The 62,100-nt window shown below is 36.9% G+C and overlaps 1 protein-coding gene across 1 annotated transcript; it reads right to left on the bottom strand.

The window, feature by feature from the left end:
* Positions 1-2,570: 2,570 nt before the first annotated feature.
* On the bottom strand, positions 2,571-50,986 carry LOC149072575 (uncharacterized). The gene is made up of 5 exons (XM_089246292.1): positions 50,741-50,986; positions 44,488-46,005; positions 20,319-20,404; positions 7,689-7,905; positions 2,571-2,935 (listed from the first exon to the last, which is right to left on the bottom strand). The coding sequence occupies exons 2-5, from the start codon at positions 45,230-45,232 to the stop codon at positions 2,688-2,690; spliced, it is 1,296 nt and encodes a 431-aa protein (XP_089102418.1). The 5' UTR covers positions 45,233-46,005; positions 50,741-50,986; the 3' UTR covers positions 2,571-2,687.
* Between the last annotated feature and the right edge of the window lie 11,114 nt (positions 50,987-62,100).

Here is a 62,100-nt window from a genome sequence, read left to right as displayed (position 1 = left end):
ATTTGTTGCCCTATCTCTCTCTCTCTGCAGAACAGTAACAAAAAATAATTCGTGTTTTTCTCTCCCTCCAATCGAATATTAACTGAGATATTTGACTTCAGAAGTCACTGAAAAAATGAAGGAATGAACAACATATGAAGTATGAAAAAAAAGTTTGTCCCTTAATGTTATTTCCCTCATTTTCAGTCACTTTGGACCTAACACTTACAGGGGCAATCCCGAGATATCTCGTCTATCTTAAAACTCTTTCGATTCGGAAATTCGAGCCCAGCTTGCTCTGTACAAAGAGCTTTGCCTGATAATATGTTTTTCTTCTCCTCCCTCGCCCAGTCAATCAACTGCCAGTGGGCGGAGTCAGCTTCTGTTCGAGGTCTGATAACAGAATGGGGATATAGAAAGGATGTTTTTCTCCTTCTCTTCGAGGTAGTATGCGATTATGCGTGCAGCACAAACAATAGAAAACGATAGTTTTTTTTGTTTTCTTGTTTTCTATTATTATTATTATTTGTTGTTGGGGAGGAAAGCATTTATCAGCTCACGGAATTGGAAAAAAAAATATTCTTCAAAACAGGAGGCGATTTCTAGAAGGGGGCAATTTAGTTATTTTCACTGTGGGGCAGTCAAAATGCGGATCAGGAAAATTTTAAAAACTGTTTAAAGGGCTAAGTATCCAAGCTGATATTGTACTTCGAAGCATGGAATTTTTTTGTTTGGCTGAAGAGAGACAAGGCAACAACTTCCTAATTGGAAATCAAAGTACAAATGGGCCATATATGAAAGAAAATTAATTTTTTTTGTACGTCGATATGCATATACCGTCCCTAGTAAAATAACGACATACCTAAAATGAGCATGTTATTTGAACGCTTGTTTATTATATAATAAATTATTAGTATATTTTATTATAATTAATAATATGTTTCTATAACCAACGGTTCACGAGTTATTTGAGATGACACAGATTTGAAGTTTCGCCCTGTACATCAGGGGTTCTTAACTTATGGGTCACGACCCACCCAAACGTGGGTCACAGGGGCTTCCGATGCGGGCCGTTGTTCAAATCAAAAACAGTCCAAATCATCCCTCAACCAGGTACGCTGAGATTTTTGGTCCCCATTCAAGCTTAATTCGCAAGGGGGATTCCGAGAAGGGTCGTACGAATCCACTTACAGCCAGGGATTCTTGAGCTATGGATCACGACCCAACCTTCATTCTCAGGGGCTTCCGAGACAGGTCGTTGTCCAAATACAAACAGTTCAAATCCAGTAATAACCAGAGACTCTGAACTTTTTGATCCCGACTCAAGCTCGATTCGCAGGGGCTTCCGAGAAGGGTCCTATGAATCAACCAGGGATTCTTGAGCTTTCTTTCTTTCAAACCGAGCACAAACTCAGGTCTATCGCCTCATGGGCAATTTACTACCATGTGAGTTGTGCCGGAAATTCAAGTGTGTGTACCTGACAGTCTGAGTGCGTATCTAGCGTTGTGTCTGATTTTTCAGTGCTGCCATCTGTATTTCAGAAGTGGAGTGAAGTGTAATGATTGAATATTTGTACTATTTGTAGGCCTGTTGCTCTCTGTGGCGAGACGTTTTCCTACTGGGAAATCGGCTCGCATTCGCGCTTAGAACCACAGAAATTGGGAACCACAGAAATCCAACTTCAGCCGACCACCACTGTGGCGAAGGTGGGATTCTCGAGCTAGGGATCACGACCTAAAAATTTACTTGCAGTCCTGTTATAAATGCACTTATTGCGTCACTGGTTTCACTAATTTCGAAAAACGAAGTCCCATGGGTCGATCTTGTTGCTGATTTTGGATCGTGGCTAAAAAAAGTTTAGAACCCCTGCTGTACATATTAATAGTTGTGTTTGGTGCGTTTCTGGAGTGGCCTGGGCCGTCTTAAGAGCATCATTTGGCCCCCGGGTCAAGTGATGTTTTTAGGCCCTACCTTGAAAATTCTCAAAAATTTTAACCACTTCTCATTTTTGTGAGGGCCCCTCTCCTCTTGAGGCCCCCGGGCCGTACCCGGGTGGGCCCATGCGTTAAGACGGCACTGGGAGTGGTGCCGTGCTTTCGGTTTATGACCATAACACTATGTGTTTTTTAGCTTCCTCAACATAGATGATGAGAAGTAAAACGAAAAGAAAAGATATCACGATCAAATAAAATCGTATTTTTCTTACAACCATTGTGAGGCGAGTAAATTTTACATCCTCACGGGCCGGGAACTAAACAAAGAAACAATTATGTTATGTGAAAAGCGATTTAATAACTAACTCGAGAGGGACAGAACTCACGTTATGGCTGCACCACTCCAGGAACGCACCAAAAAACAACCGGACCATTCCAGAAACGCACCAAAGAACAACCGGACCACTCAAGAAACGCGCCAAAAAACAACCGGATCACTCTAGAAACGCGCCAAAAAACAACCGGACCACTCCAGAAACGCACCAAACACTACTTCTCATACTTTATCATACGTTACCAGCATTAAAGTTACGCATGAACGTAGCTAATGAAAAATAATATAACTCGGTACCACAGTAAAGTACTCAGATGCAATTCCAGGAAATTTTTCTAATTCAGATAAAAGTACAAGGGAAGGTGCAAAACAAAATACATAATGAAAGGCACAAAACGGGAAGTTGACACAAAATATTTTGGGGAAAATCATTGTTAATCTACAGACGTTGGAGGTTGTCACAAGACTTTGACTGAAAACACGCTTTTTTCAAAAATCTTTTGATTAATCCCTTGGCTTTATTGAAGTTGCAATGAGGAGAATACTTTGCCGCAGCCATTGCCACGGCTTCGGTCTTAGATCGTATCTCGGTCAGGATGGTTACTAGAAGCTCATCTACTTGGTGGTTGATGGCCACGGATGTCTCTGTGAACTGACAGTTGTGTTCTCTTGCCGAAGCTCGTCCTTCTGTAAGATAAAAAACATAAAAGAAAGCATTATATTCAGCTTCAACACTTTTTTAGTTCAACATGGCTATTATAAAAAGGTGACAGATTCTCTGATTGTCTCTTGTCGAGTTTGAGTTTTGGCAACTTATTATAGCGCAAAGAAGTATCAGTGCTACAAATCGCCAACTGGATAGAATATTATCATAAGCTCAGACAGACAAAAGTTGTATAGTAGAACCTCTCGATAACGGACACCCACGGGACCGAAAATTCTGTTTGCTAACGAGGATTGTCCGTTAATGTATAGTAAAATACATTGAGTCCCGAGTTGACGTAATTCAAAAAGAGTGTCCGTTAACGGGAAGTGTCCGGTATGGGAAGTGTCCGGTATGGGAAGTTCCACTGTATTTACGATTAGCAACTGAAGAATATCAGCACAGTGAAATGGTTAAAAAGATTCAACGCAGGACTTGGGCAGCCGTAAAATGATCTTAAAGACCATGGATTATGTATTTCATTTTTGACTTTAACTGCTTAAGGAAGCCCCAGCATAAAATTCATCAATCTTGAAGCAGCTTTGCATGCATATACGAGGGGGTACCAAGCACTGCCACTTGGCACGTTGACTCAGGACGAGTGATTTTACGCTTACCTAGTAGGAGAACTGCATACTACGGATGCTCCGCTTGCAGTAAGGCGATTCTGGTTAGTTTTGGGTACCCCTCGTATCATATAAAAAAGATTAGTCTTCCGGCTCATTAGCAAACAAATACGGATAGGGTCCCTCCTCTTACGCAAGGGTCATGGCTCAACAGTATCACGGGTACCAGCTTCACCAATGTATACATTTACTCTCGAAAATTGTAATAATAGATTTCATTATAATAAGACTCCGGACAGTGCTAGGATGAGCCCATGCAGAAAAATTACCTAGAGTGATGGCCTAATCAAGATAGCTGCTGATAGGGCTATTTAGTTCGGGTAACCGACCTTATGAGAGCTTATATCATTCAAGTTTTTGCACTTTAAATTTACCAGAATATCAATGACTTCAGCTTGTTGGGTAATTGCCTGTTATGACTTGGATTTTGTTCTCGTAATCAAGGGACCGTTAAAAGTTTTTGGCCTAGGGGATCACCAGAAATCCTTCTCACGGATGAAGGGGGAATGGATTTTTTAAGGCCTCCGCCCTTCAGTTAGGACTTTTAACGAGCACCGTATATTGACTTTATGATTAATTTAGAGTGAAAGATATAAAAGATCAGTTTCTTTCGGGCCTTTAATCCACAGCCCTGTCAACTTCCCTTTTTAACTGGTGAGAACAAAAATACTAGAGGACAGCAAAATATTCTGACACCGAGCCATAAAGTACCTGACCCTACAAAAATTTCTATAAATCAGGCATTTCTCTCCACAAACGATATGCTTTCCCCATGATAGACATAAGATTCTTTCATCTGAATCTCTAGGAGTGCCCGGATGGGCTCATGGACTAAGTCGACGAAGAGTCATGACCCACACAAGATGATGACACAACTAACAGGACTATAGTGCGAATAACCGACCTTATGAGAGCTTATATTTTTCAAGTTCTTTTACACTACAAATTCCGTAGAACATCAATGACTTCAGCTTGTTGGGAAATTGCCTGTTGTGGCTTAGATTTTAGCCCCCGTTTACAAGTGCAAAATTGGAGGTTGCTTTGGTGATTATTACCTGCATGGCAACTTGTTTTCCTCGTAGGAAAAAATGAAGGGGCGCAGATTCCTCAAAAGAAGCCCATCTTCTTTGGGGGAGGAATGGTGGGGACTCCAATCTCCTCTCCCATAGTCTTTAGCACCACGAAAACTACCGTTAGCTCTTGTCTACCACTTACATTCAACCCCCGTGACCAATGTGACTTCCGGAAAGAAGGTTTTAATACCTGCATAAACTAAACGCCATGTAAGTGTACGATCATAATGCGCGCTGGTTTCCTTTTTTGCAAGACGGCACCGTTGCTGATTGATTAAAAACCTGAATTCCCAGTTTTTCAACCAATCCGTTACGGCGTCGACTAGCATAATCGGAAACTAGCGTGCACTGTGTTCGTACCCTAAACGGGATTTAGTGGAAATCCCTGTTACCGGTAACTTCCCGGAATATTTCATTTCCCATGTAAGCGGGGCTTTTGTATTTGTAATGAAGAGGCCCGTTAAGAGTCTTGGCCACAAAGCTCTCCAAAATCTTGATATAAGAATGTTGGGGCAATCGCCAGAGTTTTAGACACCATCCCCTTCCAGTAGGACGTTCAACGAGCACCGTACACTGACATTTTAGTAAATTTAGAGTGAAAAATATGCAAGATCGATCTCTCTCGGGGCCTCTAATATAGAGCCCTGCCAGCCTGCCTTTCGGGAGGAAGGGGATGCATAAAAACACCATATAGGGCTGCAAGTAATTTCCACATCAAGCCTAAAAAAACATAAACCCAGCCTGAAAGGCACTTCTATAAAATAAGATATTTTTTACAAACGATATATTCTTTCTCCAACAAAATTATAAGTCTTTTATACATCCAGCAAAAACGCAAATTCCTAGGTAAAAAGTTTCGAAACCGTTAAAGCGAAATGAATGGCCAATGACCTGTTAACACACGAACGACGGCATCATAATCATACAAACACACGTCAGCAATAAAAAATAATAAATAAACGCTTATATTTTTAAGATTTTCCAAAAAGTAAATAAATAAAATGAATAGAACTTTATCTGAATAGCGCACTGCGTCGCGTTTGACGAATGGTTTATTTTCTATTTGATTGCACTGGGTAATGGGCCACTGGAAGTTTCAGTCATACTACTCCGGGTAATTTCATTTGGAGAATTCCTGGCAGCGCTCCAATCAATAAACTTACTTTTCTGCTATTTTTTTTTTACTCTTTTATTTTATTTTTTATTTTTACACGGTATGAGTTTTGAGAAAGGTTTGCTTCACTTTTTTCCCATGCCATTCAGATAAGTAAACACGTATCCGAAGAATACAACAGATTCGGAATCTTTCGAAGCTTCCGCTCTTTAATTTTTATCAGCGGGGAGAGAGAGAAGCAATGATATTTCTCAATTTTTTTTTTCCCGGAAAAAGTCCCGAATAAAATAGATAACAAGGTTCTTCATACGATGGAGATATTTTTCTCGGTTCTTTTCCCCTTCATCTCATAAAAATTGGGAATTTTTGAGGAATTTGCGAGAATAGCTTTGAAAAAGGATCTGTCCTATTCAATATTTGGATCTGATTCGAAAAAAACTGATTGTTACTTTTTGCGTTTCCTGAAATTTGTATCGGAAAATTCAATGTTAGATGTTGTTTTTTCCTGTTTGGTATGAAAAATTGTTGATTGATTTCGTTTGATGAGGATATGGATTTCTCACGATGAATTAGTCTGGTTGATTAATGTTCGAAGTACGATCAAAAATTCAAAGAAATTTGTTATCGTTTTTTAAATAGACAAATATAATTTTTCTTTCACTGGTCTACGCGTTCTGTCCCTGTAATGGAGAGCCGTTTTCAGAACATCGTGGTCTGAATCCACAAGCAAATAAAGCCGTTGGAGGGAACCAGAATCAGAATTTTAATGCCAGTGACTAGCTCCTAAGTCGGGCTATAAGCTGACTTAAGAGCTGGGGCCCTTGGGGGGCCCCCCGTGAAGAGATAGACTAGAGAGTGGTGTACGTGTATTTTATTACTGCGTGTGTGAGAGAGGAAAAGATTTAAAATGTAAATTAGGGCTTTAAAGGTTCTGAATCCAAATTAATGAGCGCCAGGCTCGCGACCGCATTCGTAACGAAACTAATTTACGCTATATCTCGAGGGGTTGCAACGCACACAGACAACATTGATATCGTGCGTTAGCTATTCCAAAGACAAATCTGATGATACCAATTTAATTAATACATTACATAACACGCGATTCAGTGTTCGAAGAACGTACTCTGGCCGTGTGCATATTACACAGACTACACCAATTTTTTTTTTGCTTAGCGCCAAAAGAGGGAGAATATGGTGAGAATGGTGAGAGCGAGATGGTAAAAATGCAGGATGTCCGGTCTAAAGGTATTCAGAACTAAATTCTTATACTGAGAGAACTACCGTATTCAATTATGAAAGTGCGGCATCATCGATGGGGCATTGCTCCAACTTTTCAAACCAAATTGCATATGTGCATTGTCGGCAACTGCTTTTCGCAGCAGTCGCGCACTGACCGCCAGTCAGCATGTGGATACCACTTAGTAAGGTTCAGTGCGTGCTTTTGGCTAGCTTAATTTAAATCAGTGACGCGTTTTAAATGCCGTGTACGAACTCAGTCTAATGTGGAGCCTCTGAAATCCGCATCAAAAGCATATTTGTGTAGGAATTGGTTTAATAACACCTCAAATGCTACTAAACACTTGCCAAAAGATTGAATACCGTTTTTACACCTGCAGAGCCGCTAATGGTGTTCGCGTCGAACTTAATTAACCTGCAAAACTTGGGGAGTTCATCGGAAATTACGGTGGCTAATTGCGAATTTGTTGCTTTCAGGCTCTTGGATTTCTACCCGGTTATAACGACAAGTACCTGATACACATGGATTATTAAAGAAATCTCAAACGGACACAACGTTGTCAACGATTAATGGCCGCTTTATTTTTCTAATCTGCATCGGTATTTGTTTTAACTTGCAAGGGAGTTGGTCAATACTAATGACCACTGGACGATTTTCAGTGATTCTAAAAATAATATTATCACTTACCGTCAGTTGTTACGGCTCTTATGCGCACAAGATCCGACTTGTTCCCAACCAAAATAATCGGGCTGTTCAAGAAATTACTCTGAACATTTGACAATACTCTCAAAGCATGTAGATAACTTCTTCGGCTTGTAACAGAATATAGAACAACGAAAGCATCGGCGGTTGGAATGTATAACTTGGAGGAATTCTCTCTGCCTTCCTGTCCTTCTTCGTCCGTCTGGAAGGAAACAAACGGAATCACTCACCTTCTGTTCTTACAGTAAAAATGCACTAAAAGAGTTTATTTATAGTTTTAATTGGATGAGAGAAAGTCTTGTACAATTGCACTTACCATTATCCGACCTCTGTGTGAGATTATTTTTCATTTATTTGTCAATTTTTCTCGACTAGTAATCGAAATTTAAAGTGCCGATAATACTCACGATATCCTGGTAACCCCATGACATTACATTGGAAATGCTTCACATTTCTGTAAATAAGTGGCTTCCAAACTTTCATGTTTCAAGTATCGCCTGGAAAGACGTTATAACGTAGTCTACTCCTTTTCTCACATTACCCCCGTTTTCCTTTTTCATCTTTGTGCTTATTCTCACGTACACCCCAGGATTACGCTTACCACAGTGCGAAACCGCTGCCACAGTTTGGTCATTTACATTGCACATTTATCCTGCGATAGGTTTTACGAATTGAGTAGCGTTACTAAACTTTACAGCACTAAGAAATAATGATTGCATTTTTCCTGATAACAATAATAATCCATGTATTTAGTGCATTAACACTTTAGTATTCAATAAGTGCCTGGACTTCAGACATCAACGTATACATTTACATGCATTGATTTCATCGACATACGACTATCGCTTCGCTTACAAGCGATTGGCAAGAAATTCGGATGATCTCTGTTTGACAAATTGGCGATAAACACGATAACCTTGTTCTAACGTAATGGCATGTTAGAAAAAGGAAGGAAAAAAGTATAAAACTACTAAGAAAATGAAAGGAAAACAGTATATTTTACTCTGCTCTCTCTCTCTCTCTCTCTTATCTGTAATACTGATAAGAGCGAGTAGGTATGAAGTATATGTCTTTTTTTACCCTCGCGTACCTGTTCCCTTGCTCCTCTTATGTACATGCATATAGTAGAACCTATTTAACCTTAGAGTAGAAGCTGTTTACCTCCTCATCACGGGGGTAAAAAGAACTACTTTTTTTTCAAAGGGTTGCAACAAAGTTTCGTGGTGATGATGAGAGAGGAAAGAAAACAGAGAGAATTATTTGAATTTATTTCACTGACGTTTGGACGCAATATTACGTCCTTGATCGATCGTAAAGTGGTTAATCTCATTCACAGGGCTGTGAACAATAACCACATGCGACATTGGTATTTTCTTACCTTTACCTTCCGTTTCTGCTCCTAAATTTTGAGCAAATTTAACCAAGTTTCTATTTTTAATATTTCACATTTTTTTCGAAAAGGAATAAAATATTTAAGTTCAGCCAAAAATAAAATCTTTTACTTCCCCCATTAACTTCTAAAAATAAAAGCCTCAAATCCATCCAGTCTCGAAATAGTTGGCGCCATCTCTAGAAAACATTCGGTGTTTACATTGAGCACGAAGTTCGAGCGGAAACACAAATTAATCAAGAAATCGACTGACAAATTCTGTAAATGAACATACCCTCGAGATTAGTCAGCGTTGCGATTTCGAGTTACATTTAGCTGCCAACTCTCACATTCCTTCAGGGAGGACACATTAATTGATCTGATCAGATCCTCGTGGTAATTTGTTCACATCGAATCGCACCTGATGGCAAGACCAACAAATACCGGGACCAAACAATATTTAACCACATATTTTTCGGATACGTATTACACCTAAAACTAATTCGAGTAATTTTGGTCTGTCCTCGAGTATTAAATTTAAATTATAAAACCCTCTCGTTCAAGGTTATAATTGGTTTATTCACTTATAGGCACGTTTGTGTATAAACTAAAATATCGCCCCACGCTAGATTAACAGATTTTTGAAGTATTTTAAGCACGAAACTGAATTGGGAGACGCATTCTTTTGAAACTGGATCGGCAAGAGGCAAACGGGTTATCACCGACAGCTGACCATTTTAATTTATATGATAATAACTCGAATTTTAAATCAGAATCGATTGAAAGACTTGTATTCAGCGGATAGGATTTTTTTTTGAATTTGTGTGTGTATAATTTAATACCGTGACCCCATAATGTCGAAATTAAAAAAAAAAATTGCATTAATATTAAATAGATACAGGGTGTACGGGCTAAAGATATCTAAAAGTTTAGGCTTTTAATCAGAGAACCACAAATGATTAGTTGTAAATTTCAGTTGCATTAAAGGTGACTCTTCAAGTTTATTTGCAGGTTACATGAAATTCGATGTAAGCGCCTTTAATAGCTCTGTAGATGTCCAAATGGTGCTTCATCCCTTGTTAAATGTTTTAAATAGCATTCAAGGTGTTATTAAATCAACTGCTGTAGAGATACGTTGTCGATACTGATGTTAGAAGCTCCACATTCTAGTTCGTGCTTGTGATTTATCACGTTTATTCAAATTTAGCTAGCCTAAGCACACACTGAACCTTATTTTTTGGTATCCACATGCTACTACTGCTGAAAATCTGCACGTGCAACTCGTAAACATTCTTCTGACGAACTCCTAACGAATTGATGCATGTTGGAATGTGCCGTGTATATGTTTTTTACCTAGCGTGAGGTTTGTTTCTGAAGAATGTCTGGTAGGTGTACTGACAAGGAGTACTGCCATCTGACTTCCGAATTCAGACGCATACAACTCGGCAGTTTATTTTGCCTATATCACGTACTATGCATGAATTTCAAATTTTGTGAATCTGTTTCCTCTCTGTGGAGAGACTATTTTTAAATGAGAGATCAGTTCGTATTTGCTCCTAGAAGTTGGAAAAACCACAGAAGTCCAACTTTTTGGACGACCACGGCATCCGCGTGTTAACAGTCAGAGCAACAGCTGCGTAAGGCTTCTCAAAGCAGCTGTCGACAGTGCGCATGTGCGACCTTGGAAGAAAACCCGAAGTAATTCCTTATTGAGGACGCAGCACTTTCATAACTAAGAAAGAACAGGTGGTAAATGACCACTGAACTGACGAATACGTAGTTGAATGAAAATTTTAAACTAAAGCCGGGTACACAACTCACCACGTGTTACGCCATGCAAAAAAGCGTAAAAACCGGTTTTTGAAGACGAAATCACCTCAGCCACACATCAAAAACATGTTTTGGAACGTCTCAGGGAGGCATGGCGCTGCTGGTGTGGAACCGGTTTTAGGGAGTCGCATAGATAAACTATCATTAAACAAAGGGGTGTAGGTAAATTGTCCATACAGTAAAAAACTGATGGTAAATGATGTCTAAGGCCAGAGGAGCCGCTGGTAAATTACCACTGGGGGCGAGTGGCCGCGAATAAATGATTGCTATGCTAAGGAAACCGTGGACGCTTGAAGTTTTATAGAATCACTGGAATATACGAAACAAAGTGTAGCTTGAAATTATTGTTCAACAATCAGTCTTGTGTATTACCCTCCTTTCTAAACTATTAGCTGGAATGAAAAATGGCCAGCCAACGTAATGTTATTCATTCCATTCACTTTGACTAACCGCTGCATTTGCGTAGACTTTTTTTTTTCTTCTGGAACTAAGTGGAACATGATCCTGTTGCCGGAAGTTCCTAATGCATTCTCAGTCAAGTTTGTATGAGAGAAAAAGAGAAGAATCTATCTAGCAGCTCACGGCATCTAATTGGGAAGACAAACTTAAATGAGAACAGCTAGAGAGAGAGCCTTTCACAAGCTAATTCCTTTCCCACATGGGCTGTTTGCCAATCTAATAGGCTTAATGTTTATGATGCTCATTTGTTTTACTGATTTTTCGCGGCTTTCTTTGTTTTCCTCCTGAGCCCAGCTCTTGTCTTGTCATTAGTTGAAGAGATTGAGGTTGTTTCGGTCGATGTTTGGAATTCCGCGAGCACTTAATAAATAAATATCAAGGGCGGATTTAGAAAAGTCATCGGTTGGCAAGAAGTATTTGATTTAAAAAGTTTTCATGATTGCTAGTTTAACTCGTATTTTTATGCATCTGGTGAAAACCGTTGAGAAATTATGTTCTGTTAAATAACGGCCGAATTTATATTCCAAACCGTCTGTGCAAAAAAGTTTCCGGACTGGGAGTTTACATGACCTACTTTTCTCTGTTGAGAGTTTTTGCTTCGTTACATGTTTGATATCATGCCATAAAATCATGTTTCATAACAAGGAGTTACGCATCGAAAATGTCCTGTTTTTCTTTATTTTCTAGCCGACCTAATTTCAATTCTGTACTAAAGAATTAAAATTATTTTCCCAACTTATTATGCCATTATGATTAAAAATATAAATTTTCATCTCACGCATTTGTCATGTAAAAAAAAGATTTCCCCATGAATTACATTTCATTCCACTGTGATTTGCAGTAGCGCTTCATTTCCCACCACTGGAAATTTTTTATTTACAATTGGCACCTTTGTTTACCTTTGGCATCATTACTGGTGACAATTGGCAATTTCTCGTATTGTTCGTGTTTGGGATCTTAAATTTCTGCAATTTTCTGGGGGAAATATGGACAGTCTATATATACCCCCAGTCTTTAGAAGACGAGGACCAAGGGAAACATTCGAGAGTAAAAATGTTTATGCTCTAGTTCAAAAACCAAAGATCGACATTTGACTATTAGATTGCTGAAAGATAAATATCAGCCATCAGAGTAATGACTCAGTGCTTACTACTATTTATTGAATTCACTCACATTAAAATTAATCAGCTCTTACAATTAATGTTTTCTGTGAAAGTAAATAAGCTGGGCCTTATTCTGTCCCGAAAATAGAGCTAGCTATCCTGCACCAGTAGTGCCGCAGTTTCTGAATAAACATAAGGTGATAGTGATATCCTATGGTACACTTATCATCAGACTTGTCGCATGCAACATTTTTGTCTCCAGAAATGAAACTGCTAAAGAAAAAGCCGAAATTTTGGCTCTGTTCTAGATACAAAGAACAAACTGGCAACACTCCTATACGGAATTCAAGAAAATTGCTTACCCAGAGAATTCGACAAACTCTATGAATTCTTGAAAGCGTGTGTAGCCAGAGAACTTTTTGTACAGACCGTGTACATTCAGATAAGTTAAATGTATCAATATTATAAGCATTTTATTTTTGAATTCTATTTTTAAAAACAAAACTCCTTGAACTTTAATTCGAAAAAAGATTTATAGTTTTAATGCTGAAAAACTAAAACCATTAAAACAAAATGCTTATATAAGATAATTCACATATTCATAACAAATATAAAAATGAAATTTATTAAATACTTATTTACGATTAATTATTATAATTAAACTAATGATCCGAGTTTATTAAGAACACAAAAAAGACTAAAATGATTTGCGTTTATTTTTCTGAGATTTAGCATTAATATTTGCTTTAGTATTCGTTTTTAAATGATAAAAGTCAAAAGATGGCCAGACGAAATATTAACGAGGTGGTCATAATAAAGTGGCCACTCAGTGTATAAAATAATATATCACATAAAAATGCAATTTTATGCAAAAAATATCGGATAGTATATTGATTTAGATCGAAAAAATAAAAATATATATCTTTCTTGGCGTTAAACTCCATAAAATCATAGACTAGTCGCTTTGACTCAAACAAGACATACGAGTTTGGCGAGTAGACATCAGTAAATAGACAAACTGTTTACCGAAGATTTTCCACGTCTATAAACTGTCGAGTCTTCTAGTCTCGTTTTACAAGGCTTATATTTTCTCTTTAGACCTGCTTAAACATTAAATGCCTCGAAATTTCGCGTCTTTTATTCCTCCGAGAAGATACGCTTAGTGGATTGTTATTCATGAGAAATTGCTAATAACAAAACTTCGGTAGAAAAGTAGATAGATGTCTGGTGGATTGATGTCATTCTCTCGCGTGACATGATGTCATATCCTTTTTGTGACATAAGTGGGATCCAGCACTTTTCTTTTGAAGATGTTTTCGTTCTTTTTTACGAATAAAAAAAAATATCCATGCTTCATTCGTGTGTGTCGTGTTGTTAAATGGAAGTCGATCATCATCTAGATTAGAAAAACGGCATCGCAAAATAAAAGGCAATTTCCTTACAGATTTCTAACACGAGTCACACACGTTGGTGTATCCAACAGTGATTGCACTGTGACACGTCAACGGAAATGTCTCGGAGAAAAAAAACTCCGTCATCCTGGAAGCCAACTTCTAACTTATGAATAAAACTTATGAACTAGTTCCTCCATGAAAACTAGCAACAATAAGTTAACAAACTGAGTTTTGAGAAATTGAATTTTCCTGGTTGTTGTGCCGAAACTGATATTTGGAAAGAAAAGTTATTTGTCTCCTCCGGGAATAGAACCCGGCTCCTCCTGCATACCGGGCAAGAGTGCGTCAATCAAACAACACACCATAGACACACTTTTCAATTTCCTTACAACACGCATTAGTAGCGTGAAGCGCTGAGTGGAGTCAGCAGCCTCCCTTAACTACAGCAATTTTCGCTCCAGTTGGCGTTTTGTATGAAGAGATGGTATTTACCATCATATACCACCTCTTCAAACTGAGTTTTTTGTGTACCTTTTAGTCTAACATACTGGCTAGAAAAAAAGTCGTAACCTTTAATCAAAAGTATCGATCCATACTTGGCTAAAAATTAGTGTTAGGATATTGTATGGCTTCTTAAAATTAGAACATGATGGCAAATTTTTGCGTCTAAATTTTGTTAAAGCCGATCCGACAAAAAATGGAGTGTTCGGCTTTTGTTTTTTTGGCCAGGCAGTGTATAATATGCAGCGTTCCTGGAAAGTCCCTTCCTAGGCCTTTTTCTTCTCACCCGTTGGTTATAGAAACATACTTTGAGTTATAAAAAAGGATCCGAATAATGTACTCATTTTGGATGTGTCATTTATTTCCCCAGGAGCCGTATATGTGCTGATACACATATTTAAGTTTTTTTATGCTCTCGCCCAGTCTTCTAACTTCCTATTAGACAGTTATTGTCCTGTCAATTCTAAGCCCGAAATAAACAAGTCCATGTTTCTAAGGGCAATATTAGCTGAGATATATCCGAGTTAAAAAAAGTGCTGAAAATTAGGGAGAGAAGAACATATATTTAGTGAAATGTTTGTTTTATGCTTCGTATGCTGTTCTTTCCCTCATTTTCAGCTATTTTTGAACTCGAATATCTCAGCTAGTATTGAACTTCAAAACAGGGGATATTTTTTTGTTGAGCTGAAGAGACATGGTAATAAACTTATAATTGAAAGCTAGAGAACAGAGCGAGCGTATAAAAAATTACATTTTGTATCTCGGTACGTATACGGTCCTAAGGTTAATAGAGTCATCAGACATTTAGATCCCCAACCATCTAATCTCACATTATTGGAAAGTTCTATTCATCAAGCATAGTTTCAGATTTCAGAAACGACCTATCAACAACTTGTAGAGTACATGCCAAGAAAAATCAATGTTGTGTAAAGGCAAAAGGTCATTGATCATTTTTGTCGCACCACAGTCATTTTCTGCACACAAGGGCTAATTAGACCGGGACCTACAATTTACTGCCGATTCCGAACGGCAGGCTTGTTTTTTATACTCATCGAGAGGTTGGTGCGCTAACTTCTGGATGGGGACTCCCTGCGGTAGCAATTTTTTCTGCGGTCATGTCACCGTTTTTGTTGTACGCCTGCGTCAAGAAAGTTTTCTGACAAGGACGAACCGGGTATCGAACTCGCGACACCTCTAAACATCCTTTGGTACTTTAGGCTAGTATCTTATCGACCTGGGCTACCGCGCCCAAAGGCAAACGTTGGTCTAACGAAATATTGACGAGGTGGTCATAATAAAGTGGCCACACGGTATTCCTTAAAGGAACCATATTCGCGTGGATGTTGTCAAAAATCCTATCTATTCCACTGAACGTTTTAAAGCGGTTTTCTGTCCCTCTCTCGGGAGTATTAAGTGTTATCGAGTGCTCAATCCATCATGTTGAAGTCTTCAGTAAGATATAGCCACGGTTGTTTATTTGAGTGGAAAATTAGATGGAGAAAAAAAAAAAGGAGTTGTTCTCCAGAAAGAGAACAAAATGATCCAAAACAGTCCTTTGTTGGCAAAAGTTTTTGTTCAGACGTAATAGGTAATAACCAGCAATTACGGTAATTGATAATCGAAATGAACTTTCAAGAATAAAGTTTTCGAAAATATAGACTTGTGTTGGTGTCACATCACTAATGATTTATGAGACGAAAATGGTCCTAGTACTGCTGATGCATAAGGGACATTTGTCTTTTGGATATAGTCAGTGAAGTGTTCAAAACCCTTCAATTATATGACTGCAGTTTGTGACTACCAGGAAAAGACTAAACTGTTTGCATTAAAATCTGTACTAAAGTTCATTAATTATGTTATCAATCATTTCGCACTATATTCATTAATCATTTTAATTAGTTTAAAATCATTTCCACAAGCTTACGTCTTTCTAGAAGTTTAAATTATTTTCTGTAGTCTACATCTCGATTACATAGGTATATACGGACAAAACTTTTAAGCTTTGAAGTTTCATGAAGCAATCTGCAAAATTACTTTCATATTTTTATAGTTCAATACCGCTTTTATACCGTCCGAAAAGTCACGGATGAACGTTAAAAGTGTCAGAATACGCATGCGTGTGACTATCAAGAAGGTTGTTTTTCGTGTTAGTTGGCGTCAAAGCTGGTTTGAAAGTAAGTAAAGCATTGTCACATTCCAATGGAGAGACTGGTCGTAAGCATGCGCTGATGTGAAAAGATTGGCGATATATCGCCCCATTTCATTCAAAGAAATTACCTGAACTTAAGCATGCAAATTTGAACGTGTTTAATGTTTTTGTGAGGCGATCGTGAAAGTATGGAGTATTTGCTTTCTGATTGGTCAGTGAATTAAACTTATCGGATGGCGACTTGAACCAATGGATGTGGGAAAGTACCAAAGGTCAAATATTAGCATTCCTATCTGTTTAATGGACTTTATCTTGCGGTACTAAATGCCCATGTTAGCAATTTCTAGTGCCATTAGCATTCCTCTTTATTCGATGGACTTTATCCAGTGATGTCATCCATCTTCCCTAAATGATCTCGAGAAAATGAAAAATAGCTTTAAAAAATAATTTATGAATATTTGATTCGAGTTTCATATTTTACTAAAATTAAGTTTGAGACATCAGAACTCGGGGCAAATTTAAAGTTCACATGTCGTTCCAACCCACGTATGCGTAAGAAGCCATAGAGAACCGATTATACCCTGATAATCTCTGAAACCATCCCCGTGTATCTAAACTGAAAGCACAAGGAGATAAAAGGTAAGACTAAAAGTGAAACACTAGAAGTAAAAAATTACAAATTTCAAATACTTCAAGCTCAAATTTTATTTTTACGGCTATGTTTTCAATTTAATTCTTTAGAAATATAATCGATCTTATACGAAAAATTTCGCAATAAACTTTCAGAGAAAATCATCGACCTGGAAAATCCCAGCAAAAAACGTATAATCCACCAGAGAAAAACAATCTCGAGAGAACTTTTGAAGTTATTTAGTTTTTTTTTTACTGTCAAACTTTAGTTGTCGTTTAAAACGAGACCCACGCAGTTTGTCTTAAAGGCGTTTAAACGTCTATAAGAGAAAGAGATAGCATTTGCCAGATTTCCAAAACATCGACATCGTGTCAATCGGTATCCAAAGGATAAAAACTAGGGACTAAAAAATAAATAAATGTCACTTCTGTGGCAACTGGGGGATTCTTTTCTTAATTAGTTTTAGTCTGATTTCAAGTCCATATGTCACGGAAGTGTATTAACTGTCGTTCAATGTCCAATTTTTAATTCCATTTTAACTTCAACTAAAAATTTTCATTTAGATAAAGATGAAAACAAGTTGTTCTTGAAAGAAAGTTTTTCAATATCTTGAATGAGAAAATTTATTAACTGAAATACTTGACCATCGTTAAACCGGATGATAAAACATGGCGGACAACATTTTACAAGACTCGAAAGAAGTTAGTTTCACACACACCAAAACAGATTAATGTTAGAAACATGGCAAAGACAAAAAAGTTGGAATAAAATTATAGACAGATACTGCAAAACGTGAATGTCAAAGAGAAATTATTAGCAAAGAGACCACGTATTCAATTTTGTTTTGGTCTTTTTTCGTAGAAAAATACGTCTAACCTTTAAGATAACCATCTGTACTTAAGGCAGCCATGTTGTTTTTGTTGTCATTATTATCGGGCTTTTTTTCCCCAAGCTATGGCATAAACATTACTCTGAACTATTATATTTTCCCTTTTTTACTTTGTCAGCTATGATTTATGAGGTGAAAGTTTCGAGAAAGTACTACGCTTTCTACAGTTTGTAATGGTAATGGCGTATGTTTTCGTCTATAAAAAGGTACAAAAACAGCTAGTATTCAATTATTTTGTGAGTTGCTTCTAACACAAGCGTACGTTGACCATTTATGGACATTTTTCTTCATTTTCGGTTCCAAAACTTGATCCAGTAATAGATATATTTTTCTAACAACAGATTTCTTAACGTTAGCCGCCTTGACGATTCTACGATAACAAAATTTGTTTTTGAAGTGCCTAATGCATCAAGATGGGTTCGAATGCAATTGGCATCAAATATTTCAAGAACTTCGAAGATACGTTAGATACCCTAGATACATACACTCCGGAGAGTAATATGTGCGTGTGTTGGAATTTTCCAAGTTACGCATATTCAACCGGGGAATGGTTCGAAGGCCAAATTCGGACAATGGAAAGCCTGATTCAAGCAGCGCTACGCCTCGGCGAATCACTCAAAACCGGTTCTTGAGGTGTGGTTGAGGTGATTTTGCGTCAAAAACCGGTTTTTGGGCGGTTCGGCATGGCGTAACGCGGTAAATTAGGTTTTAAACTCAGCATCTAGAATACTCAGACGATTGAAAATCGACAAGGAGATAGCATTTTAGTACGTGGTGAATCTACCTCTGGCAGCTGATGTCTGGTGCAACATAGTTGCAAGTTGCCTATGTTGTTCTGAGGAAGATTCTACTAAAAACTCCATAACTGATCGGCTAATTTCGTGGTATTTTGAGAAAGATGCAGATGCTTTCCTGGTATGTCATCCTAAACACTATTGGCGATGGATGATGATGAAATTATTGTTGAGAAAGTAATCAAGTATGTGGTTGAACGTTGTCTTGTTAGTAGGACTGGGAATCGATAAAATTTTTAACTGGTTAATCAAAATTTTTAATCGAGTAATCGAATACTTTTGTGACCAAATAATATTAATACATATGCTATGAAAATATATTTTATTTATTTCACTCACCTAAACAAATGTAGGAATAGGAGAAAAAATTAAGGCTGCCCGCTTCAAGCAATTTGATATGGTGAACATAATTGCCTAAACCTGTGATTTCTTCATTTAGATCTGGTTGTTTTTTGAAAAAAAATCGGTTATTTTTGGTTATTATTCACTGATTTCAAAACTACTTTCGATTATACTGTTTTGCTTATTTTCCTAGAAACTCCTCTCGAATGGTACTTGTGAGAAGATTAGCTGATGCTTCGAAAAATACGAAAAACTACTGTTCATAAACAATAAATTTTGGCAGCCTTTTAAAACTCCCCCCACCTTCACTATAGAACTTTCACAGCGACACCTACACTTCCATCAAACTCAATTTGAAAGTGAAATCATGTTTTCACTGAATCTAATTTGATCAAAATATTGATTGAAATATTTTTAAATATGGTCACGACCAAAATTTTCTGTGTAGAACATGATTTTTATGACATTATCGAGTTAATTCATAAAATGAACTAATTTTAATTCAAAATAAACCAATTTTCACCTTTAACTTACATTTACAATTGGAAACATCAAAAACACTTGAATGCTGAATAACACATCGATTCTTTCGATACAAAAATGATATCGAAAAAATTTCCGAACACTAACCACTTTACGATCAAGAACGTAATATTGCATCCAAACACCAGTAGAATAAATTTAAAAAAGTTCTTTCTGTTTTCTGTCCTTTCTCCTCTTTCGTAGGTTGCAACAAAGTTGCAACAACCTACTTTTTTATCTTCATGATGTATCCTTCTACTATATACATCTAAGAGCGAAAGAACAGGTAGGTGAGGTTGAAAAGAGGAATCTACTTCGTATCTACTCTATTATCTGTAAGTATTACAGATAGGGGAGATAAGAGTATAACAGATAAGTATCTCTCTCTCTCTCTCTTATATACTTATGTATTATACTGTGTTTTCCTTTCATTTTTTCCTTACTTTTCTACTTTTTCTTTCCCTCCTTTTTTTAATATGCGGTTAGGTTAGGACGAAGTTACCATATATATCGTTGATTCGTCAAGCAGATATTATCCGAATTTCTTGCCAATCGCTTGTAAGCGAAGCGGTTAATAAGACGTAAAAAATTATTCAAAAAATATTTCTTCATTAAAGTTTCAAAAACCTCACCTCATTATCCATGGAACAGCTATCGATGAATTCCAATTCAGATTCTTCCCCGTTCAAGATAACGGTTAACGCATAATCATTGTCATCTGAAAATAGAAGAGCATACAAAAGAAATTAATGGCATTGTATTAATTTTTTGTCTACCGAATAAATAAGAAATTTCCAGAATATGTAAAAATACATTCCATTCATTATTAAAATGTGGTATAGGTAAAAAAAAGGGAGAAAAAGGCCTGATGATAAGCTTTGATGTTTCGTTAAAACCAAGGAGGAATCCATAGAGGATTTAAGGGAGACGCAAATGATTTTTATGTAAGCTTATCGCAAGTAATACATTTGTGGGTTGTTACAAAGCAATTAGTTTAAACAAGGGGTTTTTATTTTAATTTTGAATTAAGTATCCATTTTGGACACATGGTAAGATTAATTGATGCGGCGGATGATTACTGCCAAAATAGAGATGTCCCTCTTTATAATGATTATAGCCCGCAACAAAAGCGCATTTATCATTTTTTTTCTTGAATTTTTGATGCTTTATCCTTTTTGCAAAAAGTTAAATGACATTTTTAAAACTCGTCGATGCCATTTTCTGTTTTTTACATGGGTAAATGAGGATGCGTTGGTTGGGTCGATAAAAGTAGTGTAGGCAGCGGCCTGGTGGCGGAAGCGACACACCCCCTACTCCCCTCCCAATGATGATGCTCCTTCATGACTTACTGTGATCGACAGCAGATGGCAGCACCACCGAATGTTTTCATTTTTGAGATTTTATTTCCTAAAATCCTTTATCCATTTCCGCCGAGAATTGAACCCCACGACAGCTAAGTTTGTAATACCGAATGACGGTGAAAACGAAATAGTTGAATTTGATGTGCGACATACGTCTCAATGATTTTCTGGATGTTGAATTAGTGAAATCAATTAGTATTTTAGAATTGATCAAGAAGGCTGAAAGACGTTTCAATCAATCACCATATTCATTAATGTATTTATCGGTATTGATTACTTTCCCCATGTATTTTTTTTTTCATTTAATAAATTTTCTTTTATTATCAAGATAGTGGTTATCGTAATTCATTTGATATTCATGACTTTTATGTGAGAAATAATATCTTTAAGACTTCTTCTCATTCAGAGCACGCGTTCATTGTTTACTTGTCAACCCCCGGGGAGTATTATTCATTGTTTGTGATCGCTTTATACTGCCGGTTAGGAAGCGACTAATATCTTCTACTTCAGTTACACATCTCTGCTTTTATATCAGATAAGATTTGTGATTACAGTACCGATTTCTTATACTGTTGGCCTCTGATATATTCGAGTGATAATCTCTTATTTTTTCTTTAAGGCATATTTCTTTATGCTCGAAAATGTCATATTCACAAAAAAAGGCAGAAGATTTCTCTTTTAAACGCCTTTAAAATATAATGCAATAGCTCAAAGTTTTTCCCTAGAGAATAAAAAAAATATATTGACATTTCTCTCTTAAAAAAAACTATCGATTATTCTGTGACTGGAGTTAAGACGCCTTAAAGTTAACAACACAGGACAGGCCTTGATGGGGGTCATAGTCGTACTCATGATTATAATACTCACTCTATCCAGCTTGGCAATGTTTACCTACGACGAACAGGGTTTCCATTCATCTGTCATTTGCGATGGATGAGTTGAAGCTTAAACAACCATTCGGATGTATAATGTCTGGACCGACTTCTTCGGGGAAAAACACAATTTGTTTCAAGACTTATAGCTGAAAAAATGATACACCCAATTCCGACGGAAATAGTATGGTTCTACGGAATCTAAATCAATCGTTTTACGAACAAATCTCTGGGATCAAATTCGTAGAAGGTTTATCCATAGACTACGAATCCTACATAGGCTCGCAAATGCTATTCGTTATCAATGATATGATGTCCGAGCTAGGCAATGACAAACGATTAACTAATCTGTTTATCCGCGGAAGCCATCACAGGAACCTCTCTCCGGAATATTCGTCGTTCAAAATTTCTTTCACAAAGGTAGCCAGATACGTATCTTTGAACGCCCATTATATATATCTGCATTATCTGGTCTTGTTAAAAAATCTGAGAGATAGAAGTCAAGTTCAACATTTAGCTGGACAGATGTATCCGGATAAGCTAGCATTTTTTCAAGAGGTTTTTAACGATGCCTGTAAGCCCGCTTACGGTTTCCTGTTGATAGACCTGAAACCCAATACAGAAGAATAATTACGACTGAGTACAAGGTGATACTTATTACGCTTATGTTATATCGAACCACTGGAAGAATATATATATATATATGTAATTATCAGATTAACCCAGGCTCCTAGTGGTCCAATATACATTTAGAATAAAAACGATGACTCATGAAAAGAAGGAATCAGTTAAATTTCAATAGCTTTTAATATTTAATCAAATGATCATATGAAAAGAACGAGTTATATTTACACAAAATAAAAGTCAATTAGAAAAATCCATTTCCACGATATCAAATTCTGCATAATACATAAACAAAATACTGTATGTTCACTTATAATAATTTTAACTTGATGTTGGAATAACTCTCTTTTAATCACTCTTTATGCCTAATTTCGCCATCTGCCCCCTGTTAATTCCTCATAATTTAGGTTTTAACTAAACGTCTATAATTTACTAGAATTGTGGTAAGAATTTCTTTCCTACCTTTTCCTCCATCCCTTTCATCACGGATGATCGCCGCTCCTGATGCTACAGTTGAAAAATGTGTTTACAAAAAATTCTCCTCTTTCTACATTTTTTTTCCAACTTGATTTCTAGTTTTCACTAATCAATCTGCTTTAAATTTTCAAAGATTCCAAAAAGTAAAGTTTTGAGGGGTACCAACCCCCTATTTCTAATTGGTAGTCCGGCTTCAAAGAAAGATCCTTCCATTGGGTGATGAGGATTACGTAGGTACAAATTGTATTAAAATTGACATCATTGGTCAAGGTTCACCCCCTACGATCTTCGAAGCATATGGGAGGAAGACGTTTTCTGTGGGGGGGGGGGGTGGGGGAGTTGTACAAAAAAGAAGGAAAAGAAAAGTAGAGAGGAAGCAAGAAAGTCAGAAATAAAGTCAATTGCCTGCAGGTGGCAATACAATGGTCAATAGGCTTCAGTATATAGGGGAGAGAGAGAGAAAAGAAGAATACGGAGCGGCTATTACGCAAACTTTGAAGGGGCCCTTTAAGTAAGTGGCCATAAAATTAAGGAGTGTTGATGGAGGCGAAAGAGCATGTTTTTTACAATTTAAATGGCTCAAGTCCCCTTTTCTCTTATTATTATATTATATTGGGCTGGAAATTGGACCTCTCCCGCTTCATCTGATAGCGATGGCTATTGACGCCATAGCACTTATCAACCCAGATAGTGTCAAGCAGTCGAAGTGGTCACATCATGGAAGACTCTCTCGTCTTAGACTTTGAAGATTTCCAATGTGGTTAGAGAGGATTTATAGTTAAGGAACTGGCGTACATTTTGCGTTAAACGGTAGTAGTTATGTGGGAATTACACTTTCAACCACCTTATGACTGGTCCGAATTGAGTGGTGAAGAAAGGGCGTCTGCTACAGTGATGTCTAATCTACATCACATTTCTTGGATGGACGGTGACGTGCCTTATGAGAATCTTTCCGGAATTCTTTCATTGCTAACAGCTTCGTTTCCTGTTATTTATTGCAAAGGTCCTGAGAAATGCAAGTTCATTGAGCAGATGCTGCTATGATCTAACTGGCTACCCTCATTCCCAATCCTTACCAAACCCCAAAGTCCGCTGTTTCAAACACGGATTTAATTTTTCCCACTGCGCACTGCTTAAAGCCGTCAAATACGGTATTTATATGCGAGAAAGAGGATTCGACTGTCAGTAACGATAAAGATGTCGAGGTGTGCGCAACAAACTCCAGAAATTCTTAAAGAATTAACCTGTTCTAGAGGTCAAAATTGCATCGAACTGTTAAAATGAAGCAGCAACGGTGTCATACGAGCTCTATGTGAAGTTTGTCTTCACGTGTTAAAAGGTAATGTTCCTGTCACGAAAACTCAGGAAGCCAAGCTCAGTTATCACATACGAATCCTCAGAAATCTGTCTAAGAAGTCTAAGTCTCCCTCTACATAAAAAGAGACGTATTTTGGTTCGGAGAGGCAACGGCTTCCTTAGTTTACTTTTACCGGCGGCAATATCCGTTATATTCTCTCTCGTGAATGGAGCGCGCTAAAAAATACGTCATCGTCCCGGCAGATAGACATCTGAACGCTGTAGAACAGCATCTAAGTAAACTAGATGATGATATCACCAATGTTCTCAAGAAAAAAGAACAGAGGTGATGTGAAAGCGAAACAGTATTTAAAGGTATTACAAAGATACCTCGCAAATATCGATCATGTGAATACTGAAATGATAGAAAAAGAAGATATGAGACCAGATTTTTTGAGAACATCATTATTTGTAGAGACACACCGAGTCAGAAGAAGAGAGCTAAAGAATTGGTCAACACCATAAAAGTGAACAATAGACAGTTGTTTTGGAATGAAGACGGTGAACTGGTTCAAGACGGTGTTGTGGTTCCGGGAACGAATATTATAGAACTCACTGGACATAATCTGCAAAAGAAGAAATTTGGAAAAGTACCTAGAGGGAAAGCAAGATATTTGAAAATTCCGTTGAACGAATCACGTCCCCTCAATGGTTAGGGGCCATTCAAGTATTACATAAGCAAATTTTCAGCCATTTTGGACCCCCTACTCCCCTTGTCAGCAAAAGTCAACAAAACACTGCCCCCCCCCCCGTCAGCAAAATTTCGTCAGCAGCTTAGAATATTTCATATCTTCAAAAGGGAGCCTCCCCCCCCCCTGTCATCGAAAGTCAGCAAATCCGAAACCCCCTCCCCCCTCGATGCTGACGTAATACTTGAATGACCCCTTATGCCTGTAACTTTTTTAGAAGCAATGAAGAATGTGAAAATATATATATAAACATGTGTGTTCTCTCTTTCTCTCTCTCTCTCTCTCTCTCTCTTTTCTGGCATTTAATCTAATATGACACAATAATACTATCATTTACTGATGAACGGTGTTAGGAAACAAATGTGCTTCAACGAAAATACTACATTATAATATAATGTAGTGTACATATTATGTAGTTGGCTGTGAAGATAAATGGGGTTTCTGGGTCGAAGATGCAATAAGATTCAGGAAGAGAATATCAGATATTGAAAAATATGGATAAATATACACGACCCTCTCAGAATCGGCCAGTTTCGGCGATATCAAAGCATTCCACAGACGTCTTAGAGAAAGCGGAAAAAACGTGACTTTGAAAGGTGTCAAAGAATTATTGCAGGGTAACGAAGCATTTACTTTGCACAAGCCCTCGAGAAAGAATTTCAAGAGAAATCGAGTGATAGTGGGTAGTATAAACGAACAGTTTCAAGCCGGCTTGGTAGACATTCAAGCATTGAAAAAGGAGAACAAAGGCGTCAAATACATACTTGCATGCATTGATGTTTTATCAAAATTCGGTTAGGCCATACCTTTGAAAGATAAAACTGGAAAAGAAGTTACTGAAGCGTTCAAAAAAATATTCAAAGATCACGCATGCAAGTGTTTGCAGACCGATAAAGGTTCGGAGTTCAAAAATAAAACTCTGCAGACTTATCTAAAATCGATGGGCGTCATACATTTTTCCACAGAGAGCGAGAAAAAAGTTTCCATCGTTGAGAGATTCAATATAACTCTAAAACAAAAAAAAATGTTCAAATATTTCACTCATGAGAATACACATAAATACATAGACGTGTTAAGCAAACTATTACATAGTTACAACAACACGTGGCATCGCAGTATAAAGACTGAACCAGTTCTTGTTACTGAAGAGAATCAATCAACCGTTTGGAATGAACTGTATTAGGATATCTTGAAACCCGTGAATACAAAGTTCAAGTTTGACATTGGAGATAAAATTCGCATAAGCCGTTCAAAAAGGCTTTTCGAGAAAGGATAAGAGCATAATTGGACGCGTGAAATTTTCACTGTTAAAGAGAGACTCGAGCGCTTTCTTCCTGTGTACAGGATAGTTGACTCTGACGGCGAGATAGTTCAAAGTACTTTTTACGAATCTGAATTGCAGAAAGTGAAGCCGAGCGAATATTATCAAGTTGCGAAAATTCTAAAAAGGCGCAAATTCAGAGGTAGAACGGAATATTTCGTAAAATAAAATTTAAACGCTACGACAGCAAGTTCAGCGCATGAGTGAGTCATCTCAAGCACATATAAGTGACAGTTACACGCATTTATCAGTCATTCAACAAGATGTCGTTCTATGTAACACTTCCCAGCGACAGTTCAGGAGCATACTATCCTGAAAACACTACATCCCATTTTGTCACAAGATTGCCATTTCCAATAAGTTTGACTGGTGAATGGGAACGTGCGTTTCAAAGGAAAAGATAACGGGGTTATAAGCTCTCATTATGATAGACCACACTGTCTCTCTATAGCTCGAAAAGAATTCCAGACTATAGAGATAGAAATACGGGATAGAGCGGGAAATCACATACCTTTCAGTAGAGGAAAAACGATTCTGGTTCTTCACGTCCACATGAGACAGCTCTTATAAAAACATTGGTCTAAGTGAAGTCATTTAAGGATTAGATACGAAAGATGAAGGTTCCATATCATTGTTGCACTAAACAGTTTGAAGACTACCATGTCCAACAAGCAGGACAAGGACTGCAGTATTATTCCGGCGTTGTAATGCAGATAGGATATGGCCTAGGTAATATATTTGGAAGTTTTTTTAGAGTAGCCATGCCTTTTCTGAAAAAGTGTGCTAAAACTGTTAGCAAGCAGATTTTACGTTCTGGTGTTGATATAGTTGATGACATATTGAAAGGTGAGAACATTAAAAAAGAGCAGCTAAAAGAAGGATGAGTGAAGCTGGAAAGATACTGACAGAGAAAGCAGTGGCCAAAACTCGATCCATGGTTGGAGCGGGCTATAAAAGAAAACGTAAGAAGGCGAAACATATCATTTTAGCATGAACACACACGATATTTTCGATCCGCGATGGCTTTTCTCGAACGATTCTCCTCAACTGGCGAAATCTGAACTCAACCTTTTCACTTTGCCTGGAGCGCTGACTACCATAGAAAGCGGAAAATGGATTACCTATTACCCGCTTTCAAACGTCTCCGATGGAGGTCCTCTAGAGTTCGACATTGGTGGAAGCGGCGATGAGTACCTGGATCTCTCTCAAACGCTGATTCATATGAAAGCTAGGATCGTGGAAGGTGATGGGACTTTAAGAAGGACTTCTAATAAAGAGAGTAAAGTCGCACCCGTGAACTTATTTATGCGTTCCATGTTTCCCTAGATGGATATATCTCTGAATGACCGTCTCATATCATCTTCTATAGTTTGTTTCAGGTTAACTTTGCAGTGGAGAGAAAGGTAGAGTGTATTCCTTCACCGCAAAATATAGTTCCCATACATTGGAGGTTTATGATGATCATTTATATAGAATATTCCAAAATTTTTTATGATTTTGAAAAAGATACTGAAAAAATATCGTTTTGAACCAATGTATATTCGTTTAAAATTTTTAAGTTAGAAAAATATTGGTTACCATTATCAAAAATCCATGGCGAGCTCAAGAACATTTTGGCGCGATTTCCAAGAAATTTTCCCCGCCAATATTACTATCGTGCTTTTTTTTGATTGCACAGTTATATATATATATATATATATATATATATATTATATCGCCATTTTGTTGAATTTTTTCCGATACAATTTTTCATTCAGTTTTGCATGTAGTTATAGGCCTACACACCCAGACGAATATTCAATTAGCTTTTTTTTTTTCTCCCGAAAATAACCTCCAACGAATTCAGATATTCACTCATAGATTACAGGAAGTGTCGCTCTTTCACGACAGCGCCGATACTGTTGTCAGAGGCTCTCTTTATGGGTGTAGGTTACGGTTCCAGGCGATATCTATTTCTTGCCGTGTTCGTAGGATAGGGGTGGTTTCTGAATTAAAATAGCCGATAGCGGAATGTGTTGACATAAGTAATGTCTCTTTTTCACCCACACCAACGCCATCTCCCCCACAGCAGAGGCTGTTCCTCCAGATGCCCCCCTTCAGTGTCTCTCCAGATAAATATAAATAAGCAAGAGAGAGAGAGACCCACAATGGTTTAGGCTTGCAGTGTATTTTTTTCTTCTGTGACAGTTGTATCTTTTTGGCAATAATTGAAAAAGAAGAGGAATTTTGGATTGCAGATGGAACACATTTTGGAGCAACAACAATTAATAAGTAATAGAGAATCCGATAGTTCTACAACTTCAAGTGAGGATTCCATAGAATGGGAATCCGTAAAAAATGACTAAAACTTTAGTGATAACAAGTGGCATCGACGTATATGTGTTCGGGTGGGTGAGCGACGGAAATTTCGGCAAGAAAAGTGAGTAAAAGAATTCTAAATTTTTCCGTATCATTTTTATTATTTGGGGCTATTCCCAAATTCAAACGTAAAAACCGTGTTAATAGGAGTTACTAAGATACTTTTCAATAAAAAAAAAATGATTTCAAAAACCGCACTTTAATTTCTGAAAGTATCGACAATGATTTTTTTTTTCATTAGCTAATTTTTTGTTACTAACTGACTGCAATTTTTTCTACAAGCATTACGTTACACGTAAAAAATATTTTTTTCTGTGAGATTGACGAGAATTGGCCGAGGCCGCACATCGATACATAGGTTAAGAGGCTTTCGTTGTCATAGCAACGAGTGATGCGGTTCCCTCGTAGCTTCCTCTTCACTGCAAAGTTAACCTGAAACGGACTATTGTAACACGTAGCCCTACCGAGCTACGATAGAAAAACTCTTGAACCACGGTAATGAAAGCAAAACCAGTCAACTGACTACAGAACTCTTTTATAAAGACAATGCCGGAAAAATGAGTGATGTGGACCCGAAGTCAAGAGGATCCCAACGATGGTTTAATACAGCGAGCAGCGTTTATCGAAGAAAGTAAGACCGTCGATATGATGGGTGCGATTCACGAAGACATAATTTGTCAACAACGACTCCTACTGAATCTTGTCTCTCTAAAAATAAAGATGATACGTAGCAAGTCTGAATTCTGTCTGCTTTCACCAGACAAAAATGCAAACTTCAAAGTTGTTCTCCGTGACGCATGTTTATACATAAGACACGTCAAAATATCTCCTGGTGTGCTTGTAGGACATGCGAAAGTTCTAAGTCATACATCAGCCAAGTATCCGATAGACAGAGTAATATGTAAAGTTTACTCACTATATCAGGGTAGCATGTCGTGGGTTCAAGACAGTGTCGTCGTTGGACAATTACCCAAGGGAATGGTATTCGCTTTAGTAGACAACGACGCTTTTTCGGGATCGTATAGCAAATCGCCGTTCGAGTTTAAACATTACTATCTTAACTTCATAGCAGTGTGTGCTGACAGACAACCAGTGCCTTTCAAGCCTCTAGAACCCCAATATGATCAAAGATTATATGCCAGAGCGTATCATAGCTTATTTTTGGGGACTGAGAAAGCATGTCAAGCTAGAGGTATAGACATCTCCAGAAGCGAATTACCGTTGGGGTACGCCATCTACGCCTTTGATCTCAGCGCCGATCTCTGTCAGGGAGATCATTTCTACCTGATAAGACACGGCAACCTACGATTGGAAACAAAGTTTAAAGCCCGGCTTGTCCAGCCGGTTTCAGTCATTGTCTACCTGGAGTTCGACAACATCATAGAAGTAAATCAGGCACGGAACATCCTCTACGATTTCAGCAATTAAAACATGCACTCGTCTCAGATAAGAAACATTCTAGAGCGGGAAACGCCATATTTCATCGATGTGTTCCCATGTGACTTGTTACCTGTGCGTATTCAAACCTATCCAGCGTCTTTAGTTGTGAACGCAGGTAAGCATACAGAATCTGGTTCTCACTGGAAGGCGATCAATACCTTGGAATTTTTCAATTCTTATGGACAGAAACCAGAGACGGAAAATAAATTGTTTCATTTAACAAGAAGATATAAAAACATTATTTGAAATGCAACTACCTCTACAATCACCTACCTCCAATGTATGTGGACAGTATGCTGTATTCTTCGTCATACAAAGAAGTCAGAATGTAACCTTTGAAAACATTGTTAAGAAACTAAACAGAAAAGGAAAGGATTTTGCTGTTTATCAATATGTAAAGAAAAATTATGCTGTACGAATGATTTTTAAAAAGTAATAAAATTATTTTAATCGATACACTCTGATGTCTTTTCTCTCTAATGATGTATTTCTGAATGTCTCTGCTAAAAATAATGATAACGTCACGATAATATATGTATCAAATTAAAAACATTCAGATCACCCTCTTTTTCCGATTTAAAAAATTATATCCGATCATGTGATCCTGTGAAATAACGGGGCATCTGTCTCAGATGGGAAAAAAATTCGGGGGCTGATCACGTGACCCCCCAGCATAGACCATCGAAAACAATAAATTATAAAAGGTTTAGTGGTGCCCTCTGGAAAAAAATTGAAAAATAATTTTTATGGAGAGCGAATTAATCTCTGACCACGTGATCTAGAGTTAGATTCCGTCCATCGCAGAACATATCATCTGTCACATGACCATCACATCATCAAAAAAAAAGGTTCGATGACGCCTTCTGTTTGGAAAAAATTAAAAATAATTATTATGGAGAGTGAATTATCTCTGATGAGAAAATTCGAGAACAAAATAATTAGATCCTATCAACTATGTCACATGACCAGCACACCATCAAAAATAGAACGACGTATTTTTTTTTATGTACGATCATAAGGCACTGCCTGATACGCCTGTTTGGTTCAGTGTAAAACACACCAGACTAGAGAATGCGAGGCTTTATCAGCTGTCATGGGTTCTTCCTCGGCGGAAGTGGATAAAGTTTTCTGCGAAATAAAATCTGAAAATAAAAACATTCGGTGGTGCTGCCATCTGCTGTCGATCACGGTAAGTATACGTATGGAAAATAAGCAGCAATCTTGAAAATCAGGTGACGTCATCAACGAGGGGAAATGGAGTTGTCGATGACGTCATCAAGGAGCATTATTATCTGGAGGAAGAGTAGGGGGCGTGTCACTTCCGGCGGAGCATCATCATCACCTGGGAGGGGTATGGCGCTTCCGGTGCCAGGCCGTTGCCTACACTACTGATAAGATACTCGCCTAAAGTGACAAATATGTTCAGAGGTGTCGCGAGTTCGATACTCAGTTTGCCTTGTCACAAACTTTCCTGAGATACATTAAAACCGGCAACAACAATGATCACAGAAAAAGATTTGCTACCGCAAGGAGTCCCACACCGAGGGGTTTAGCGCACATACCCCACGGTGAGCAAAAAGACGATAAATATCGAACGCTGCCATTCGGAATCGGAAATAACTTGTAGGTCCCGGTCTAATTAGCCGTTCGTGTGAAAAAAATGACCGCTGTGCTCCAAAATGATCTTTCTTTCAAAGCGAGCACAACTCTGGTCTATCGCCATGAGCAATTTACTACCTAGTGAGTTGTATCAGAAGTGTAAGTGTATGCACTTAACAGTCTGCCTGCATGTCTAGTGTTATGTCCGATTTTTCAATGTTGCCATCTATATTTCAGGAGTGAAGTGTAATGATTCGATATTTGTACCGTTTGTAGGCCTGTGGCGAGACTTTTAACAGGTGAGATCGGCTCGCATTTACGCTTCCAAGTTGAAAACCAACTTCAGCCGACCACCACTGTGGCGACGTACAAAAATGATCAAATGATCACATGCGCAAATGATCAAATGATCACATGCGCAAATGATCAAATGATCACATGCGCAAATGATCAAAATGTTTCTAGATATGGCCAAACCTATCGATACAGTTAGTGCTTTTGTATGCTAAATGTGGCCCGTAACCTTTCTAACAGCGGCAGCACAATTTTAAATGCCGATAATTCTTCCCAGGTGCCCCCTAAGCGATGGCTGACCCATCCATTGACGTTCCAACAATCAAGCTGCTTGACGTAATCGGTTCGAGATTATCCTGTAACAGTGAAGTTCATCAACACCTCCTGCTTCTTCCTAGTTGCAATCCTGGTTTAGGATCGCTGATAAACTGATAGTGTTCCTTTCTAAAAACATCCAATAAGTAAAGCATGGCCCATAGGGGTGGAGTGACGGGGCCCTAGCCCGCATGACAACGACAAGAAACTAATGATTTTTTTTAAAACGATAAATTACTAGAAACATGCCCGTGCAAACCCTTTTTAGCCTGCCCCCACTCCAGGATGTGACGACCCCTGTAGTAATTTTTTCATTGAATCCATTGATAAAGTTGATCATATTTTAATATCCAGTGAAATACGCCTCTGGCCGTAATTCTACCCCATTTATGACGGATTTTCCCAGATGGTGGCTGTTGAGAGAATAGAAGAGATCATAATCTGTTGTCGTTAAGTCCAAGGAAAACGGTAGATGGCGTAGTTTCTCTCTTGAATCTAGCGCCAATACATCATCACACCTACCATTCCCCTGGTCGACCAATCTTCATCTGTAACGTCATTAAGACTACCTAGCAAATTTGCCACGTTTTGAACCACAGCATCCTATTTCGTTTGTTATTTTGGCGTAGAATCTTCCTGGTTCGCTCACAAATACCGCATGGTGATTGGATGGGGGCACAGAAATCGCCAAATCTGAGCCCGATTGTTTCTTTTCCGTTGTGCGGAAAAGAAACCTTTTGTTCGGGTTTTACCGCGTACCAATTCTATCGTAATTATGTGAATGATGGGACAGATATATCAGGATATATATACAGGGTGTCCTGTAAGTCCTAATTCAACCTTTATCTCATCAACCGTTCGTCGTAGAGGTATGGTTCTAATTTAAGAAACGCTCAAAATTGCTTCAGAAATCACTCTGTACCGGTTTCGAGAATGAAAATACAGTGTGTCATAAAATAAAAAAAAACTAATTTTCCATACGGACACCTTGTTCTAAAAAACACAATCGAAAAGTTGTTGCCTAGTCTCTCACGAGGCCAACAAAAAAATTTCTACGTTTTTAAGCGCAATATTCGCTGAGATATTTTAATTAAAAATTCTGTTGTCCTCAGGAGATAAAGGGCAAGAACTTTCTAACTGGAAGTTAGAGCATGGAGGGGACCGTATTAAAATTCAGATTTTTCATTTTATGACACAACTGTATTTTCACTCTCAAGATTGGTACAGAATGATTTCTGAATGCATTTTGAGCATTTTTGAAATTAGAACTATACTCCTACGACGAACGGTTGATGAGATAAAGGCCGAATTAGAACTTACAGGACACCCTATATATGGCATCACATATGTGTATGTGGAGTGTATATAGGAATGATCTTGTGTTGTAAATGGACATTACTGAAGTCGACGACAACCACCAAGGAGGATTCGCGAGTGTTTGGTCCTTGGTACTGATTGATTGAACGCATTACCGATATGAGAGCGATGATTAGCGGGAATTATGGACCATGGCGAAGTGAATATTCGAAATAGATAATCAAGCCAAGATTATAATTAATCAAAGACATCTCTTCATCCGGCAATGCAAGCGTAGATACAGTAAAGAGTCTCTCAAAACTGCTATTTTAAACTAATTTCCCAGTAGCGTTAAGTAGTCATTTTGCGAGAAGATTGCGGGAGACTTGCAGAAAGTTTAGGATTGTTGATGCAAAAGTCAAGTGGTTTTAGCCCTGATTACGAATTTGGTCGGTTACAATTTCACCTGAATGGGATAAAATTCCAGAAAGAGACAGTCATACATTGTATTCAACCTCCATGCCTGAAATCCCAGGTAGAATTTGACGGTGAAAGTTAAAGAAACTATTCAAAAGTTTAAACTTTTACATGGATATCCACATAATTTAATCATTTTTGTCGCAATATTGTAACTGAGGGCGTATTAGATTGAGGCAATGGCTCTTTTAACAACAGATCTACGAACCCCTTGAAGGTTCTTGGATAGGATTCAGGAGGTTTGGGAGCTTGGATGAGAAAACAATCAATTTATTGTCTTGGCATTATTATAGGCTGAATATTATTCGATGAAGGTGCCCGTGGCCTTCATCTTATTGACAGAGGGGATCCCCTGACCTTCATCTTACTGCACAAAGTTTAAGATCCTCTGGACTACGACTTACAAACAAAAGACAATTACGCATGACTATTCCACGCCTATCATCGAGAGGTTGGAGTGCTATTTTTTGTGGTAACTATATCCTTGGCCTAGTGGTTATATCAAAGACCATCTTAACATACGAGCTACCCAGGGAACTCCTGGGGGATTCAGAGGCATGGAAGGGGGGCTCCAAGATTATTATATCTTGTACTATGATTTCTGAAACTATGTGACTTGGTAAGCTGGTACTTCCAGTGAGGAGGGGGATCCCAGAAAACAACTTTTGCCCATTATGCTGTTGAGATGGCTCCGGTCAGTTCCTCTTTTGCCCGATCGATCAAATACCAGTAGTTTACTTACCCTGTGATTTTATAACCAGGATTTCCTAGTTTTAGGGACAATATTTACCCCTTGGCACTTTTCGTGCCATTTTTAAAAATCAGACGTTCATCGTGACGCTCACCGTACATTCGTGCTGCCTCTGTGGTACTTCCGTTTGCAGCTCACTCCGTAAATGAAATGAATGTCTGCTTTTGTGAATCACCCTGTATTTTTGCAATTCCAACACCTCGAGTGATCATGCATCAACGGTAATCATATATACCCATGGGTCCTCTTGCCTTAGGACCCGCAGCTACTTCACCCAAGCGAATCGTGCCACCCTCATGACAGTAACAGTTGTAGAAATAGAGTAGGCATTGGTAGTATTTAGGCTCAAGTCAATATCCCCGTATAAGTGCGATGCCTCTGAGAGCCAGAGCCGTCTTAAAATCACTATGGGCTCCGGGCCAAGTCGTTTTTAGGAGCCCTAAACAATCTGGATGTACCTACTTACCAATTTACATACTTATTTTAGAAAAAAATCGTAGTACAAAATATCATTATCACGAAGCCCTCTATGTGCTCGAAGCCCTCTATGTGCTCGAAGCCCCTAGGCCAGGCCCAGGTGGGCCTACGTTTTAAGACGAACATCTTTAGAGCAGAAACACGCTTGTTTATACAGGACCGTGGTTAATAATTTCTCTCAAAGGGGGGACCAAAGTAATAGAAGAATAGGCGTAACTATGTTATTTTCCACATATAATCAGGCATTTTCTTTCATTTCTGGGGGGGGGGGGGCTCCCGCTGCGGACTCGGTTTTGTATGCTAACTAACAGCACAACAATAACTATCAATTCTTTTTTACAGCCACGATTCTTCTAAACCATGACATAAAATATCTCAAAATCTCGACTATGAGAGAAATCGTAGCTCTTTATCAGACAAAGACCACGTCTTCAAGACATTGCAAATCTCTGTTTCTTGTCTCTCTCTCTCTCTCTCTCTCAAGGCAGTAGGAGCTAGACAATAGATTTACGTAATAGGCATATAATAGGGGAGATAAAATAGAAAGCATGGTGGGGGGGGGGGGTGGAAAGAAATGCATGAAATGAAACAAAATGAACGACACGCGACTTTGGGCCGTTACCATGGCAAAGAACACAAACAGTTGTCAGCGGAAGAAAGGGGTGACACCCTTGGTGGAATCGATAGAATCTTCTTTTTAAGCACAGACTTGGGTTCCTTTATCAGAGAGAAGGTGATGAGAGAAAAACACGCTTCTCTATGTATGCACTCACCTCGTCTTATGTTTACTTCCAGAAGATTCTCTAGTGTGATTCTAAGCATTAACGAAGGTCTTAGATGCTGTTTCTCTTTTCCCCCTCCGACGGACACTCAACCGAAGTAGCCGGTGCAGATCTTGTCCATGCGACGACTGTTTTAGAACTTATAATATCCCCATGTTGTCATCTCTTTTTTTATGATGACCATCAATTTTTTCAATCTAGGAGAAAATATTTTTTTATTTAGGTTTAGGTGTTTGATTTTTGAGTATCTTTGGTTGTGTTGTAATGAGAGACGCAACTCTCCGGCGATTTGACCATCACCGCGATACCGGGCCACGCAAAAACCGGTTTTCGACGGCGCGAACAGCCAAAATCACCTCAGCCATACTTAAAAAAAACCGGTTTTTTGAGCGACTCGGCGTGGCACTGTGGGCGTGAAACCGGCTTTAGATGCCTCTAAAGGTTACGCGAGAAATAGTCACGAACAGCAGTGTAAATAGTTGTGGAGAACATTCAACATTTTAACGGGATCTTTGACCAGAGGTTCTAACGTTCTGTTTAATGCAGAACCCTCGAAGTTTGTTCCATGGGACGAAGAAATATGACAATTTCTGCAATATAGATACTTTCATTGCAGCACCAATGAAAACTTTTACAGTGGATGCCGATAAAAGCTCTCTCAGTACACCAGTTGGAAACCTATTCTTAGACCAGTGGCTTTATACCTTTTATCGTCCATGCCCCCTACTTTTCGACCATGTCTTCTTCTCGTTGCCCCTATCTTTTCCAGGGCCCCCACTAGGAATAAGCCCTCATCTAGGAATAAGACCCATCTTACATATTGAATTGATATTTTAAAGTAAATTTATAAGTTCGATTTCTCCGGACCCCCGTATTAGTGTTCTCAATGAGCTTTCATGTGGGGTTTGCATGCATCGCCGTTTCAACATCATGGCCCCTTGGGCAAAGTGATGTTCTAAGGCTCCGTACTTAACTTAAAATTAATAGTATGAGATCTCACACAATCGATAGTTCCCCTATTGACAGAAAAGGCCCCCAGATGAGCCCATACGTTAAGAATGCCCTAGTTCTGTGGTGGTCGAGTGGTTATAATGCCGGACTCATGATGCGAGGATCCGGGTTCAAACCCCACAGTGGTGGTCAGCTGAAGTTGGTTTTCTGTGGTTCCCAACTACAAGGTGCAAATGCGAGCCGATCTCCCCGTTAAAAAGTCTCGCCACAGAGAGCAACAGTCCTACAACAGTAAAATCATTCAACCATAACACTTCACTCATAGTTAGTAAAAAAACTGGGGGCAGATGACAGCACTACACATAACAAGCATTACACAGAAACAAACTTTACGTCAGGTTGCACTACACGTACACGCACATTCCCGCATGTACCGATTCGTTGGGGGTTCCGCGGGGGGGGGGGTTGCATGTGTGGTGTAGCAGTAGTAGGTAGGGGCTCGGGGATCCATGATGTTCTTAAGTCAGCCGCCTCGTTGGGCAATTTGCCTGTTGTGGCGTTGTATTTGTATTTGTATTCATGAGCAGTTCTGCTAGATTCTAAAGGTAGTCCCACATTTTCCCACCATTTTTTCACGCAGCTTTATTTCATGTCTAAATGTTTTTGTCATAGCTCTTAGTGGTATTTTGAGAGACTCTGCGTGGCGCTGTTGATGTGGAACCGGCTTTAGATGCCTCTAAAATTTGTTTAATTGGAACGTTGAACGTTAAGTACCTGCCACGATTACCCTTAAATTAGATTCTCCCCCATGGCTTTCCTAAGAATATTCCAAAACATCAAGGGGGCAATATGGCCACGGGTTGAGAATCACTGCTTTACACCAGGGATGTGAGACAACCATAATTTTTTATGAAAAATTTACATATTTTATCATAATTATTCGTTTTTTATCGCTCTTATTGAGTTGCTGTATTTTTTATATATACAGGGTGCATAGCAAATAGGGGGGAGGTATGGCATTTTACTCGCGAACCGTTGAATGCAGGCAAGACGGTTTTTCCGCATTTAACTCTGTTCTTTCCCAAATTTCCTCCGTGTTTTCGAATTCGAATAACTCGGTGAATAGTGAACTTACAAACGTGGAATTTTTTTTTTTTTGTTGGCATCAGGAGAGACAAGGCAACAACATTATAATCGGATTTTGGGGCACACGGGACTGTACAAAAAGTTATTTTTTTTTTTTGTTTTGATAACATTACAACCCCTTGCAACATGAATGACATATCTGAGTACTACACGTTATTAGAAAACTTTTTTTAATTGGAAGTATACCTCTATAGGATGAACGGTTGGCCAGTAAAATGTCATACACCCTGTTTGCTATGCACCCTGTATATTCGACATCCATATTTTTTATGGGCATCTTTTTTCAGCCTTCTCGTTGAACATTTTGTCTGTGAACCTTTGTGTGTATTTTCCAGGTGATTCCTTCTGGACTACGTTATTTTTAAAATGATTCTCAAAACCTGTGCGTATCTCCAAGGATTCCATAGAATGCTGATATTGCTTCAGTAGTTTTTTAACACATGGATATCGCTTCAAAGATTCCTTAGAATATACAGGGTGCGTAGTTAATTCTTCACACCGCTAGTTACTGGTGAACCGTTGATACTAGAGAGGCATAGTTCCAATTAGCAAAAATATCCAAATAATGTGTGTGTAGAACAGGTCTTTTTCTAGTCGCGAGCACTGCTTGTACCCATCATCAAAAGAAGAGCACCGTAATGGTGCTCTTCTTAAGTAGTTTAGTGTTTTAAGTGGAACGTTGATCAAATGCTTGCGAGTATGAAATCGGACATGAGCAACGAGCGCTCTGGGTGCTTCAGGAAGCATGGTGCTGCTCGTGAGCAACGGGTTGAAGATGCATAGTGTAGACCTTAGATAAGTCATTCATATTGGAAGAGGTTGTTTAGTTATTAAAAAAAATCTTTTTATACGGCCACATTTTCGCTGCGATATTTGAATTAAAAACCGTGGGAAAGGTGGGGGGAAAATCCTAAACTAACGGACAATGTTTTTTTTTTCTCATTTATGCTGTTCTTTCCCAACTTTTCTCCGCTTTTTGTGCTCAAATATCTCGGCGATTACTGCATTTGGAAACGTGGAATTTTTTGTATGGCCTCAAGAGAGACAGGGCAACAACTTTTTTTGGGGTTTGTGATGACAGGGTGTCCGCATAAAAGTTAATTTTTTTATTTTAATAACCTCACAACCTCTTTCAATATGAATGACGTAGTTTTGCACTGTCTCTCCTGATGCCAGCAAAAAAAAAATTCACGTTTCTAACTGCGATATTCGAATACGAAAAACGGAGGAAAGTTGGGAAAAAACAACATTAAATGCAGATAAAACGGTGTTTACCCGTATTTAATACTTTTTTTTTTTAAACATTCTTTTTTGATTTTCGAATTCAAATATCTCGTCACTAACACAATATCTTTGGAGTTTTCATTTTCACGGATAGATAGACATCAGGTTTAGCCTGATTTTGCCCAATCCGAAAGAACCCACTAAAAATACACCTTAAAACTGCACTTAGTCGCAAACAGTATGCTTTCTAATGGTGTTAATGCATTGTCATGCTTTGTCTAAAGAGAAATACATTATTAAATCTATGTATTTAATGCAATTTAGATTAAAGGCAATTAAAATGCAATTTAAATTATGTATATATATATATATAGAGAGAGAGAGAGAAATGCAATTTAAATTATGTATGTGTGTGTGAGAGAGAGAGAGAGAGAGAGCGCAGTGTTTCCAAAATTGGGCAATATCACTCTTCGGAAGGAGATGGAATGGCCCATGGGAGCGGTAGCATCTATGGACTTAGCATAAAATCCTATGGGTGAACTTGATTTGGGGGCGATGACGAAGAAGTGTTTTTGAGAAAGGGGGTGAATGGGAAACTATGGGTTAGAGCAGTGTTTTCCAAAGTAGGCGATATCGCCCCCTGGGGGAGGTGAAACGGTCAAGGGAGGCGGTAGGTGCTTAGTGTTTAATACAGGATCCTATGTGTGGCTTGACTTGGGAGCGATGAGATGGAAAAAAAGGTGAAAAAGGGGCGATGGAACGAAAAGTTTGGGAAACTATATTTTAGAGCATAGTTTCCCAACCTTTTTTGTACCATCGCTCCGTTTTTCATAAATTTTTTTCTCTCATCGCCCCCAACACAATCTAACCCATAGGAACCTATGTTATACCCGTAGGTTCTACCACCCCCCTGGTACTTCCCATCTCCCCCAAGGGGGCGTTAACGCCCACGTTGGGAATCACTGGGTTATCGCATAGTTCCCCAAACATTCTGTTCCATCGCTCCCCAACTCAAGCGAACCCTAGGATCCGTCATACTGGTAGCTTCTATCGCCCCCTGGACTATTCCATCGCCCCCTAGGGGCCAATAACTACCACTTCGGGAAACACTGGGGTTAGAGGAAAACCCCATGGAAAAACCCATTAAAAAATACACCTTAAAACTGCACTTACCCGCAAACAGTATGCTTTCTAATGGTTTATTGCACTCTATCTAAAGAGAAATACATTAATAAGTCTATGTATTTAATGCAATTTAGATTATAGGGGTTAGAGAGAGAGGAAAAACCCTTGAAAAAACTCATTTTATAAACCCATTTTTCACACTAAGAGGCAAAACGATTCCTCCCTCCAAATTTACTGTAATGAGCGACCACTGATATAATAATTACGCAAATAATTTCCATACATTACTAGGTCTATTACATTTATGTAGGTTTTTCACAGCTGGCTGATGCGAAGATGTATTTTAGGAAAGAGAGAGAACTCAAACCTCTCAAGGGGGCCCTTGCGGGGAATCGAACCCACGTCTGTGTAATCTAGTGGTCTACGGCGCTCACCCGGCAACCCGAAAAACTCGGGTGCAGTAGCCCAGCCCGATAAGATACTAGCCTAAAGTACCAAGGAATGCTCAGAGGTGTCACGCAGTTCGATACCCGGGGAGAGGGTGGGGGGGGGGGGGGGTTCTCCCTTGTCAGAAATTTTCCTGACGCAGGGGTACAACAGAAATGGCGACATGACCACAGAAGAAGATTGCTACCGCAGGTAGTCCCCCATCGAGTTGTTAGAGCACCAACCCAACACCTAGAGGAGGCCTCCGCGCGAAGCTCGTGACGTCACTGAAGACCTACAGCCATTGGATGTAGCAGGCCGCCATCTTTACTCTTTTTTTGTAGTATATCCAATGGCTGTAGGTGAGATGACACTCTTTAGTGATACCACGAGCTTCGCGCGGAGGCCTTCTGCTATAGATGGTGTTGACCAACCTGTCGGTGAGTTTAAAAAAGGCTGCCGTTCGAAATCGGCAATAAATTGTAGGTCCCGGTTTAATTTGCATTCGTATGCAGAAAACGGCGACAAAAATGATTGAGAAATGATTGAAAAACTCCAAAAACCAGAAAAAACGCAGTGGGTTTTTTCCGAAAAAAAAACCGGTTCTTCGGCAACGCTAATAGATACTCAATATATACCTCATGGATATTTGCGAGTCTTCTTTTAGATCACGAATCACATCACATCGTGGGTGAGTTTTCAATTGGATGTCAAACGATCATGGGAGGGAGATATGCAGGATCCGCTCCTCTCGCGTGTTCACAATTCACATATGCAACGTTAGACGTCGCTAAGATATTCGATTTCAATCAATTTAGCGAACATCACGAGCCACGTGTACGCGGAAGCATGCCTTCCACCCCAAAAGAGTACTTTTATATATACATTGAAACAATTCCCACTCGAGTTGAGGTAAATGTTCTATGTTCGAAATTTCGCGTTGGGGGGAATAATCACTCTCATATTTCATTTATTGATTTAATTTTGAATATATTTTTAAGTGAAAATATCCAACCGCCGGAAAATTCGTCGACAACAATTCACCGCCGTGCAATTGACGAATATGAAAATTCGCCGTTATGAAATTTAACGGATACGAAAATTCACCGACCAACAATTCACAGATATGAAAATTTACCGCTATGCAATTCCCCGACACGAACATTCACCGACCAACAATTCATCTATGAAAAATTCACCGACAACGATTCACTGCCATACAATTCGCCGATAGGAATATTCACCGACCAACAATTTATCGATGAAAAGTCCACCGCCGGAAAATTCCCCTCCATGCAATTCACCGAATGGAAAATTCATCGCTGAAGAAACTCACCGACATCAGTTCGGCAGGAGTGAATGAACGATCGGATGAATGATCGAATGAGCAAATGAATGAGCGAGTGAATGAATGATCGCTTCATTTATTAAATGACACCCTATTTGTTGAATTGACCTTTCTAGTAAATTTATAATGGACAAAAAGCTTAAGTTTGATCTCCAAATCCCCTGGGCTTCCTTTCCTGGGTCCCGTGAGCTCAATATACTCCCTTTCTTGTAGAAGATCTATACAGGGATGTTAAACATCATGGGTATCCCGTCAAAATGATGTTATGGGCCCCGCGCTTGCCTAGAAGTAAAAGCTTAGATATTTACATACAGTACTTACTCTTGGAAAGCATAGAGATTTCATCGTGTAGGTCCTCTATGGACATGATGTCCCCGGGCCTCTGAAAGTATTCACGCTTTCCCCCCAAAATATTTTAATTTAAAGATTCATTTCTTCACATCTGGATTTTTATTCACAGTCATGGCCCCCCCCTCCCTCCGTAACCACCTGTCGTGACTCCCTTTCCACTTGATTTTTACCCGTGGCCCCCCTAAAATATCCCAGGACCGCAATGGAGCTATATGGCCGCAAGTTAAGAACCACTGTGATAGGAAGAAACTGTCACCTAGAACAGCGTTTCTTATTCTTTTTCCGCCCATGGTCCCATATTTTGTTTTCGTGGCACATTGCCATCTTTACGCATTGGCTCCTTCGGGCATGGCCCGGGGGGGGGGCTCACAAGCACAGGAGGATTAACATTTTCGAGATTAAGCATGTAAATTGGCAAGCAGAGAAAGGTCTTTCTGGACAAGTGGGGGGGGGGCCTTCAGAAAAATCTCATTGCCCGGGATCCCATAATCCACACAGCCTTATTCCGGACTTACCTAGTGCCCCCTTCTTCACCCAGGAGTGAAAATTCCTTTCTACTTATTATTGAATGCATCTTTTGAGCAAATTTAATAATGAGCGGAAATTTTTTGCATATATAAGATTGAACTCTGGACCCCTGGACATGAGTTCAATGATCTTGGGAGCGGGGTCTACAAAACCATTTGCTCCCTATGCAAATTTGTGTTCTGGGGCCCCGTTCTTAGGTGGAAGTAAAAGCTCTCTTACATATTTACATATTATCGAATACATAGTACTGTATTAGAGCTCATCATGTAAGCCTCTACGATCACGAAGTCCCATGGACCAAACCTAGATGGGCCCCTGTGTTAAGATGAAACTGTTTTCATTTGCAAGTTGTTTTTTTTCAGATTGTGAAATTATTCACAAAATTTTTGCCATCGTATTTCACTTAAGGGCTTTATTTCTTCAAATCGGAATTAATCGGCTGTCATGGATCCATTTTCACTTTATTTCTATTTGGGACCCTCTTAGAATATCCCAGAATCTTGGCCCCGAGAATAACTGATCTATCGTACATCCTGGCCCTTATGACAACAGATTCTCATTTCTCCCAAATTCCTGGACCCACATCATTATGGATAATTCTTGAGCAGACTTGCTGATGACTGTCTCGGACCTGTTTTGGTCCAAAAGATTTTTAGGCTCTGGAAGGACGTTGGTAAAAGTTTAGCAACAGTTATGAGGAATTTATGAGAAACATTTTTGTTTCTGGTGATCAAAAATGGCAAGAACTGTCCTCCATATTTCACTCAGAAGATTTAATTCTTGACTTCTGAATTTTTCTTCAGAGCTCAGTGTGAACCCTTAACCGACTGCTGTTCCACTTCAACTTGATTTCAACCCGAGGGCCCATTAAAATAGCCCTGGACCGCAAGAGACCAAATGGCCGCAGGATGATGACCATTAAATTTACCGTATTCCGTGGACCTTATGTGTGATAACAGATTTTCATCTCTCCCAAATATCTCTGGTCATCCATCTTTATGGATCCTTCTTGGGCAGACTTACGACCTCAGACCTCTTTTGGTCCAAGAAATTTTCAGGAACGAAAGGGACGTTGGTAAAAACTTAGAGGCAGTTATAAGGAATTTATGAGGACCTTTTTTTGGTTTCTGGAGATCAAAAACGACAAGAACTTAGAGAAAGTACTTTTTTGGTTCATGACGTAAGTTCCAGTACAAAATCAAAATTAACTTACCGCTGATACTGCTGTCGAAGGCACAGATGTACTCCGATGTCCTGAACTGTCGAATCATGGTGGACTTGCCGACGTTGGAGCTCCCAAGAACAATGATCCTGTATTTTACGGGTTGCTTGACATAAGCTGCAGCGGCACAGTCACTCGGGGACAATCTGTTTTCGGAATAGAAAACCGATCCAGAAGCACTCAACTTGATATCCGAACAACTCGGTTGATCGGTCGGGACAAATGGCATCGACCGCGATCGAAATGAATCTCCCCAGTTGACGACGCCTTTCGGAGTGACGGTGAAGTTTCTCAACCTGGTCATGTCTCTGGTATCCAACTTATTGTAATAACTTTCCGGGGTGCAACCTCTGACACCCGGGTCTTCGTTTTCGATTGGATTCTCGACCCGGTATTTGGTCGGACTCATTTCCAGAGTTCTTCTCAATGACCTCATGGAATGCGATCGGATGACGTCGAGAGTCGGTGTTTTGCACACCGGGGAAGCCGTCGAGCTCCTCGAGATTTTGGTGACGCTCGGTGAAGCGGGTTTCGGTTGTTCCATTATTGGGACTTTTGGATCCAGTAACCTTACATACGGCGGATCCTTGTTGAATTGAGGGAGTAGGTGCGAAAAGTCCGTGGTTCTTCTCTTTTCTTTTGGCGTGAGGCTTACGTAACAGAAGTCTGAGTGGCTTCTAGGTATTCCTGATTTGATACCCGATTTATGTCGGTGTACTTTCTCCTCAGCCGTCATTTTTCTACCTCAAAAAAGCTTATAAAGACTTAGAAATTGACGGTGTCTCTGTTTTTCTTGAAAATACAGCTATTTCTGAGTTTACCTGAGCATTTCGTAAAATAAAATGACCTGAAATTCTGTCAATTTTCAGTATTTTGATCTGTGGAAGCACTTCATCACAAATAAATATAACAGCCTCTACTTGCGATTAGTTGAATGAAATTGTGTTTTATTTAAAATAGTTTTCCAGCACAAATTATCTGATTGTACATGTATCAAAGTCTTTCCGTTTTGAGAAATATAATTTTGGCATTTATATGAAAGCTTAAATTGCTATTAATCTGTTTATTTCACATTTTCCTTCTCTGGAAGACATTGGTCATTTCACGTGCTTCCTGTCTATGTATATTAATTCGTCATTAGACTAATTGCTTTATCAAATGATCGGATATAAATTGGTAATCACCGATGGTATAGCTTCTTATTCTGTAACTGAAATTATTATCACAGCTTTAAATGTTATGTTCACGAGATTATATAGCTTAGTTTAACTTAGATATGCTTTTGCTGATGATGATTATTACATAGGCTGATTGATCACATTTGTTATCGGAAATAATCATCAAGTCACTGTCTGTTGATTATCACAATCAGATGTAAAATAAAGCTCTTGAAACTTCTCAGATAATTTGAATTGTTATGACCCGTAGTGAGAGTTAGGTAACATTTATTTGTCAATGTTATTGTTGCGATAAGTTTTGTTTCAAAGTCATTGTTAGCATCAAATATATCTGCAAAGACACAAATAGAATATTTTTTTACCATTTTTATAATTGAATTTTTGTTAAATTTTTTTTGATAAATACAATGCAAAATTGATTTCATTATATGCTTTCAAACTAAATTCGAAGAAATTGAAATCTTTTACAGTTTTGACAATCATTCCAAAAAAGTATTGTTTCAGATGATAAATATTTTATACACATATTATGTAAGAATGGAATTAACGTTCAATACAGTACAAATAAATGCGACTAATTTTATAAATTTTGTTTACTTTTTTTCTTTGATTTTTCAATGAATTGCATTTACAATTTTGAAATAGAAATTAATTAATTAAATTTTATAAATTACAAATGAAATTATATTAATTTTCCACGATTTAAGTAATTTCCTTCTAGTTCGGAAAATACCACAAAAAACATAGATATCAAATGAGAAATATGTAATTATTGTGAAGGAATTTTTAAAGTTCGATATAAAATAACGTCAAATATTTGCGTTTTGGATGAATTTTAGATATAAAATATAAAATTTCAAAATTTATATTGGCATGTTCCTTAGTAGAATTTTCAAGAAAAGTTTGAACTTTGCAGACGTTCACAAAATTTCCCAAAATGCTAAGAATCTTTTCGTTCTAGTTCTCAAAGTACGACGAAAAACATTAAAATCAAATGAGAAATATTTTGTAAGGCATATAAGTGAATTTTAAATTCAATAAAAAAGGATGTGAAATAATTCATTGTTTTAAATAAAATGTAAATGAAGTAGTAAATGTTTATGTATAAATCAACATTGTCAAAAAATTCCATAATTCAATGAAGTCATTGAAAATTTCAATAGCTTTCATCATAAAAAAAAAACCTCATTACGTTTAGAAATTTACATTTTGAATTTTTCCTGTAAAATAGTTTAAAAACGGAAACTGACATTATTTTAAATTGAGGACGAGCTCATGGGGATATCAATATTGCTTATTTTCAAAATAGAGTTGATTTTGAAATCAATTATTCATATATTTCTTGAGAAATTATTCATAAAATTTTTCAAAATATTGCCAATCATCTCATTCTAGATATCACGTTTATATATACAAAAAAAACGTAATTATCAGAGAAATATTTTATACATAAATTCTAGATTCAATATAATTAAATATCGATTCAATAAATTAAAAATCGATTCAATAAATTAAAAATCGATTCAATAAATTAAAAATCGATTCAATAAATTAAAATTTTTATAAGTTCATATAAGTTCAATATATGAAATTTACTTTGTGGATGATTTATAGTTATTAAAAAGTTTGATTCCTCACCAATTATTGCAAATTTAAAATTCTCGAAAAGTTCTATAAAGTCATCAGAAATTTCTATATTATCCTTTGTAAAAATCGCGTTTCATCTTGAAATTTTACATCCACAATTTTTTCTGTGAAATATTTGAGAAAAACAACTAAACTGACCTTATTTCGAAATCGATGATGAAGTTATCAATAACAACTTTTCAAAATAAAATAGACATATTTTAATTTTACATTCTTAAAATAGAATGAATTTTAAAGTTTAAAATGCATTTTGAAATGGATATTCCAAATTCTAACCCTATAGATCTGCTGAAAGGACCTTCAAGTCCCTTAAAGTCACAAAGTGTATGTGTTTTATATTATATGCTCTCTTATATCTATGTATATTTTTGTATCTGTACAAATTTCTTGCTTTTTTATGTTAAAAAAATTTATTAAAAAATTTTATTGGTATTTTACTTTGTTGACATCATTTCATTCTAGTCCCTGAAATACCACAAGGAAACATAAGTTATCACAGGGGAACAATATTTTATAAATAAATTTCAAATTCAATATAAATTTGAAATTTACTTGTGTGTATCGTTCAGTTACTAATAAATTTTAATTCTGCTATGAAATGGTTACCATTTATTGAGTTATCAAAAAGTTCTATATTGCATTGAAAAGTCATTAAAAAATTTTATATTTTTCATTCTGTATAGTTTCTTGTTTATATATTGCAAGTTTACGTTTTGAAATTTTATTTGTGAAACATTTGAAATTGACCTTATTTTGCTCAAGTTTTTTGAGGATTTCAATATTGATTTTAGAAAATATAAAAACTTGAGAGTTTGAAATCCATACTGTTATATTTATTAAGAAATTATCAACAATTATCTCATTCTAGTCTCTAAAATACCATAGAAAAGACAATAGCCAGAGAAAATATTTTATGTATAAATTTTAAGTTAAATATGAATGTGAAATTTACTTTGTGAATCAGAGTATACTTATTATAATTTTTGATTGCTACCAATTATTACAATTATCAAAAAATTCCATACTGCAATGAAGTCACTAAAATTTTTTCATGTTTTTCGTTCCGAAAACCACGTTATATTTTTGAAATTTAGCGTTTCGAATTTTATCTGTGAATTATTTGAGAAATGAAAACTGACTTTATTTTAAAATCGACGACGAAGTTCTTGTGAGTATAAAAATTGACTTTTTTTTTAAATGAAATTGATTTGAAAGTTTAAAATTTACATGCAATCACATATTTCTTTGAAAAAATCGTTTAGAAAATTATTCACAATTTTTATAATCGTCTCATTCTAGTTCCTGAAATACTACGATAGAAACAAAAGTATCACAGAATATTTCATGTATCAAATTTAAGTTTAAAAAAATGAAATTTACTTTGTGTATCATTCAGTTGTAAGTAAAATTTAATTTTCCTAACAAATGGTCACCATATATTAAATTAAGAAAAAGTCGCATACTGCACTGAAGTCACTAAAAATATCCATATCTAAAATTCTAAAAACCATGTAACATTTTGAAATTTTACGTTTCGAACATTACCTGTGAAATATTTGAGGAATGGAAGCTGACCTTAATTTGAAATTGACGACGAAGCTCTAGTAGATATCGTTTGTATTTTTTTAAATAAAATAGATTTAAATTGTTTAAGATTCATATTGACATATTTCTTAAGAAATTATCTAAAAAACTATTAACAATAATGAAATCATCTCATTTTATTTCCTAAAATGCCAAGAAAAAACTAAGTACAAGAGAATATTTCTGTGCTCAGATGGCAAAATGTTGCAAGTCACGTTTCTAAAATTTTCAAGATAGAAAATTGCAAATAAAATTCTGCAAACGTGCAATTCCGTGGCTTCTTGCCTTACTGAAATTTGCCTCCGTTGTTTTCTCATAAACTAAAAGAGAAAGATTTACAACATGCCATTTTCCAAACATCAATGAACTAGACTCCGAAATGTAAAAAACTCAATTTTTTGGAAAAGGTGACTTAGAAAATTTTACCATCTGAGCAGATATTTAATATATAAATTTTAAATGAAATACAAATGCAAAAATTACTCTTTGTGGATCATTTTTAGTTATTTTTCTCCTTGATTCTTACCAATTATTACCAATTTACAATCATGAAAAAGTTCTATGCTACATAGAGAGGTGTCACTAAAAATTTTCTATACTTTTAACTCTAAAAACCATGTTTCATTTTTAAAATTTTAGAATTTTCTTTGTGAAATATTTGAGAAATGGAAACTGACTTCATTTCGAAATCGATAACGAAGATTTTGTAGATATCAAAATTAATTTTTTTTAATAAAATAGACTTAAAAGTTTGACATTCATATATTGATATATTTTTTAAGAAATCACTAACAATATTGACAATCATATGCTGATATTCATCAAACAATATGACATTCTATCTTCTAAAACACCACGAAAAAAAATTATTATCAGTGAATATTTAATATGTAAATTTTATGTTAAATATAAATGAAAAATTTACTTTGGTGGTTATTAAATAATGTTCCATAGTGCAATGAAGTCACTAAAAATTTCAATAGTTTTGAGCCTAAAAATCACGTTACAATTTTAATTTTTTCTGTGAAATATTTGAAAAACAAAAACTGACCTTATTTTCAAAATCCACGACAAGTTCTTGGAGATATCAATTTTAATTGCTTTCAAATGAAATATATTTAAAAGTTTGCAATTCATATTGATATATTTCTTAAGAAATTTCTTGGAAATTTATTTACATTGTTGACAATTTCATTGTAGCTAATAAAATATTGTGATCAAAAACGTAAGTATCAGAGAAATATTTTATACATGAATTCTAAGTTTTTTTTTTTTTTATAAATTGTTAAAAGTTCACAATTATCACAAAAATTTATAGCGCAATATATATATAAAGTCACTATAAATTTCTATATTTTTCATTCTAAAAACCCCGTTACGTTTAGAATTTTTCCTAAAAATATTTGTAAAAACTGACAATATTTTGAAATCAAAGACGAAATTCTATATAATTGCTATCGACATTATTTTTTTCAAATAAAATAGACTTTAAAATGCATATTTTAATTCATAAGTTTGAAAAATCCATATTGCTATATTTCTTGACAAATTATAAGAAATGTTGACCATCACCTCATTCTATTTCATGAAATGCTACCGGAGAAAAACGTCAAGTATGAGAGAAATATTCTATATATAAATTTTGTTATATCATTTACTTATTACACTGATTCTTACCAATTATTACCAATTTTACAATTATCAAAAAGCTCCATACTGCATAGAAGTCACTGAAAATTTCTATATTTTCAATTCTATAAAATCCACGTTGCATTTTTGTAAATTTTACGTTTCGAATTTTATCAGTGTGAAATATTTAAGAAATGGTAACTGACCTTATTTTAAAGTCGACGACGAAGTTCTTGCGGGCATCAACGTTGATTGAGTAATGAAGACATGGCTTCTCCTTATACAGAGAGATACTACCACAAATCATGATTAGAAGAGAAGCAGCTGGGCTCAGCTGGGTCTGGCAGACGCCATCCCAAAACCACGTGCCAGAGCCAGTGTCGCTGACTCCAGTCGCTTTATACCCGATGATATTGACCACTTGCCTCTCTTTCTATCTCACACTCTACTCTGACTCAATGTAATTTTTTCCGGTGCCCCCCCCCCCGTGCTTTCACGTGACTATATAACCCGGGGACACGCCCATGGCGTTACGTCATTTTCGACGTCACCGCGAAATAGCCCAGTTCGGATCCCCGAAGACGAAACGTCACCCGTGTAGGTGCATTTACGTAGTGTTGATTGGATCTTTCGCCACGACCACGTTCAGATGGTGAAATAACAATTTCTCCCCGTTTATCCTTCAAAGCTCTTTACACATATATATATATAAATATAATATTTCTTTTAATGGTCGTCAAATTGCAGGGTGTTGCGGAGCTCGAACTAATATAATGAGACGGATCGAATGCCGAAACTTTCACTGCAATGCTAGAAGGAAGGCTGAAGAAAAAACTTCCGGGGGCTATAATAATACCCTTCAGACGTAGAAAAGTTTTTTCTTGGACAAATAACTATACGGCTATTAATTTTCGGTCGAGTAAAATAGCCTAAAAGAAAGTATATGTTCATATAATATGATCCTAGCAGAAATTTTTAGGTAAATAAATCTATAAAGGTATAAGAGTAATTGAAAGTATAGACTTGGCTCATTAAGGGGATCTCATATATTGCCAAAAAGTTACGAAAACTATGCTGTAGTAGAAGTATCATAAAAAATATTAATTAACCGTTGATTAATTACAAATTTGAAACATATAAATGATTGTATGTGCTATGCTATGCAAGTGAAATAACTTATAACGTATCTCTGATTAGGACGCGCGCTTGGCCAAGCCACGTCCAAACTACAGTCGATGATAAAAAGGGTCAATTCTGATATAACATATCTCTAATACTTATGTTTTTGCAGATTTTCAAACATAAAGAAGCAAGTGTAAGGTTAACACACTTTGCGCGCAAGGTAAAATAGCATGACATCAATGCATTTGAATGAAACTGATTCAAAATGAACGAAACTATTCAATTCGTAAAATGAGGCACAATATTTGAGATCGGTTGATAAATACTTGATTTATATGTTACGGTGAATGTGATAAATGTGGTTATTATGCATAATCACCGAGAATTTTCGTAAGTTTGATAAATACCGGCGATTATGCATAGTACCCAAGCGTCGTTGGTAAATTTAATAAGCACTAAAAATTATCCTTTCTACCAGCGAATATGCATAATACCCAAGCGTTGCGTCGTTGATAAATATGATAAATCGTATTATTCGATATACAAATGCAAAAGCAACAACGGGCAAAATGCCCAATGAGGTGGCCGAGAAAAAGATGCATATAATATGTGTATTATATTTATTCATACATATAATATAATATAATATAATATAATATAATATAATATAATATAATATAATATAATATAATATAATATAATATAATATAATATAATATAATATAATATAATATAATATAATATAATATAATATAATATAATATAATATAATATAATATAATATAATATAATATAATATAATATAATATAATATAATATAATATAATATAATATATCATATATTTTTCATAATTCATACTTTTGCTTCATCTGGGTGCGATGGTAAAATTTGTTATCATTATATCGGGGACCGACTGTATTCACCACACATACTAGACTCATTTGGAATGTTTCATATTTATCGAATTCACCAATTACACTATGGTATTATGCATAATCAAAGATGAAGGGGATAAATTTCAAGTATTTAGAAAATTTACCAACGACGCTTGGGTATTTTATCAAACTTACCAAGTTGATTGATAAGTATGCATAATAACCGGTTATTATGTATACAGTCGAATCCCGTTATAACGAACGCCAAGAAACCGGAGGAATCACTTCGTTAAAGCGAAATTTCATTATAAAGGAATTCCAGGTTACCTAGCATTGTTCCTATGTAAACTTATTTGAGGGATTAGAAAAGTGTTCGTTAAAACGAGATTTTCGCTATAACGGTATTCGTTAAAATGGGATTCGACTGTATAACAACCGATTTACTTTACCGTGACGTATAATAAATTGCATAAAAATAATATATTTAATTTTTTTCTTATTTTGAATTTTAAATATAATTTTAATTGCATTTTTAAATTTTATAAGATGGAGTCAATAAAATTTCAGTCTTTTGCTTCATTTGATGGACCGAACAGGTTCCTTCATTTCCAATCAATTTTTATTCAATTACATTAATTTAATGCTATTTTATAATGAGCGCAATATGTTAACAGTACGTTTTTTCTCAATGTTTGAAAATTTGCAAAAAATTAAGAATGAAAATTATGTAAATTATTTCATTAGCATAGAAAAGAGTACTTACAAACAGTTATGTGTATGCTAAATTTGAAATTAATGGTTAATTAATGTTTTTAATGATATTTCTACTACAACACAGTTTTTGAGACTTTTTGACCTGTGTTAAAAGGCACGAGACCACATAATTATTGCCCTTAGGAGTTTCGAGATGAGTAATTAATAAATTAATCATTATTTTCAATGCGTCGTGACTGTGAAAAAGTGAGATTAGGGCCCTCAATACTGGAAAAATTTCAGGTAATTTGGGATAGTCTAATTACGTTTTGGTCTATAAATGTCCAATCCAACCGTAATTTCCCGTAAATAAGCGAATTAAAGTAAAAATTACTGAACATTTTTTTTTGTTGAAACGCCACGACTTTTTATGTTCCACAATTTTGTATAAGTTAGACGTAATTTCATTCAAAAACTTGGAAAAATCACTGATATAGAAATTAAATAATATTTTTGGAATTCAACTTACTGTTCGGGTTTTTTGTTTGAGAATTCTATATTGTTAAGCGACATATTTTTTTTATATTACTCTCATTTTAATTTTTTAACTGCATTCAAAAAATGCATGAAAATTTTTGAAATTTATCAAAAATTGAAGTCCGAACATCAGAATAAAATTTAGTGGATAAACCGTGGCTTTAAATTAGGCACAAGAGCTATAATTTACGTTTTCAAACCATGTAACGGTTTTATTACGAGAAATTACGACATTATTCTCAGTTACAAATTTTGATTTTTAAAATTATAAAGTTAAGTGAAATTCATAAAAAGTTTTAAAATTAATTGAAATCGCTCAAAGTCAGAATGTCAAAATAAAAGTTATTGGATATGTGCTAGTTCTGAATTAGTCTTAAGGGCTAAAATTAAAAATTTAAGGCTATATAACGGTTTTATTGCCAGAAATTATATATATATATTATTCGCAGTTAAAAATTGGATATTATTTTTAAAATGGATGAAATAAAATGCATAAATTTTTTTTAAATAAATGAAAATTGCTTGAAGTTGGAACGTCAGAAAAAGTTATTGGATATGCCATGGCAGTAAGTTACGGTTGTTAGCCGTAAGAGATGAAATTTAAGTCTTGGAGCGGCATTATTACGAGAAACTACACCATTATCAATTAAAATTTAGATTTAAACTGAATTAAAAAATCATAAAAATTATAAAATTAGTTAAAATCCTGAAAATTAAAACGTCAGAAAATAAGTTATTATATATTCCACTGTCCTGAACTAGCCGCCGCAAGAGCTAAAATTTGAATATAAAATTACATAACGACTTCATTACGAGAAATTACGACATTATTCTGTTAGAAATTTGATTTTTCACACCGGAATTACATAAAATCCATAAAAAATTTCAAAAATAATTGAAATCGCTCGAAGTCAGAATGTCAAAATAAAATTTATTGGATATGGTAGTTCTGAATTAACAGAAAGAGCTAAAATTTGAGTTTTAAAGCTATTCAGTTATCATAAATTTATTGCGAGAAATATTACGATATTAAAATTTGTTTTGGCAGTTAAAAATTTGATTTTTTTCAACTGAATTGAGCTATCAAGGTTGCTCAAAGTTAGAACATCAGGGGGAAAAGTTATTGGATCAGCTGCGGGGCTCTGAATTAGCCGCAAGAGCTAAAATTTCAATTTTAAAGCGGGAAATTACGGTAATTACTTCCAATCAATCACTGCGGAAAAAAAATCAAGATCAAGGCCGTCTATATGGAAAAAAAAATACAAATGGCACAAGTAATTTTTTTTTCCTTACGGCACATTACGTTGGTGTTCAACAATGTAATTTTCGTCAAGAACTCCATTAGCTATGAGAATGTATTAGAAAATAATGAGATCATTAGATAAGACTCGAAATATGTCTGTTAACTGACTTAAGTGCTCCGAAATCCCCGAAATCTCCAAAAAAATTGAAAAACTAATATCTTACAGAGAAATCACTTTACAGTGAGTCTCCTGTAAATCACTTTTCCCCGTCGATAACTAATTCGCGCAGTGAAAGTGTTGCTCGCACAGGCGCAGTGAAAGCGCTCGTTTTGCATGTAATACAGTGAAGCTCTCTCTCTCTCTCCGACTATTTTTCGGAAGCATTTGCAAACGTAATTCGATTTGCAAGTAGCAGCGACGAGCACCTTCCGAACATGAAAGAAGAAGAAAAAAAATGCATTTCGGCATCAATTTATTCGACTTTTGCTGCGAGAACAACTTTTCTCGCTAATGGTGACAACACGAGGATAATTTTTTTTCTTATCATTTGTTCAACCCCATATGTGTGTAAGGTCTCTTCAATTTCCTAATCGTATTTACTTGAATTCTACCAAAAGGTAGCGTTCTATCAAAAATCTCCGTTCTGTTTTCCTTATAACTCACAGATGTGAATTTGAATTTATATTTTTCTTATTCAATGTGTTTTTACCTTAACAAAAAATACAATCCGTCAAGTAAGTCGCCTATTAACTTTATATCAAATTTTCAAATTTTATTGATTTAGCTCGTGAGCCATAATCAGTGTGTCACTACATAGAAAGATTATAAATAAAACGCAGGAATTTTAGAATAAAACACCACGAAGGTATCCGTTGAAAACGTATCCGACTACGTTGAAAACGTCATTTTGGAAGAAAATATAGATTTTTAATTTTTTTTTATATTTTTTATAAAAGCCCTATTCGTTGTGATTCCAAAACAGGCCTTGTTTTGTTTATATGATGCTTACAATCAAAGTTACGCTCACTTTAGTGTTGCGTTTTTACATACAAGTAATACGAAATGAAGACTTCAAACGCGTTTTACGAAGAATGCTATTTTTTGACATTTTACTTGAGTTTGTGACATGATTTGTAAAATTCTATTCATTGCATCATTACGAAATTTTAATGTGATATTTTGCTATACATTGTTGTGTTTATGAACCAAAATCTAAGGTCTATCACATATGTTTTTTTGAATTGCGGTGTTTTATAGACGAAATGTAGGATGAAATTTCAAAATATTCACACGTACATAAACGTATTTGGGTGTAAGTTATGAGCATATCACGCAATCCTTTAGATTTTGGTTCATAACCTGCAACATTACTAGCTAAATGCACTGTGAAAATAACGAAGCGTTTCATTAACAAAATAATTTTTTGCAATCGTGTTTCGAATATCATGTGAATTTCGCCTAAAATTTGACATAAAAACGACTTTTTTCATAGAAAATGTCATAGGCAGACTAAAATTTGTCACTGTTTTCACCATTTCGAGACACTTTCTATTAAAAAATGTTATTAAAATTCACTCCAGTACCATTTTAAAGAAAAGTGACAAGAAAGGTAGTCGGATACCTTAACGGACATTCCCCGTTAACGGACACTTTCTGATCCCCTCGATCGCGTGGAATAGGGCTTTAATGTATTCCACTCCCCGTTAGCGGACAGTAAAATCAGGCAAACTCTAATTTTTTTTCTTTCTAAAATGGAATTTATAAATTTTTCGCCATAAACCGAGAGTTTATCATATTCAACTAAGATTATGTTTCATCCCAATTTCGTATTGGTAAATATCATAAATCGTCAATTGATTACTTAATTAACTAGACGTAACTATCGTCCAGAATGGCGAATTTGAATGATGTTGGTTTTGTTTTTTGACGTGTAAAGAAAGTCAACATTACAACTCATAATGTTGTGAATGTTTGTATCTTTCTTCGCACTTATTTTGATTAAATTTAATTTTTACTGCAAAACATGTGTATGTAAGTATCATGTATGGGTAAAAATAATTAATTTGTTTAATGAAGAGGAGAAAGATTATAAATTTTTCTATATTTATCGGACTTTCTAACTTTATTTAGGAATTATCCATATCATCGGTAAAAGTGATACTGTAGATGTAGTGAAATTTGATCACCCTTCTTTATCGAGACGATTGGTAATTTGGTATAACCACCAGTTTATCATTTTTATACACACAAGCACGCACAGTAACATATGCATTTTAACATTAAAATATATGGGAACCACGAAGGGATTTGGACGCAATTCGGACGAGGTTCCGCTTTACATCGTATCTCCCCATTAGTGGAAACTCCCCCTTAGCCGACAAAAGTTTTGATCCCGTGGTTGTCCGTTATCGAGAGGTTCTGCTGTATATGCAAATATAATGAACACATATATAAATATATGCATCCACGTGCGCATGTGCATTGGAGTACGATTCAGTGCGACGATCGCGGACATCCGATTTTAGATCCATATAATCCTCTTTTGTTACATCTCTTTTTTTTTTCCTAAAAAAAGTCACAAAGTTCTCTGCAGTAAATAATTTTTGAAATAAATTTGTATACATGAAAAAAATAAATTTTGTACTACAGGGGTTGGACAAAATAATATAAACACCTCTGAAAAAAACAACACTCGAGGGAACCTGTCGTGTACTCCCGCCCTCTAGTGTGGAAGAGTGCCACCTAGCGCGCGAGAATGTGCACACATCAGTCTAGTCGTAGCAGCGATAGCGTTCGGATGCGAAAAGTACACAGGGGCGTTAAAACTTTGTTATGGCTGACCTCACAGATTTCGAAAGAGGCACGATCGTTGGAGCCCGTCTTGCCGGGGCCACGGTAACGAAAACGGCCATCCTTGTCGGTGTCGGGAGAAGCACCGTGTCGACGGTAACGACAGTCTATAGCAAACAGGGGAAGACATCATCTGCCAAGCATAACAGTGGCTGATAGACCCAGAAGGGTTTTGAAGCGGATTGTGTGTGGCCAGAAAGCACAAGACAACAGCATCCCAGATAACATCTGAGCTGAACACACATCTACAGGAAGGTGTATCGACAAAAGCTATCCGCCGTGAACTGCATGCAGCAAACATACACTGTAGAGCGGCTATTCCAAAACCATTGGTGACACCATGCAATGCCTTGATACGACGAACATGGTGTCACGAACATAAGAATTGGACGCAACAATGGTAGAGTGCCATCTGGTCAGACGAATCATCGTTCACATTATTCCAGATTAACAGACGTGTTTACGTTTGGAGAACGCCAGCACAAGCCTATGATGTTGATCGTCTCCTTCCTAGTGTTAAAGCATGGAGGGGGATCAGTGGTGCAGTGGGGCGTCATGTCTCACCGTGGTTTCGGCCCACTTGTTGCCCTGGATGAGCGGGTCAAAGCATCGGTTTATGTCGGTATTCTGGCCGACCATCTTCATCCAATGGTGCAATACTAGTTCCCCGATTTTCGACCTGTGTTCCAAGATGATAATTCGCCCGTTCACACTGCTGGAATCGTCGGAAACTGGCTTGATGAACTGCAACACCTCGTGTGGCCCGCTCAGTCCCCTGATTTTAATGTAACTGAACCTTCGTGGGGTATTTTGTAGGCCGAACTGCACAATAGGTTCCCACCTCCAAAGACACGTTCTCAATGAGTGACCTTTTTGCAGGAGGAGTGGCTACGTATCTCTGTGATTGTTGTGCATGACTTGTATTTATCATAAATCCCACGACGGATACAAGCTGTTGTTATTAATGCAAAAGGAGGGCCAACAGCTTATTAATGAAGATTTTGTCTCATTGCACAGGTGTTCATATTATTTTGTCCAACCCCCAACAACAACAACAAAAAAAAATGTCAAATTGCATCAATTTCTTACAATAACTTCTACCTAGAACTACCGAACGGTCATTTTGACACCAGTTGAAAATTTCGTTTAGCTTAACCAGATTTTGAATATACTCTATGAATGCTTTTTTTAGGAGAAATAAAATTATTTATTTTCTCTTTTCTGAAACGAGGGTATGTATATAGAATAGTTCATGTTTCGTTACATTTCAGGCGTAAGTAAACATACAGGGTGTTTCAAAAGAAGATGGGATAATGCCTAAACGGTGGTAGAACGCATTGAAATAATCTATATTTTTTTTTGTTTTACAATTACTTGGTGAAAAATAAGGGCACATAGATGCCAGAGTTCCCTTGAGGGTAAAGCCAAGGAGGCGAATCACATTTTATTTTTGATCATGCCTTTTGCATAGGTTGCGGAACCCTAAGGATTCAGGTCACTAGAGCCCCCAAGAATTTCTACGAAGCGTGCCCTCAACAATTCATGAACATACAAAACAATGCACGTACCCTTTTTTCGCGTGATTTATTGAATTCCTAATATGACAGGTGTCTGGCATCCCTAGTAATCCTTTATTGTTTTGCCTTATCGGAACCCCTGAGTAGGAGGAGGGGTTTCATTCGGTTGTCGTGGAGCAACGTCCATTCCGAAATTTTTAAATCAATGAATAATATGAATATAAATTTAAAAAATATATATATAAGATTTCTCCACCGGGTTGGGCCCCAGGGTACCCCATACGACAATATTTCAAGGCAAGCAATCATAGTTTCTAGGACATTTGCTTTATTCCATTATAAGTCCACATTTACTACAGCATCATGTATCCCGTTATAACGAACGCCACGGTGCCGGAGGAATCACTTCATTAAAACTAAAGTTCATTATAAAGGAATTCCAGGTTACCTAGCATTGTTCCTATGTAAACTTATTTGAGGGATTATAAAAGTGTTCGTTAAAACAAGATTTTCGCTATAACGGTATTCGTTAAAACGGGATTTGACTGTATAACAACCGATTTATCTTACCGTGACATATAATAAATTGCAATAGCGGTCAAAAGACAGCTCCGGTAGTTATAGGGGGTATGGAAATTCCGGCAGTTCTATTAGTAAATCAAATTTCAATGTTACTGTTTAAGTAATCTTCAAGATGAAATGAAAATTTTAGAAATTTATATTGCGGGAAATGAGCTGAGCTCTGGACTCTTAATATATCTTTCTAAATGGATTGAGAAATCAACGTATCTATTGATGAAGGCTCGAAAATAACCAAATAACTTGATATTAAATTAAAAATAGGTTAGTATGAACATTATGAAGTTCAGTGATTTTTCTTAACTTTTATAGTAAAAAATGAATTGCAATGTTGTTAAGACAGGAAAAAAAAAATCTCAAAAACAGCCAATAGGTTGCGCTGACTTACCCAAGTCGAAGAAAAGACACGCAAATAACGGACAGAATGCCTCCAAATCGTTTATTACAGCAGTATGTGTTCCACATGACCACAGGGAATAACACATTGCAGGCGAGTCACAAATCCAGCAACGGCAGAGTGCAGCGGGTCCGCATGCACGGTTTGCAACGGTGAATTGCATGTGGATTAGGAGCGCAAGCTCTTATAACCGTCTCATTTGCATCTTTCCACCGAAGTCGCTCGTACCAGCGCCACCTATCGGCTGGTTTTGACTTATAATTTTTTCCTGTGTTAAAAAAATTCACGTGACCCAGCGATGCTAACCCTGCAAACCGTGTTTTATTTCTGTTATTTTTCCGGTTTTTATGAATTTTTATATTTTCTACGGACTTTTTGCCCACCCTGTGTAAGAAAATATTATTCTTGTATGACCCTACTTCGTTTTTAAATTTTCTGCAAAAATTAATCGGAGATCAAGCCGCCCAGGGGTATCGGAAGTTTTGAAACCTTTAATATCTTTACGTAACAAATTTTGATTTTTGAATCAATTCAGTTTACAACATGAAGGGATGTTGTGTATTATCACTCAAAACATTTCTTTGATGCTGATGGTTCTTCTGGAAACAAATTTTAAGGTACATTTGTTTAGTAAAATTTAAAAGAAACGAATCCCCACGGTAACCAATAATTTGAAAAAAACAGTGGATGTTACCGGGAAAAACAACACATGGCGGAATTCGATTTCTCCGTCCTGTGTTAGCACCTCAAGAACGCTTTTAACTTCAAGAGCCTGGACGGCCGCTTTGTTTCTTGCGTAGGCAACCATCTTCGTTCTCGCGCCTGTGCGACCACTTTCATTCTCGTTTGATCACTTTCGTACCAGGTTGAAGAACCTGGACGGCCACTTTCATCAGCGTGCCTAGACAGCGTTGGACTAGAAGGCCACCTCGCTCGCATGACTGGATCGCCACTTTCGTTTGGTTTCTTCGCACCAAGTTGAAGAAACTAAACAAGTTTCGTTTTCACGCCTGGATAGCCACTTTCATACTAAGTTGAAGAGTCTGGAGGATCACTTTCACTCTAGTTGGAAGAACCTGGATGGCAACCTCCGTTCTGATTCCTAGAAGTGTTGGGCGTGCACTTCGGTACGCACACAGCAAATATAACAGTGGCTACTGGTTTACTGCCGTCACATCGACAACTTCGAAGCGCTTAGAGAAAAATTTCATGCTTTCCTCCTCCTCTTTATTGCCATTCCGTCCTCATAACTAGTTTCTAACGGGTGATGATTCTAATTTATTAGTTATATTTGACATCCATATTTTTTATTGGCATAATATTTTCAGCCACCTCGTTGTGTAATTTGCCTGTTGCGGCTTCGGCTTTTGTATTTTTATTTGTATAATGTTCTCCTGGAACGTGTCGGCATCGGATATAGAGGCGTGCATTATCAATAACTAAAACATTTTTCTGATCCTCGTGGGAGTTCCCGATACTAAAACTGTAAAGTATATTCGTTTAATATTTTAGTGAAACGAAGCGCCCCACGGTAACCAATAATTTCACAAAACAGTGGAACTCCGGTTACAAGTTACAAGTTACACAGCTAACTATCCTGTTACCGGGGGAAAAAAGTGAGAATTTTGCTTGATATAGGAGTGAAACTTCAAGGTTAACATTAAATCTATCAACTAACTTCTAGACTGTTTTGTTTGGGCCAGCTGAAATGAGATATAAAAACGTTAGATTCCTAATATCGCATCATTACA

The sequence above is a fragment of the Pholcus phalangioides genome, unplaced genomic scaffold (genome assembly GCF_987345545.1).
Source record: "Pholcus phalangioides strain wild (caught in Gottingen) unplaced genomic scaffold, Ppha-v1.0 ptg000017l_1, whole genome shotgun sequence".
Lineage (NCBI taxonomy): Eukaryota > Metazoa > Arthropoda > Arachnida > Araneae > Pholcidae > Pholcus > Pholcus phalangioides.
The sequence above is the reverse complement of the archived record's forward strand: the minus strand, read 5'-3'. Positions and strand labels throughout refer to the sequence as shown.

Bases quoted from the DNA above. Each gene is read 5' to 3' on its own strand.
- LOC149072575 (XM_089246292.1), bottom strand. From the start codon at position 45,232: ATGACGGCTGAGGAGAAAGTACACCGACATAAATCGGGTATCAAATCA. The intron at 20,405-44,487 runs GTAAGTTAATTT...TTCTATTTTCAG, and splicing joins CTTCGACAGCAGTATCAGCG to ATGACAATGATTATGCGTTA. The intron at 2,936-7,688 runs GTAAGTGATAAT...TTTATCTTACAG, and splicing joins AAGAGCCGTAACAACTGACG to AAGGACGAGCTTCGGCAAGA.